Here is a 50,510-nt window from a genome sequence, read left to right on the forward strand (position 1 = left end):
TGATCACAGCCCATGTAAGAGTCACGCATCAAGTACAGGATTTCTTTCCAGCTTCAGAGGGAGCAGCAAAATCCAGTTTTGCTTTTAACTTCCGTTGAAGGGAAACCCTTTTAATCGCAAGCAACAGATGATGCCCAGTATCACCAACAACACCGCCATTCTTACTCCTTGGCTTTGGGATAGCTGGGAGCATCAACAGGTCCTACTTCAGTCCTCCCCTCAAGATCACGACCAAGAGTCACTAGGACTGTCATGTCACATCCTCCCCAGCTCGCACAAAGTCACTTTCGAGTACCTCATATGACATATCGATATCGAGAAAACGTTTGAAAAAAGGTGCAATATCCTTCAGATGTGATCCGGACATCTGCAATAGTTCACACCTCTCTTCGTCCTCCATCTCTACTAAATCAAAACACCGATCCATTTTCTTTGGGTGCTCCAGGCATCTCTTGGCAAGCTCTTTTGTGAAGTGAGGAAGCTGTAGAAGCATGGAATCAGTATTCCACAATCCCTGTGTCACCATCTGACTAACTTCCATAGCAAGGAGAGCCAGGCTCAGCCAACCATTGCTTGAGATCACATCAATCATTGCTTGGAGAAGCCTATTGCGGAAAGAAGCACTTCAGGCTGGTCCAATGCAAGGTTCACACCTGTAAATTTAGGTTGTCAAAAGAAAACCTCTGGTGATTAATTAACCTGCGAACCCCCTCTTCCTTCCCAGGATGTATTGGAATCTGAGCATACTCTGAGGCAGAGGATAAAACCTCCAGGAGACCCTTCATCCTCATCTTAGCTGTCAGAGAGGAAGAAAACCGTTCAATAGTTGTGTAACTGATGTGATAATATGGTGCTGTCATCCCAAGATTGAGGGGAGAAATGTCCATGTCATCCTCAATTGCAACGCATCTGCTCGCTTTCAAGTCACTTAATGTATTTTCCACGAGCTCTGAGAGGTGATCAGAAAGATACCTCTGACTAACTCCTTGTACACTGTAATAGTTGGGATTTTGCGTGAGCCTCCTGTACATAAAATTCCATGTAAGATAATCACAGCACCTTGCTTGTTCTCAATATTCCAGCAACTATTTCAGCATTCAAGTTATCATGCAAGAAGTGATGAAGATGGCTTTCAACAGGAATGCTTCATACAAGAACTTCTTGTAGTACTCCTTTCGAGGTGCATGACACAGGATGACACATTTTCCTGAGTTGTCAATCAGAGGCCTACTGGCATGACCCATCATTTGTAGAAGATCGGTGACAGGGTAATCTGACTATGCATTTTCCTGTCCATCATAGAATTGTGTACCCATCACGACTACCAAATGGCTGATAGTGTCACTCCCCAACACAATGAGCTGCTCAAAAGACAGACCTGAATCCACCCAGCTTCAAATAGCTGCGTTACAACTTCACGATCAATGTTGCTCAAGCCCTCATGCAAGTATACCACTCCTTGTCGTAAAGTGACTTTCAACATTTCATCTTTAATCCCATCAAGGAAAGGTTCAAGCTCTCCTGGAGGCCACAATAAGAAAGGCTTCTCTTCACTGTCTGCATTAGAGTATGTCATCAGATCCGCAGTTGAAAGCCGCACATGCTTCCTCATTGGTACAAAAACAAGAGCAGGTTTCCCATTCCTGGCATGTTGAACAATTGCAGTATAAGTCGGTTTGATCATTGCCTCAGACTCAGCAATATCTATCCCCTGAATGTGTATTTCCAAAGGCGCAGGACGAACACAAGGAGGGAAATTAAAAATACCATGAGATGTAGCTCCAATCCGTTCTCCCAGATCCTTTGCATTTGCAAGAGATGTTGACAAGGCATCAATACGGATCTTGTTTTCAACTTGACTGGCAATATATCTCATCCTGGAGACAATCACCTCCAAAACAGGACCTCCTTGACCCCCAATTAAGTGGAGCTCACCGATTATGAAGAGGCTAATTTGCTGAATATGTTTCTGTTGCTTCCAGCGGCGGGACAAAACATCCCATTTCTCTGGGGTACTGATGTTATGACCTTTCTCAAGAAGTTTCAAGTCAGTTGCTGTTTCTTCTTCCGTCAATTCAACCGCCCTCAAATTAAGACCATCTTTAGATTTCCGTCAATAACTCTGTTGGTGGCGGATACTTTTCAGGCAAGATGAGGTGCCTGAAAGAAACAGGCAAAACAGTTTATGAACCAAGCCATCTATCAGAGACAACAAAAATAAAGTACTGAGGTGGAAGTGGTTCATAAATCGGCATTATGAAGTTGAGAGTGTGGTCCTCATCAGTATACTGTTTCTTTAGCATAAAATACTCATGATGAAGAATATATTCCCTATCGTTATCCTCCACAATCACCCAGAATGGCTCGACATATTCATGAATTCGGTCCTCCCACATAAAATCTGGAGTTATTCTGAGAATGTTTTGGTTTTAGTTTCTAGAAACATTTTTATATATGTTTCTTAAAACAATCAATTAAAAACAAATTATCAAACAAATTTGTTTTTCTATTTTAAAAAAAAAACAAAAAATTGTTGTTAAAACAAAAAAACCAAACAAATCCTTATGTCCGCAGGTTGGACAGAACATCATTTGTGCATGGCCATCGTTTGTGAGTAGTCACTTGCTTTGCTTGGACAGGAGATTTAATAGCCCCTGCCAGTCCCCTCTCTCCGTTGCCCGCAGTTTGAATCATTTTCTTCAACCTCAGCGTCCCATTAGCTAAATTGGCCTATTATTGTTAATAAATGGATAAGACTAACTATATATTTTGTTGAAATGGTGCAAATATTTCCAACTATTTAAAATTTGATATAATTTTTCTTAATTATATTTACACTGTACATACTTATTTTCTATTTAAGAATGCAGGGAATAAATATGTCTATGTGTCTTAATTTTTTAATTTTAAATTTAGCTCCTCATAAATTCTATCTTAGATCCTCCGCACCACTCAGGCCAAAAAACAAAAATCCTCCCCACCACATAAGATTAGCTTAGGTGGGTGGAGAGGAAGTGGTAGAGATTAAGGATAAACTCTCCCAAATCCTCACGTAGACAAAAAAAAAAAGAAAAGAAAGGAAAGAAAATAGGATTCAACATCCCAAGATTTGTTTTTTTTTTGGTTATCAAACATCCCAAGACTATTGAATCATATTTTTAATAATATAAAATTCCTACTCTGCCCATGAATCTGACTTCAAAGCTTAAATCATACACCTCGAAACAGGGATAATATGCATAATTAATTAAGCGTTAAATATTGTTTATAAAAATATTTCTGAGTGAGCTCTAGATATAATAAAAGAATTGTGATATTGTTGGGGAAAATTTGTGATATAATGTAGTATACAATATTTCAAATCAATGTAATATTATTCTTTTTAACAATCAATATTAAGTTATTAACTCAACCGTTAGTGTGGGTCTAAAAGTTTTTTTTATTATTATTATTAATGATTAAAACTCACAGTATCACACTGGTTTTAAAATATTATATTTTATATTATTTTATAATTTTTTGGGTCACCTTTATCACTCCTAAAAAGTCTTTTAAGGTAAAAATACAATTTAATCAATGCTATTTAACTTTGTGCATGCAGCAAAAGAAAATACTACTACCGGTCACAGTAAGACTAATTTTATAGTATAATTTACATTACAAATGAATCTTTCATTTAGAATTGAAAGAGTAATTATCTATGTGGAGTCATGTAAATTAGTAGAAGTAATACTTCAATATGCTCTAATACTTCCATGAATTATATTGAGAAATATTATCAGCCCACGGTGTGTCTTTTATAGGCACAAGCATGAGCGATAATCCTATTTAAGGTATCATTAATACTAGGTGCTTGTTTGGTATCACGATTGAGATTCTTAAAAGTACTTATTTCCTTTATATTTTTAAATCACAATTAAAAACTTTTTTTTTTTGAAAGAATCTTGGCGTTATTCTAAACAGGATGCCTATTCTTGTGAAAATTTGAATACCAGCCCATGATGACGTTCCATCTTTTTTTTGTTGCAAATGATGTACCACTTTTTGGGCCGAACGATGTACCATCTGAAATCTAACATTTCTCAACGAGTTTTGAAACGGCCCTCAAGTATTCAACAAAAAAAGAAAAAAAAAAAAAGAGGTATTGCCAGTTGCCCCCTTACAGACTTACGGGTCGGGTATAGATAGATTTGACTTTTGACCCCCATCCCGGAGGATCGGACTATCCATCTATCGATCATTTCTCTTGGGAGGGAGGACTGAAGAGTGAGGTCTGAGTTTGCAATCTGCATCACCCCGTCGGCCACATCCCCTACCCAAAGTCTGTAAATTCTAAAACGAACAGAGATCATCGAGTAATAGCCTCAAATCGGACACTGGAGACGGTAACCATTTTGAGGAAGAGAGAAGGCGAAACAGAAAATGGGGTTGGGTTTGTTAGCTTCCCGAGCCATGAGACCCGCCTCTAGAATCCTGCATTCTCCGAATTCCAGAAACTTCCTCATCAGAACCATTGTTACGAAACCGGAGCTGCAGAAGCCGGAAGGTGCCGCGGCACAAACTCAACCGGAGCCTCCACCGGTTGATCTCCCTCCGCGGACCCCGGTTGCCGGAGCCAGGGTCCACTTCCCAAATCCTGAGGACGCCATTGAGGTTTTCGTAGATGGGTACCCTGTGAAAATCCCCAAGGGCATGACCGTTCTTCAGGCATGCGAGGTTGCCGGTGTCGACATACCTCGCTTTTGCTATCACAGCCGGCTGTCCATTGCTGGAAATTGCCGTATGTGTCTCGTTGAGGTTGAGAAATCGCCCAAGCCTGTTGCGTCTTGTGCCATGCCTGCTCTTCCTGGTAAGCTATTCTGATATTCGCCCCAATTTTATTTCTATTTTTTGTTTTATTCTAAAAATTATTTAGTCAGAGCTCAAATTTCAACTACTGAAGTTTTTGCCATGGTTATTTTTGATTGCTTCTGTTTTGTCCCTTATCTCGTGTAGTTGTGTGATGTAATTTTGAGTACGATTTTGTTCTCAATCAGAGTAAAATTGCTGTTTTTGGCCACACAAATTTCAAATTATTGTTTATATTCATTTCTCACGAGCATGAAATTTAGTTTTATATGATCAAACTTAGTTTATGCCTTTACAATTTAACGCTCTCTCTGAAATTGAACAATGATTCGTTTATTTTTTTTGGTAGGTTGTAGATATTAATGATACTAGGAAAGCAGCACTAATCCAGCTGCTCTGACCATTTGATTGAATTTTTTCTTTAACTGTTTTGCTGACATTTTTGTTAATTCTACTTCTTATTTGTGCTTTTTCATTTTTAAAAAAGCGAAATAATTTGTGCCTGTTCTCTTCATCATTTATGACTTTATTGTCACACAATGATCTATCTTGTAAATGTGTTATCTATTTCTCGTTATTATAGATGACAAGTTATGTCTTTCTAATAATGGAGAAATTTGGAGATAAAGTTATCAGTCGTTGTATGCTCTGTTTGTCCTTCTGAATCTACTGATAGCTTCTAATATTTTAATTTAGATTTATACCAATATTTTCAATGGGTGTGCACACGCATGCTCCCTTGTTTTGTGCACGCGTTTGGTTTTACTTGGGGATTCCAATAAGTCCTTTTCATTTGATTTTTTGTTTTTAATGTAATCTAATGAGATATTGGTCCAAAGGGATGAAAATTAAGACCAACACACCTGTGGCGAGGAAAGCTCGAGAAGGAGTGATGGAATTTTTATTGATGAATCATCCACTGGATTGCCCAATTTGTGATCAGGGTGGGGAATGTGACCTTCAGGATCAGTCAATGGCATTTGGCTCTGATCGTGGTCGCTTCACTGATGTAAAGAGATCTGTGGTGGATAAAAATCTTGGTCCTTTGGTGAAGACTGTAATGACCAGATGTATTCAGTGTACAAGGTTAGCTGTGTGCAGCACTTCTACCATTAATGTGATTGTTGTCATTTGCAAAACTTTATATCTTTTCCTGTATTTTGAGTATGAAATTAATTATAGCTTCGATTTTTTTAAAAAATGTTGTTTGGGTTTTTTCTTACGAGTTAAGTAATAGTGAAATTCGTCTTGTTGCCTTAGAATGGTCCGGTAAGAATTAATAATCTCAGTTTGAGTTGTTAATCCCACTTTCAAATGAATAAGTGTTCATTATGATTGTGACAAAGCAGATTTGCCAATTCAATTTGCATTTCATCAAAGTTTGCTGGAATTGAGATCATAATGATGTACCTGTTCTATATATGTGAAGTCCTGAGGTGCAGCTCTCCATGTTCTGTATAGGTTTATATCATTGTATTGATGGAGATAAAAATGACATTGAAATTTTATTTCATTTGTCTGTTTTTAATTCAGGCCCTTTTGCTTATAATTTAATAGCTTCCTCCTTATTTTTGAAGTAATTTTTTCCTTGGTTATCTAGTATTAGGCCCTGTTTGCTATCATGATTGAAATAACTTATAAGCATATTTCACGTATGCTTGAGACAAAACTAATCTTATATACTTACCTCATATTCTATAAATCATGATTGAAAAGCTGCGTATAAGTTATTCCTAATTGGTCCTTAACTTTTTTATGGGTTTCTTCCATTTTATGTTTGGCTGATTCTAATTTAATTTGACGTTTGGGTCTGACCTTCTACAGTTTAAAACGTTGGCATTTGTTTGAAATCTAATTGTTAGCATCTGAGAAACAATTTTTTTCTTGTATCTTGAATGTCAAATGTGTAATATAATTGAGTGTCTCTTCGGACCAACAGGTGTGTTAGGTTTGCAACAGAGGTTGCAGGGGTTCAGGATCTTGGCATGTTAGGTCGTGGCAGTGGAGAGGAGATTGGAACATATGTTGAAAAGCTTATGACGAGTGAACTTTCTGGTAATGTGATAGATATCTGTCCTGTGGGAGCTCTTACCTCAAAACCTTTTGCATTTAAAGCTCGGAATTGGGAGTTAAAGGGAACAGAGACAATTGATGTTACGGATGCTGTTGGGTCTAATATTCGAATTGATAGCAGAGGACCCGAAGTCATGCGAATTGTTCCTCGTCTAAATGAGGTTAGATTCTGGTAGAAAATCGTGTGGATGTTCATTGCAATGAATGATGTCTATAAGATCTTTTTTGCTCTCAAGGAAGTCATGCAAACGGTTGCATTATGATATTGCTGCTTTTGATGGTTTATGCGTGATGACTTCTCACTTTTGATGGCAACCTGTAAACTCAGTAGGAAGAGGTTAGATATGGATGAAGGAGAATTACAATTATAATTACTCTCTGACAGTGGGCTGTAGCAGCATCTCTGTTGATTATAGTCAAACTGTAGGGACTAGGGATAACAAATTGCACATTTGTTTTTCATCGCCAAATTAATCAAAGATGATGAAATTTAAATTTAAACCCTGTAAATCGAGTCTGGAAATGGACCAGCAATAGAACTTGATGGGATTATAATTAACACAAATTTAATTAAAGCAATATCGTGTATCTGCTATGGTTGTTACATTTTATAATTTTGAATAACTAGTGAGCAGCCTCAAGAATGTTAGTCCGTTGGGTTCAAGGTCTGGGGTTGAGCTTATAACATATAGTTAATATTTGTTGCTATCTGGAAAACCTTAGGGCTGTTTTTATTTGCTATTATTTGGTGCGAAGGTGGGGATGTTTGTTTCTGCCCACAGTTTGAGTAAAAGGTTGCGGTGCTTATCAATGCAGGACATAAATGAAGAATGGATTTCAGACAAGACTCGCTTTTGTTATGATGGTTTGAAGAGACAGAGGTTAAATGATCCCATGATTCGTGGACCTGATGGGCGCTTTAAGGCTGTCAGCTGGCGTGATGCCCTTGCTGTGGTTGCAGAAATTGCCCAGCAAATTAGACCAGAGGAAATTGTTGGAATAGCAGGTCGACTTTCTGATGCTGAATCAATGATGGCACTAAAAGATCTCATTAACAGGATGGGATCTGATAATGTATGGTGTGAAGGAATTGGTGTAGATACTAATGCTGATTTGCGATCCGGGTATCTTATGAATACTGGCATTGCTGGTCTTGAGAAAGCAGATGTTTTCCTGTTGGTTGGTACCCAGGTACATTTCTGTCCGTTAATTGTAATTTTTAATCTCCCTTGATACTCAAAACATTTTGAATTGTGTTGCTTCTGGTGTCAATTATGTTTTCTTATCTTGTATGGATTCACTGTTGAATTTGTAGCCACGGGTAGAAGCTGCTATGGTTAATGCCAGAATACGAAAGACTGTCAAAGCAACACAAGCCAAGGTTGGCTACATTGGGCCTCCCACTGATTTCAATTATGATCACAAACATCTTGGTACTGGACCTCAAACACTCATTGAGATTGCTGAGGGCCGTCACCCATTTTCCAAGACTCTCTCAAATGCCAAAAACCCCTGTATCGTTGTTGGTGGTGGGGTTTTTGAGAGGAAGGACAAGGATGCAGTTTTCGCTGCTGTTGAAGCTATTGCTAAAAATGGAAATGTTGTCAGGCCTGATTGGAATGGCCTTAATGTGTTGCTTCTCCATGCTGCTCAGGCTGCTGCACTTGACCTTGGACTTGTTCCCCGGTCTGAAAAATGCCTCGAGTCTGCTAAATTTGTCTACTTGATGGGTGCTGATGATGTGAACTTGGAGCAGATCCCTAAAGATGCTTTTGTTGTGTATCAAGGTCACCATGGAGACAAAGGTGTCTATCGTGCTAATGTTATCTTGCCGGCATCGGCATTCAGTGAGAAGGAAGGTACATATGAAAACACTGAAGGATGCGTTCAACAAACGTTGCCTGCAGTTCCAACAGTTGGTGATGCCAGGGATGATTGGAAGATAATTCGGGCCATGTCTGAGGTTGCTGGACTACGGTTGCCTTATGATTCGATTAGTGCCATCCGTGCCCGAATCAAGACCGTTGCACCAAATCTTGTGCACATGGATGAGAGAGAACCGGCTGCATTTTCATCTTTGCCTAAACCCGATGTTGCTGAGAAAGTCAGTGCGACACCATTCGGGATTGCTGTTGAGAATTTCTATATGACTGATTCAATAACCCGGGCATCAAAGATAATGGCGCAATGCAGTGCTATGCTATTGAAGAAGTGAAGTTTAGATATTGTTTTTGTCCAAATGAAAATGCGCATTTATGATTTTTCGTTTCCATGTCATGTAAGCCACTGGTTGGCCAAAACTTCTAGGATGTTGGAAGTACCTAATAAAATTATTTTAGGCTTTTGTCCTACCATGCAATGTAAGAGCGCCACTTTGTAAAACTCTTTTGTGTACATTTGGGTTTTTGTCCAGCTGATTGTGAAAACTTACTCCAACCTCACCGATAGGTTTTTTCCCCGTAAGTGCTATATGTGAGAGTGATGGAAGTTGAATGCGATTTTAGAGTCCCCCTCAAATTGTGAGTGGCGAAGGACTCAAGTATATATAGTGAACTTGGACCAAAATATTCGAGGGGTTACTTGTGTTTTTAATTTAACCAATCTTAACAGCGACTGACGCAAGTTTCCAAGCATTCATTGAACTATAAGGATTCTGCAAAGAGAGCGCATCAAACAAATGGGTGGGGGAATATTGTTTGGCAACACAACCCCAGTCGAGATGCTAAAATAAAAGCAACCTTTGTGTGCGAAGAGAAAAGGGAAGATTTTCGGACCATACAATTTTGACATGAATAGATGTATTCCTGCACCTTTGACCATAACAAGATGATCTTATTTCTGATGCAACCATACAATTTTGACATGATTTTTTGACCATACAATTTTGACACGAATAGATGTATTCCTGCACCTTTGACCATAAAAAGATGATCTTATTTTGATACAACCATACACACGAAATCTTGGCAGAAACTGGGAATAGAGTACAATCCATAACTGATTGAGAGTAACAAGAAATTACTTCTGCACCTTCGAATAAGAAGCGATGCCTGTTTGAAGATATGCACTTTCCCAATTCCTTCCATCAGCATGCTTGATTTCAACACTCTTCAGTGTGCCAGGATCAACACACTTGAATGTAATAGCAACTCCATCTGGGTTTGAGCGTGGGTAATAGAATGAGGTTATACCACAGACCTTGCAGAATGTATGCTTAGCAGTGTGAGTGCCAAAGGTGTAAGTTGTGATAAACTTCTCTGAATCTCCCAAAAGTTCAAATCTTTCGGCCGGCACAATGAAGTGTGTATTCCCTCTCATGTAGCAGTCTGAACAATTACATTCCCAAGCCACAACACTAGAGGAAGCTACTACTTTCCACCTCACACTCTTGCAATGGCACCCTCCAATATGCACCACGGTCTTTGAATCAGAATCCATCTCAGCTTTCTAAATTTTTTAGCTCAGAAATGCAATTTTGGCTCCGGCAGATGTATATGTTGGCAGAAACCTGTTAGCCACAATTTATCACGCTTCAAAAACAGAACATGATTGAGCTATGAATCATTTAGTACGTCATTATCTTCATCCCAGTGCATGGGTTAGTACATCATTAGTGTCATCAGCTATACCAGAAGGTATGAGATAATACTACTCTGGAAGGTATTTAATTCTAGTGAGAAGCTATGGAGATCTCGTAAAATTACAGTTTGTTAAATGGCATCTGGATAACTTTAGAGTTCAGCGACAAAAAAATTCTGCTCAACGAAAATCTTGAAGGCTACTGAACCCACTAGACAGGGACACTTAACAAAAGCGTTTATATTTCCAGCAAAACAGAGCTAAAACAGTTTAATTGTAGGGGTGATGATGGGTTGGAACTTGTAAGCTGTAAGCTCATCAACATCTATAGTTATTTTCATCGAAGATCTAAGCTACGATTGTACAAGTACGATAAAAATGAGTCAAGGATTTATGACCCTCCTGCACAAAAAACTTGCTGTACATATATTAATGGCCCTTCACAATTGAAGACGGAGAAGCAAGGCAGAGACGTTGCCCTCAGATGTTCGCCTGCTGGGTCGCTATAAAAGCTTTTATAGTCGTAACTTCACTTGACAAAGCCTTCTTCGCTTTGTCTTCCTAAAGAGTTTTTTATTATTAATATCGAATGAATATCTGAAGTTCCTGAATAAAACAAACATTCATGTAACATAGTCATGTTTCCCATCTGATATTCCAGTGATCCAGTCAAGAGATGACCACGAGCTCGCTCTTTTCTCAAATGATTTTTCTTTTCATCAATTGACTATGAATTGTGATAGAATTATGTAATTGATTGTGTTGACCAATAAATTCTCTTTCTTTCCTACAATTCTATCCTTCCTCCAGACCAAGGCCCACCATTGATGTTCCAGAATCCAGTTGGGGACGCGAGAGCTTAAAATCCATCTATCTATTGGGTGGTGTTTGGTTGGGTTTCTTTTTAGGGGAGGTAGGGGGAAGGAAGGGGAGGTGGGAAGAAAGTACGTTTGGTTGAAAAAATTAAAAAGAAGGGAAGGAAAAATTGTGTCTTTATCTATGTCCCAATCCTACTTTCTCTCCATTCAAATTTGGAGTTTTTTTTGAAAGAAGAAGAAACTATTTTCCTATCACGACAAAATTGGCCATAACAAGTTTTGCATATTCCACCGTTGTCCTTCGATCTTTAAAACTTTTTTCCCATTCATTCTCTTCAGCCACTCCTCCCTGTCACCCTGTGTGACATGGTCGTGCTTCGTGGCAGCTCGCGGCGCTAACAATTTCTATTTTCATACCTCAATTTCTCTTAATTCTCATCCGTAAATTCAAAAGCAAACGATGTGGGAAATTAGACAAAATTATATTACGAACTAATGGCTGGGGATATGAGAAATATTCAGATCCATACTGGGGTTCGTCAGTTTCAAGGATGGTGCTGATGTGGTTACGTTTAGGTGTTTTGTTTTATTTGTTTTGGACTTTTATACTGGTTTAATTTTACTTAATCAAGTTTCCTTTGGTGGCCAAAAATTAAAAAAAAAAAAAAGCATTAAAACATGCTATAATTCCTCAGTGCGATTCAATAGGGGATTGATATAGTTAAAATTTGTGCAGCGAACTACTAAGTTTATCATTAAATTATTGATAAGTAAAAAATATCACACTATTTAAGATTAGTGAATAATCCTTGATCCATTTATCATCGTGTTTTTAGTTAATAAAGATGTCATTTTTTTGGCCAACGATGTCAATTTTTACTCCCATATGGATATTATATTTATATTTATTCGACTTTAATAATTACTAAATTGTGATCTTATAGATTAAATGTCATTTATAATTATATTTTGTTAAACATACAAATTTTGAACCAAATAAAATAATGACAAAGAACCAACAAAATAATATTAAAACTTTTTTCTTTCTTTTTCTCCATTAAAATTCCTTCTATTCATTTTTTCTTTTCTTTTTGCTTAGTAAAATATCTCCCTTCCCTTTTCTTTCTATTAAAATCCCTCCCATCCCTTTCTATTTTCTTCTCCTCTTTGTTAAAATCCCTTCCTTCCTTTTCCTTCTATTGAACCAAACACAGTCTTAATTGTTTGTAGTTATTATTATTAGTTATATAATAGGAGGGACACTGGTAGGTTGGCTTCTTGACATCTGGCCAAGTACTGGGGTGTCCACGTTTCATGTATCGCTACTCGCGGCGCGTCCATCCATGCCCGAATCAAGACCATTGCACCAGATCTTGTGCACATGGATGAGAGAGAACCGGCTGCATTTTCATCTTTGCTAAACCCGATGTCGCTGAGAAAGTCAGTGCGACGCCATTCGGGATTGCTGTTGAGAAGTTCTATATGACTGATTCAATAACCCGGGCATCAAAGATAATGGCACAATACAGTGCTATGCTATTGAAGAAGTGAAGTTTAGATATTGTCTTTGTCCAAATGGAAATAAGCATATTTATGTTTTTTTGCGTCCATGTCATGTAAGACACTGGTTGGCCAAAGCTTCTTGGATGTTGGAAGCACCTAATAAAATTATTTTAGGCTTTTGTCCTACTATGCAATGTAAGAGCACCGCTTTGTAAAACTCGTGTATATTTGGGTTCTTGTCCAACTGATTGTGAAAGCTTGCTCCAACCTCACCGATAGGTTTTTGCCCCGTAAGTGCTATATGTGAGAGTGATGGAAGTTGCATGCCATTTTAGAGTCCCACTCAAATTGTGAGTGCCAGGCGAAGGACTCAAGTATATATAGTGAACTTGGACCAACAAATTCGAGAGGTTACTTATTTTTTTAATTTAACCAATCTTAACAGTGACAGAGGCAAGTTTCCAACCATTGGTTGAACTATAAGGATTCTGCAAAGAGAGCGCAACAAACAAACCGATGGGGGAATACTGTTTGACAACACAATCCCAGTCGAGATGCTAAAATAAAGGTAACCTTTGTGTACGAAGGGAAAAGGGGAACAATTTTGACATGAATAGATGTGTATCCCTGCATCTTTGACCATAAAAAGATGATCTTATTTTTGATACAACCATACACACGAAATCTTGACAGTAACTGGGAATAGACTACAATCCATAACTGATAAGAGAGTAACAAGAAGTTACCTCTGCACCTTTGAACAAGAAGAGATACCTGTTCGACTATATGAGCTTTCCCAATTCCTTCCATCAAAATGCTTGATTTCAACATTCTTCAGTGTGCCAGGGTCAACACACTTGAATGTAACAGCAACTCCATCTGGGTTTGAGCGTGGGTGAAAGAATGAGGTTATACCACAGACCTTGCAGAATGTATGCTTAGCAGTGTGAGTGCCAAAGGTGTAAGTTGTGATAAACTTCTCTGAATCTCCCAAAAGCTCAAATTTTTCGGCCGGCACAACGAAGTTTGTATTCCCTCTCATGGAGCAGTCTGAACAATTACATTCCCAAGCCACAACACTAGAGGAAGCTACTGCTTTCCACCTCACACTCTTGCAATGGCACCCTCCAGTATGCACCACTGTCTCTGAATCAGAATCCATCTCAGCTTTCTAAATTTTTTAGATCAGAAATGCAATTTTGGCTCCTGCAGATGTATATGCTGGCAGAAATCTGTTAGCTACGATTTATCAGGCTTCGAAAACAGAACATGATTGAACTATGAACCAAATCAGGCGTCAAAAACAGAACATGATTGAACTATGAATCATTTAGTACATCATTATCTTCATCCCAGTGCATGGGTTAGATACTTAGTGTCATCAGCTATACCAGAAGGTATGAGATAATACTACTCTGGAAGTTATTTAATTCTAGTGAGAAGCTATGGAGATCTCGTAAAATAACAGTTTGTTAAATGGCATCTAGATAACTTTAGAGTCCAGCAACAAAAAGATTCTGGTCGACGAAAATCTTGAAGGCTACTGAACCCACTAGACAGGGACACTTAACAAAAGCGTTTATATTTCCAGCAAAACAGAGCTAATACAGTTAATTTTAGGGGCGATGATGGGTTGGAACTCGTAAGCTGTAAGCTCATCAACATCTATAGTTATTTTCATCGAAGATCTAAGCTACGATTGTATAAGTACGATAAAATTAGTCCAGGATTTATGATCTTCCTACACAAAGAACTTACTGTACATATATTAATGGCCCTTCACAATTGAAGACGGAGAAGCAAGGCAGAGACGTTGCCCTCGGATGGTCGCCCGCTGGGTCGCTATAAAAGCTTTTATAGTCATAATTTCACTTGACAAAGCCTTCTTCGCTTTGTCTTCCTAAAGAGTTTTTTATTATTAATATCGAATGAATATCTGAAGTTCCTGAATAAAGCAAACATTCATGTAACATAGTCATGTTTCCAATCTGATATTCCAGCGATCCAGTCAAGAGATGACCACGAACTCGCTCTTTTTGCAAATGATTTTTCTATTCATCAACTGACCATGAATTGTGACAGAATTATGTGATTGATTGTGTTAATAAATTCGTTCTCTTTCCTACAATTTTATCCTTCCTCCAAACCAAGGCCCCCATTGATGTTCTAGAATCCAGTTGGGAACACCAGGTAGCTCATATAAAACTTCTCTTGGCTTTTATTTTGCTTTTGAATACAAGATCTTAATCTATTTTGTCTTTTATATTTATATTTTTTTAAGATAATTTTTTTAATAATGATAGTTCTAGCCAATACACTTGATTAATAAAAATATTTTTTAAAAAATCCATTTATTACAAATGACTAACTTAACTTTTTTTTTTAATCTATTTAAATTAGTCAACTGATTCTTATATTTAGAACTGAAGGTAGTATCTATCTATTCACTCAAAAAAAAAAAATCACCCACTAAAATCTATCTATCTATTAGTTATTAGTTCGATACTAATTATAACCAATCTTAACAGCGACAGAGGCAAGTTTGCAACCATACATTGAACTGTAAGGATTCTGCACAGAGAGCGCATCAAACAAACGGGTGGGGGAATATTGTTTGACAACACAATCCCAGTCGAGGTGCTAAAATAAAGGTGACCTCTGTGTACGAGGGGAAAAGGGGAACAATTTTGACATGAATAGATGTATCCCTCCATCTTTGACCATGAAAAGATGATCTTATTTTTGATACACACGAAATCTTGGCAGTAACTGGGAATAGAGTACAATCCCTAACTGATTGAGAGTAACAAGAAGTTACTTCTGCACCTTTGAACAAGAAGAGATACCTGTTCGACGATATGAGCTTTCCCAATTCCTTCCATCAAAATGCTTGATTTCAACATTCTTCAGTGTGCCAGGGTCAACACACTTGAATGTAACAGCAACTCCATCTGGGTTTGAGCGTGGGTAATAGAATGAGGTTATACCACAGACCCTGCAGAATGTATGCTTAGCTGTGTGAGTGCCAAAAGTGTAAGTTGTGATAAACTTCTCTGAATCTCCCAAAAGCTCAAATTTTTCGGCCGGCACAACGAAGTTTGTATTCCCTCTCATGGAGCAGTCTGAACAATTACATTCCCAAGCCACAACACTAGAGGAAGCTACTGCTTTCCACCTCACACTCTTGCAATGGCACCCTCCAGTATGCACCACTGTCTCTGAATCAGAATCCATCTCAGCTTTCTAAATTTTTTAGATCAGAAATGCAATTTTGGCTCCTGCAGATGTATATGCTGGCAGAAATCTGTTAGCTACGATTTATCAGGCTTCGAAAACAGAACATGATTGAACTATGAATCACTTGGTACATCATTATCTTCATCCCAGTACATGGGTTAGATATTTAGTGTCGCCAGCGATACCAGAAGGTATCAGATAATACTACTCTAGAAGTTGTGGGAAGCTATGAAGATCTCGTAAAATAACAGTTTGTTAAATGGCATCTAGATTCAGCGACAAGATTCTGCTCAACGAAAATCTTGAAGGCTACTGAACCCACTAGACAGGGACATTTAACAAAAGCGTTTATGTTTCAAGCAAAACAGAGCTAACACAGTTAATTGTAGAGGCGATGATGGGTTGGAACTCGTAAGCTGTAAACTCGTCAACATCTATAATTATTTTCATCGAAAATCTAAACTACGATTGTATGAAGTACGATAAAAATTAGTCAAGGATTTATACCCTTCCTACACAAAGAACTTGCTGTACATATATTAACGGTCCTTCACAGTTGAAGAGGGGGAAGCAAGGCAGAGACGATGCCCTCAGATGTTCGCCTCCTGGGTCGCTACCCTAGAAGCTTTTATCGTCATAATTTCGCTTGACAAAGCCTTCTTCGCTTTGTCTTCCTAAAGAGTTTTTTATTATTAATATCGAATGAATGAAGCAAACATTCATGTACCGTACAGTGTCATGTTTCCCATTTGACATTCCAGTGAAAGAGGTAACTACGAACTTGCTCTTTTCTCAAATGACTAGATTCTTTTTCTTTCCTACGATTTTATCCTTCTTCCAGGCTAAGGGCCAACATTGATGTTCCAGATGGGGACGTCGGTGATTAAAATTTAGATAGAAGATATGAAAGCAATTAGGTTAAAAACATCCAGTTCGGATTAAATTTGATGTAGTTTATGCTTCAAACTCAATTAAACCAGTCTTAAGAATTCCTATAAAAATTAAATCAGTCAACAAGACTATGAAACCAAACGAAATAAGTCCAACAAGCCACTCTTTTTGGAGGGTCCAGGGGTGTGGATTTTTTTCCCCAGTTGTTGTGATGTGATAAGGTCATTAATAAAACTACACAGCAACCTAAAAATAATTTGAGCTTTGACGTAGACATGAAATTAATACACTGGAGAGTGGATAATATGTAACAGGATCAGATTCCAGTGAGTACTATCTTGGATGGACATGGCAATTTTCATTTCATGATTATTAATAAATTGAACTAAAAACTTAATTATTGTCACACATGGAACAGGGGAGTGAAATGAACATTAAACTCCCTCAAACTGTTGGTACTTAATAGCTAGAAACTAGACATGACTAAATCACAAAGCCGCTCCTCAGAAATCAAAGAAACACACCAGGTTTTCCCTGGTCTCATGGTTTCCACAGAATGGTTGTCTCAGCAATCATTGATGTCACCACATATGGGTCCATGTTGGAAGCTGGCCTCCTGTCCTCAAAATACCCTTTTCCTTCTTTCTCTGTGTCCCTTCCAACTCTTATTGAAGCACCACGGTTTGCAACACCCTGCCCAGAAATTCCCAAGGTAACATCCTTCTTATTATTATAATATGATTCTTTAAAAAGCAGTACGCTGATGATAAGGTCATATTTTGTTGCTTACCCATTTGAAGGTGTTGATGTCAGCAGTTTCATGTTTCCCTGTCAAACGACGTTCGTTGCCTTCTCCATAGGCTGAGATGTGCTCCTTGTGCCTCTTCCCCAACTTCTCAATTGCTTTCTTGATCACTTCATAGCCTCCTTTTTCCCTCATGGACTTGGTGCTGCACAAGTGCCCTTGTTAACCATCAAAGCTAACAGTAAATCAAGAAAATCAATTCACCCTCTATATTAGTAACAAGATTCACCTGTAGTTTGTGTGAGCACCAGCTCCATTCCAATCACCCTGGTTTTGTAAGAAACCAAACATCAGATTAAAGTTCAATAACAATTTCTTGAACGTAGCATATGTCAAGGAGAGTATTGTTGAACCTGAATTGGCTTGGGGTCAAAGGAAACAACCACCCCGGCAATCTCAGTGATCCTCTGCAGAACACAAAATAGAGACGTTAGTTTCTGCATTCAATGCACAAGACAGTAAGTAAAAAATTAAAAAAAGAAAAAAAGAAAACAGAAATTGATGATGAGGGTAGTCATGTGTCACCTCCAAAATGTAACGAGCAACCCACAACTCGTCACCAGCAGAGATACCAACCGAAGGACCTACTTGGAATTCCCACTACATTATATGAAAAGATTAACTGATTAACAATGGCGAAAAGAGCAGACTTTTGAATGGTGTTAAAAGTTTGAAAATTACTTGGCCAGGCATCACTTCTCCATTGATTCCACTGATGTTGATGCCAGCATAAAGGCAAGCTTTGTAATGTGAGTTAACAATATCTCGCCCAAAAGCCTTATCAGCACCAGTTCCACAATAGTATGGTCCCTGATGGAAGTAAAATTGGTAATAATCTAAATACTCTAATCCCAAAAGATTATCAGCCAAAAGAAGAAGACGGAAAAGCTAGTTTGTGAGAGTCAGGTGGAAGACAGGAAATTTGAAGAGAGAAAAATTTCACCTGAGGTCCAGGATAGCCACCAAGAGGCCAGCCAAGAGGCCACTGGATATGTTTCTGGAGCAGGGTGTATTCCTGCTCAATTCCATACCTGTTTTAAGATTATTCAAAGCAAGGCATTAAACCAAAGGAATAAGAAACCTTTAGGGAAAATCTCTCTTCGGATAGAGAACTAAGTAACATATAATACCAAGGTTCTTCAGCAACAACTTCGGGATGACTGAATATTTTTGCAGCTGCACATCTTTTGTTTGTGGGAATTGGTTCTCCAGCAGGAGTGTAAGCATCACACATGACCTAATGCCAATTACGAAAGAAAAGGTCAAAATGAGAACTACACCATGAAAAAAGTTTTCAATGGTGAAAACTTGCCAAGGCAAAGTTCAAAAGGAAGATAGAAAGAAAACCCACCAAGATATTGCTACCCCTTCTGAATGGATCCCTAAAAATAGCTTGTGGGCTGTTGCCAAAATTTTAAACAAAGATATTATTAATGTACTGAGGTAAGAGAAGAAACATTTCCAGTGAGGGGCCAAAGCTTACTATAAGATCACTTCACTATCTTCTCCGGGAGCTTGGCCTGTGCTGGAACCATCGTAGTTCCACTTGGGCAACTTTGAAGGGTCCTTGACTGGCCCTGAGAGGGTCTGTATTTCATATTTACACAAGTATACAGTCAAATAAAACAACTGAAATTTCTTTTCTTTTCTTTTTTTTTTTTTGAGTTAACGAATAAATGGATAGGTAAATTACCCTTGCTTTGCTCCTCATGTCCATGCCAGATCCACCGATCCTATCATATTAGAAAGAGAACTGAATCAAACAATACAAAAAAGAGAGGGAAAAAAAGAGTTTGATGAGCACAGAAGTTAGATGAGAATCAGGGCAAGGATTTAACGTCATTTTGACATCAGAACACGCATTAATTGAGGCTACAGTTATTCCAAGGAACAAAAGAGCAAACAGTTAATAAAAATCCTGTTAAAAGGTCATTCCTTTTAAACGGAATAAAAAGTCTTCGTCGCGAAGTATTACCAAAACCAAGCATGATTCACAAAACACAGAGTCAAACCAGTGAGAACTTTGTTCGATGCACACCGAAAAACAGAACAAAACAGCTTAGTAAGCACCAGGGAAACTCTAAAATGAAAATGTTTTCTTCTTTGATTTTTTTCGCTTCTCAGATGATGAAAACAACAACACAATCCCTATGAAGTTCATAATCCATAAAAGCACAGTGGCGGGAAGGTGTATGCAACCGCAAGACCGACGAAGACGAGCGTCACAGAGAGTGAACGATCAAGCAAGAGAGAAATAATGAGACAGAGAAAATCGAACCCATTAAGAGAGTAATAACAGAGAGCATATCTAGGCACATTAATTCATGCGCAAACGAAGAAAGAGAGTTAAGCTGCGCTTGTTTGGACGTGGAGAAAACAGAGTAAGCGAGTGTGCGAGAAAAGAGACACTGACCATATGTACTCGGCGATGACCTTCTCAGTGGTGTCGGAGAGATTGAGGTTGATCAAATCCGAGAGCAGCGACATTTCCAGAACAAAAACACACAAGCTTGAAGCAGAGAGATTTTCTGTGCTCTGTGATACGTGAGTAGGGGCAATGGCTGCTGCCGCGCAGGTTTTATAGTGCGAGAAATTAAATTAAATTTTTTTTATTAAATAAGAAAATAAAGAATCATCTTCTTTTACGGCCGAATCTAAAGAGTTAAATTAAAAGTTTTTGGCAAAAACAAAAAAATCAAAGTTAAAGAATTAAAGAATACGTATTAAACAAAGTGAGGAAATCATCACTACCTACGCGGATGGATATACGAAATTTGACAAACGAAAATAGTTACAATTGACAAATAGTATATTTTTTATATAAATTTTCCATACATTGATCATTAATATTCATAGTTAATAATTTTATTTGGGTTTTACATGTTATATAAAAATATAAAAAATGAGCTAAGTTTATAAATGATCTATTATATGAGAGTTTTTATATTGATATTTTGGTGATAATTTAAATTTAAATATAGCTTGCTAATAACAGGCCTAGGCCTAAGTCGTTTCTATAATACCGGGCTCCCACCATTTTTGTGGTGTTTAAAAAAATCTGTTTATGGTTAAAAAAAATTAAAAACAATCTGTTGGTCAAAAAAAAAGTTTCATATTAACCCCAGAAAAATTATTTAAAAAAAAAACACAGAGAGAGCTCACTCTCCCTCGTCGGTAACCAGCTGCCGGTTTCAGTTCTATTTGGAAAATTTAGGGTGGAGAAAATTTATATATTTAAAGTTGTGTATTTAATGTATTTATTTTAAAGAAAGTTATAAAATATTCGAAATTAATTATATGAATTATTCAAAAATTAATTAAAAAGTAAAAAAGTTGTCCCAAAAAACTTAAAAAAATCATTTGGTCTAATTTCATTAAAAATATTTGTGAAATAAGGCAAGGTATCTAAATTTATGGTTCAGGGACGACTTAATTTTTCATATCCTCATGTTTTCATAAAGATATATATATATATATATATATAATAAGATAGATATTTGCTAGTCTTCTGGTTTTTAATATAAAATACTCACACAAAAAACATATTGTTTTGAAAAATGAAAAATTTAGTGGCCGTTGTATCTCAGAGAACTACGTTTTCAGTAATTAAACACGAATAAGAGCTGCAGTGAAACCGGTATACCGTCTATCACTTCAATAAAGTATTTAATAATTTCTTTAGTTTTTAATATAAAACCTATTTTATAGCATCTATCTTATTTTATGTGTGTGTGATGCAAAGTCTATAAAAAATCGTTGGAAAAAAAAAAGCCTATAAAAAAATCATACTTTTCATAAATTGCGAATAATGTAACTTATTTTCCTAGACTTTAACTCCGTTCTAAATAGAAATGTTTATATGATTTTAATATGGATATATGACACATCGTCGTGTCTGGCTAATTATTAAATGGGAGGCGAACTGCTTAATGTTATTATTATGCATTAATAATACTGTCATTATCAAGTCAGACCATGATAATTTGTTGATTAGCTACTTTCGAATTTCAATTAGCCTAGGTTTTGCGCTTCCTTAACCTAAAAGAGACTCATGAAACCGGGGAATATATTTATTTCAAACTCATCATATTTGCATTGTTTATCTTTTCCTGTACTAATCAAAGTCATCATATTCTAAATATAATTTTCATTCTATTTAACTTAAATTTTTCTTACTAGAAAAAATGACACGAGTTAAGTTACAGATTCATTAAGGATAGCGCATATTTGCAGACTCAAAAAATAATTAGAGCTACTCAATAATAAAGTTATTACGTCAATAATAAGATTTCAGAATTGTTTGGTTTAACGATTTTAAAAACATTTTTATATAAATTGAGATAAAATTTTGTTTATATTTATTTCGTACATAGTATAATCACTTGTAGAAAACTTATCCAAAATACAAACTCATGACTTGTGATTATAAGCTAAATTATTATTAACTAAACCACCTTTGGTTAATAAAAGTGAAATTATTGCGATCATGGAAGTTGAGGAAAGTATTACAGGTTTGGTGGAATATTTTGGAGGTGTGGCCAATGGGGTTGGGTTGGTGGAGTATATGTTGAGGGGCAGACCACCAACCATTCAGTCACCAAACAGGACAGTGAACAAAAAGTGAGAATAAAAAACACGAACTAACTCTGATTTTTAATATATAATATAGGAGTTAATTAAAAATTAGATTTAGTTTTAAATATATGATTTTAGGTTATTTTGTCTTCTAAGTTTATAATTTTTTCTTAAAATTTTCTCATCAATAGCACATATCCAAAAAGTGTATACTTAGAGGTAATTTCAATGTACATGATTAAATAAGATAGTTTAAAAAAGTTAACATTTACAAACAATCAATTTAACTAATTTTTTAATATATATCCACCGGTGTAGTGTCTTCTATATGCTTACCACTGCCTTTTATTCCTATGAAAATTAAATTGTATTATATTATTACTACGTGCGTCCACTTGTTCATCGCAATAAAAAAAGGGGGTTCATTGATTAAAGGCATGTGTATGAATTGTCCATTTATATTGTTCACATGCCTGCACTTTAAATCCAGTCGGATCAAACGTGGCTTCATTTTTGTTCACAAGTGCCTGAAAGCAAGTCCGAATAGAAAATATACCCAATTATTATATTACATAAGTATATAAATGGGAAATGGGAATCACTATAAAAGTACATAATTAATTATGTGGCTCTTCTGGACTCTGCTTCTGGCCGCAAGCCCTTCACAAATTAAACATCTTTCGTGTTTTAGTTTGCCTGTGCAAGAATAAATAACTGGAATTGACTATCACCTACCTGCCTTCTCATTTCCTAATATCTTCCTTCGCATATAAAAGCATCTCGAAAGTGAAGCTTTTATATTGGTTATACTCTGGGGATAACGTGGAAAATGTAAATAGTCTAGCAGCAATTTTGCAGATAAGATTTGAAACTGTTTACTTTATACAAGGAAATTAAATTAGCAATCCGTATAGCTAGAAGACACTTCCAAAATGAAGAGTTTTTATTTTTATTTTTTGTTTATCTAACTTTTTCTACCCTAGTCAACAACCGCAGTTATATTAGTGTAAAAACTATTTTTAACCAGTATAAAAAGACTTTTTAGGCCAGCATTTGTATCCTTGTCATTATACTCTTCTGGTCCTATTTATAAAGCAGAGGGAAAAAAAGTTGTCATATTTATAAGTCACTTCATTAAATTTTTAATGTGAATATACTATTTTGTCTTTTATTTATTATGGTGTAAGTAGTTATCTCATTTGAAATGTGTATATATTAAATACAGGTAAAATTGAAAAATTATTATATTTTAATAAAAAGTTAATGCATTTCAAGGTTTTTTTTGGTCTATGTGAAATATGCTGGAAGTGCCTTATAAATAGGACCAGAAGAGTACTTAATTGTTAATTGCATGATGTTTAGTATTTACCCCCTAAAAATAGTGTTATCTCTTGCTCAAAAAAAATAAACCATCACAGCGTCGTTAAGTCTCTCCCCTTCACCATTTGAGATATTTTTAAGTGAAGAAAAACCTAATGTTAGTTTGAGACTCATGAAGAGTCATATCCAATTAAACCAAAGGGAAAAAAAAATCACGAAAGGTCGTAATTTCGCAAAAGTTTATTAATTCAGTTGATTTTCTAGCAGATAACAATGATTAATGACGAAAAAGACTTCCTAGAGATTCTTTTGTGCCTCTGTGACATCACCTTGCACGTCTCTATTTATCTATCCCCAAGTCCACACAGTAGTTCAACAATGAAAAAAAATTTAAAGTTCCTTCGAAGATGCATGAATAGTGTATAGAGATTATATAATATACATGGCACGTTGGTTTTGTTGAAAATAATGATTATTATAGACTGTGCAATTTAATTATTCTTCAAATTAAACTCTATGCAATAAGTAAACGCATGTTTTGATTATTAATTTCCAAAATAAAATGTATATGATCACCTTCGGATCCTCTATTTTACAGCTAACATAAAAGAAATAACTGCTACGTCTAATACGACGTCACATGATATATGTTTATTCACAGGCAACATAATATCTTTATCACAACTTGTAATTATATTGGAAATTAATTAATTATATATACTGACGATCGATCACAATTAACAATTCCCCATAAACTCTCCAATGATTCAATGGGCAATGTTGGTATCTATTTTATCTTCCAAGATGATAAATAAATCGAATTAAAGAGATAACAAAACTTTTGATCTCTTAAATTCATCTTAGTTATTGATTTAACTTTAAAAATCTAAATTACTATCAATTGAGTCCCTAAAGTTCCATAATAACCATATATTCTTAAATCAAAATAAGCTAATTGAAAATTCCCAGTAAATTAAACTCCACTAAATTCATTACCAGTACTTTGAAAGAGATAATTAAGAGCCATATATGGTTGTTGAAGAGTTGATCGTTAATTGTTATGATTAAAAAACGACGGAGTCATACATTTGCCGCGGCGGGTCTAACGTCGCATGATACTCTTGTTTTATCAGAATTCAGATGGATGCCACAGAAACATACGACCTTACACACATACCAACTTCACCATATGCTATCTGCAAGTGCAATTCCATGCATATTAATCATAGCATCTCAGGTACTTAATATAAGAGCTGGTTTGACATTTAATTTGGTTTTAAATATATGATTATATATGATCTATTTTATTTCTTATATCTATCTTTTTTTTAAATAGTCCCTATAGTAATTACACATGTTATATTAAGGGTTCTATTAAATGGCAGTTCTAACTAATATATATGATTAATAATGATATTTTAAGAAAAATAACACATATTTATTATAAATAACTAATTTAACAAACTTTCTTAATCTACTTAAATTAGGTAACTAGCTTTTATATTGAGAATATGAATTAAATTATGTTGAAACTGCATTTAATTAGACACCCTACAATGAATCAGTGGTATAAACTGTAAAGATTCAGTTTTATCTATCATAAAAGAATGCCATAATTAAGTTGACCCTGTATTTATTATTCCTGGAATCTCAGGCGTGATCAGCTAGCTGGCTCAATGTATGGATTCAAATGCCTCAAGGAAGTCTATTATTTATTCAGGGGAAATAACAATATGTATTATGCTTACATCATTAGTGACAATTAACATTTCATGGATGATTAGGACAGATTGACCAATCCAATGCTTACATACAGTCAATGAGAGAAACAATACAAGAAATTGTAGGTTTTAAATTTCAGCCCAAGACAGGAAAAAACACATATAGAAGCATGAAGCATGGCTAGCCCTGTCATTATTATTATTATTATTATTATTATTTCCTAACTCACAAACTTATTATACTCTTCATACAGACTTTGAATTTATATATAAACCCAACTCACAATTACCTTGTACGGGACTACTAGGCCAGATCTACACATTTTTTTTTCATAGTTTGAAATTAGTGAAACCACCAATCTTGCGACTTTAACCTGCGAATGTTACACATATATCTTGCGAAACTTTCCTGAAAACATCCAAACGGCTTTTTGTCATTCTCAGCCTTAACCCTAGATGGCTGGCTAGATCACACCATGTTATTGTGGCTTCATGCTTACTACTGTTTCAAAGTATGGGACTTGAATGGTCCAAAACCACTATCTGTTCTCTGCAAAACCCCACTTTTCTTTTCTCCTTTTCCTATCCAACAGTCACGATAATAACGAACATATTCCATGAGCCAATCTGTACACAGAAGTCCTGGACCATTCGTCCAAAGGCTCTTATTTTTATTCTTTTTTTTTTTTCCCCCTTTGGGGCAAGGGCCTTCGATTAGACTTACATGCATATGAACCCTAGATCTCAATCTTTAAAGTTCTTATAATAATTACCACTCACTTAAACATGCATCGTATATGCCTGCTCGACTTGTCTTCTTCTTTAGTTCTTATAATAAAGAACATATTCCATAAATCTCTAACTAATAAGTATGCATGCATGCTCTTCACAAGCTTTTTATATAGGTAAGTTCATGTCCTTGTAGATATAAGTGGGCATTTTGATGTTCAATCCCAGTGCCTACTTTTGACAAAAGAAAGGCGGAAAAAGAGCAACCCATTTGATAAGTTCTTGATAAGCTTTTTGTACTATGATGGTCCCATTGTTACTTAAAATCAGATAGTGTGCTTCTTCGATCCATCTCCGATCAAATTCAGCTTATATAAATGTACTCCTCCAGTCCTCCAATCCTAAATATAAGACCCATAAAATGGATGTTATATTTAGGACCAGAGGAGTATATGGTAATCACAGCTAATTTACAAAATTGAAAGAAAAAGGGGTAATTTTACTGGAGCAAGGTGCATTATATTTTCTAAATATGGCAAAAATCCTCTTTAAATCTTACTGGGACTTGAGGTTTTTAACAGCTTTAATCGCTATTTTCCTAATCAAGAAGTTTACATAATAATTCTCTTAAAAATTCAGCAAAATTTGAATGATTAATTTTTCTGGGCCATAGTTGCCCAATGTTATTGAAAAACGTATGACAAAAGAGAAACACCATTTTATTGGTCTAAAATGGGCCCAATCGTTAATGGGCTTTCAAGAAGTTTAAGATTCATTTATTGGGCCTGCAATGGGCCCAAACTGATTTGATATATGCATTTCCCGCTCATATTCAAAAAACCAAACGACGCTCTGAATCTTCAGATCCTACCGCTCCAACCACTTCGTAGAGCTCAGAGAGATGGGAGACACCGACGAAGAGAAGAAGCATCTGACACAGAAACTTGCTAAAATATTGGATGAGGCTCGGACCTCGTACGCCACTCACAATCGAAAGCTCAAGGAGCTCTCCGTTCTCCGTTCGAAATCGCATTCCCTTCCCCACTTCTTTTCTGCATTCTCCGCAGCCCTAATCCCTCTTTTCGATTTCCAGAAGCGTCTTGCTTCCGCTGAACGAGTAGTTCGATTTGTCTCTGTTTTCGCCAGTGTCCGTGACAACGGGAATGATTCCACTTACGATGAATTCTTGGACCATTTTCTCAAGTTTCTATTGGTTGCAGCCGTAGCAGCCAACAAGACTGCGAGGTTTCGAGCATGTCAGATAGTTTCTGAGGTATGGATAGTAATGCTTATCTTCTGTGAGAAATTCAGAGTTCAACTTAGCTTTCCTGAATTTTATCGTGGAGATTTACACTGACACTGCATTTACGAATACTAATAATAATAGTGGTGTTCATTTTTAAAAGTGGTGTTCATTCATTTTTAAAACTAATAATAATAGTGGTGTTCATTCATTATCCAGATACCTGGGGAAAATAGTCGTTATGAAAAACTTATCATGGGTAATTAATGGACTTATCCAACAGGTGCCTCCTGCTTGCTCTGGTATCTTTCTTTTGGTTTTGTTATATTAAATACACACCTTTGCAGGTCATATTGCGGTTGCCAGACGATGCAGAAGTGAGTGATGACCTATGGGATGAGGTGATAGAATGCATGAAGTTGCGGGTAAGGGACAAGATCCCTTTCGTCCGTACATTTGCAGTAAGGGCGCTTTCTCGCTTTGTGAATGACTCTGATAATCGAGATATCCTTGATTTGTTTCTCGAGGTGCTTCCATTGGAGCAGAATGCGGTGAGTATCCTGCGGTTTTTTTCTCTCTCTGTAAACTGGTGCTGGTGATAATTAATGGTGTATTCCACTATTCCCCCATAAATGTACGAAACCTTTTTTTTTTTTTTGTTGCCAACGAAATGCACGAAACATTGTTCTACTATAATTTATGTTGTAAACCGCGCAGGATGTTCGTAAAATGATTGTGTTATCTTTACCTCCTTCTAGTGCAACCTCTCAAGTGATCATTGACTGTACCCTGGATGTGAGTGAGTCTGTACGCAAGGCAGCATACTGTGTTCTTGCTAATAAATTTCCTCTTCAAAGCCTAAGGTAAGCGTGGCGCAGTAAAGTAAAAATAATCCCCTCTCCTTCCTCCCTGTACCTCTCTTCTGTTTACCCCTCGCAAAACTTTTTATCTGCTTTTAACAATTCGAGATTATAAATAGTGAACATTATCAGCATGATTTCATTTCGGTTCTTTCATTTTGTATATCCTGTACTTTATGTCACTAGAGTGGATGTTTTATTGTCGCAATTGCAATCTGTCCTCTTCTTTTTTTTAACATTTTGTTGATTTTTTTCTCTGCAGCATCAAACTGAGGACATTAATTCTTCGGAGAGGACTGGCTGACCGTTCTAGTGTTGTCTCAAAGGAATGTTTCAAACTAATGAAAGATGAATGGCTTTCGAAGTGCTGCAATGGTGATCCTTTTGAACTTCTCAAATATCTTGATGTTGAGACCTATGAATCTGTTAGCGAGTCGGTTATTGAGGCGCTTCTAAAAGCTGGTTTCCTAAAATTGGAAAGTGGTTCCAGCATTCAGCAGTATATATCCTCAAACAATGTCAATACACAAGGTTAGCCATGCTTCTTGATATTCTTATACATGTTTCGCCAATTATTCTTGCTACCTGGTTCGATTATTTAAAACATGTTTGTTGTTTGGGAAGACGTGCTGATTATGGTGGTGAACACATATACGTAAGATAATACGATTTGAAATGAAATTATCTCTGATGTTTGAGATTAATGCTTTGTCACGAAATCAACAAAAAATGGTAGACAGGCCTCTGTTGATTTAGTTTCCCTAATACTAGTGTAGAGCCTGCCTGTGATATATTTAACTGCTAAGCTTAACAGAACAATACTGAAATCCTGTTTAGCTGTTGTACGGTGTCTTCATTGCTTCTCTATCTTCTGCAGGGAGCGGAGTCCATTGCCCGCCAAATATTAAGCTGATGGAAGCAGAGGTGGCACTTTACTGGAGAATTGTATGCAAGCATTTGCAGTCAGAAGCACATGTGAGTGGTATATCTGTATCCCTTATTTCTTTACCTTTAGTTCTTTATAAGCTCAAAGAAAGAAGTGGAGGCATAGTCTGACATCATTTTATTTTGATAAATAACCATAAAGTTCTTACCGCTCAACTTAACACGATTGGCTTGTTAAAGGATTTTTTGCACGTCATAATTTTGTTTGAGAATTCACTGAGAGAGGTGTTAATCTCTGTGCTAAAGTCTAGTCCCTTCTGCAAATTGTTGTTTCACCTGAGTATGTAGCGACCCTTCTTTCTTTTCTTGTGCATTTTACACATTTCAGTCTGACATCTATAGGACTCTTAGCATTTCATATATTACTAGCATGTTTATCCAAGTGTAGTAGGTATATCTAGAGCAATAAAGTCAGATTGTTTTGGTCGATAAAAATTTTGGCGGGTTCATTTGCTCTCTCTTGTTTTTGACTTGTACTAGTTACTGAACTATATAGTCATTTTACTTGCAATACTAGAGCTGCAATTTTCTTTTCCTAGCTAGTAACGATTTAAACATGAACCATAATAGGCCAAAGGCTCTGAAGCTGCTTCTACAACGGGCACAGAAGCAGAGGTATATGCAGCAGAAGCATCAGATAAAAATGACCTTCTGGAAAAAATTCTTCCTGCAACAGTTAATGATTACATAGAGTTAGTCAGAGCTCACAGTGATGCTGGTAGGTATAGTTTACGTGGTTGAAGCACTAGTATGATGCATTCAACTCTTCGTTGCATGCTGAAATGATCTGAAATATGATATTCACAGGATCAAACCATCGCTTCGCTTGCAGACAGCTACTTTTGCTTGGTACAATGTTCGATTTTTCTGATGCTACAAATAGAAAGGTTGCTAGTGCATTTCTGCAGGAACTGATGCGCAAGCCTCTTGAACATGAGGATGATGATGAAGGGAATGTGATTGTTATAGGAGACGGGTTAAATTTTGGGGGAGACAATGATTGGGCCGAAGCCATAGCCAGTTTAGCAAAGAAAGTTCATGCTGCTCCTGGTGAATTTGAAGAAGTCGTTCTTGCAATCATAGAAGAGCTAGCTCAACCTTGCAGGGAGAGAACAGCAGATTGTGTGCAGTGGATACACAGTCTTTCGCTTACTGGCCTTTTGCTGAAAAATGTGACGTCATTCCGCTATGTTCAGGGCAAGGCTATTGAGCTATTGCAGTCTTTATTACTTCCAGGGGTAACCGAGTTTTCCTCATTTAGCTTCCTTCCTTTTATTTTTCCTTTTCCATTAATAAAACTTATGATCTTTGAAAAATTGGGACATTGGAGGGTTCCTTACTCATTTCAGCATTTCTTTTACTTGTGTTCTTACGGATGAAGGAAATCCATGAACCATAACAACAATATTAAATGTTGATCAGAAGCTTGGTGGATGGCACTGATAACTATCTTCTAATTTGAAAAATGCAGGCAAAACATGCTCACTTAGATGTGCAGAGGGTTGCCATCAGATGTCTTGGTCTTTTTGGTTTGCTGGAGCGGATGCCAAGTGAAGAACTTGTAAAGCAACTGAGGGTTTCGTACATTAAAGGACCACACCCAATTAGCATAGAGGCGTGCAAAGCATTATTCGATCTTGGGATGTGGCATGGTCCTCAAGAAGTTGACAGGGTGCTGATGCACGACAATGCAAGCCAAATCCAGTTTGACAAGAATATTTTCAGTCCTGTGAACTTTTCTGATTTAGAAGGCGATCTAAATGTTGGACTGCTTGATCTCTTATATGGTGGGTTTGAAAAAGATGACTGGGGCAATCTTTCGAATTGTAATGAAGATGAGTGCGTTCAAGCTGTTGTCGGAGAGGGGTTTGCGAAAATACTTCTCCTAAGTCAGCATTATCCAAGCATACCGGCTTCTTTGCATCCTGTGCTTTTATCGAAGCTCATTACCTTGTTTTTTAGCGATGAAACAGAATCACAGAGGTAGTTTGTGCGCCATTAACAATTTTTTCCTCCCACATTCTAATTTTGTTGTCTTGTAGTGGGAGCTAATTAACATTGACTCTTTCACTGTTGGACCAGGATGAAGCAGTGTCTTTCTGTCTTTTTTGAGCATTATCCATGTCTCTCGGCCAATCACAAGGCAAGCATTGCTGTTATCACGTCAAAATGTGTCTTTTGTTTGCAGTCGTTATTGTTTTTTTGCTTGGCCAATCCAAGGCCCTAATTGTTTCACCTGCATTCTGCATAAGTACAGAAGTGCACATCCAAAGCTTTCATTCCGGTCATGCGGAAAATGTGGCCAGGAATTGATGGCAACTCTGGAGGTTCTACTTTTATGGTGTCTCAGATGCGGAAACGTGCAGTTCAAGCTTCCCGATTTATGCTGCAGATGATACAGCTCCCTCTGTACACCGAAGAAACTCAACCAGAGTGTGAAAATAATACTACAGAAGTTCCTTTCGAGTGTGATGAAGAGGGGCTTGCAATACGCATAGCCATTGAGGTACCCTCAAGCGAATTCTAAGTTGGTTTGAGTTATGCCAAAGCTTTCTCTTCTTGGTTTTTCCCCCCCCTTGACTAACCGTGGTACTTCCCTGATTTCACTTTCACCTTTCTAGGACTTAGCTGGCAATTATTAGGCTATCATGTAACGTAGTCATTAATCCTTATGGTGAATATACATGAAAAAGATCCCTGCTTTGGCGCCCCCCCCCCCCCCAACTGAAAGAAAAAAAACAAGGAAAAGGATCGCTGCATCACATAATTGCCGAGAACTGCTTAGTTGTGTCATTCCCAATTGAATGTTTGTAATCATCTGCGTTTTCGTTCAAAAGTCAAGAACTACGTTGCACGATCCTACATCAATTAACGATGCTCTCCCTTTTTCATTTCTTCTTTTCTTCTTACCCTCTACTTCCTTTGTTGAGGTGGCAAGCTTTCCCTCGAAGAAGACAGCTGCTGAGAAGTCATATGTGTCGGCATTAGCTAGAACGCTCGTCATGCTTCGCTTCCGGATATCGGAACAAGGGCCAATAAAGTTCATGAGGATGCTTTTAAGTCTTGTGGTTGAAAATGCATTGTCAGAGAAAGATCTCGTAAAAGAATTGAAGCGTATGGCGGAACGTCTCATGACACTAGATAAACAACCAGATGAAGAATTGTCGCAAGTCGAAGCTAATCTCATTTTGGGTAATACTCAAGTTTTCTCTTGCACCAACGCTTTAGTTTACCTTTATTGACTAATCCGATTTAAAACAGTGAATGCTGTTGGAAGTAGTGACTATGTCTTATTAGCATGCTGGTCCTGATCTTAATCTTGCACATCTAACAATTATATTCCTCATGAACCTTTTGATTTTCTTACAAAATGAAGCTAAGCTTCATACTGACCACTTAATTTAGTACGTAACATATTTGCTTCCGTGTTGGTAACGTGCTGATTCTCCCACTTAATTTATTGAAGGGAAATTGGAAGTTGAGTTCGATCTAGATCTTGCGGGGCCCATTGCAATGCCACAAACACCAGCCACGCGCCCAACAACCAGAACAACACGTTCCAGAAGAAAAGTGAGGATTGAGCAAGACTCTTCGGAGGATGAAGAAGAAGTCTCACCCGCATCTGCAGTTCCTATCACCGCCCATCACACGGCATACAGTCGGTCGCAGAGAGCAAGCAAAACTGCGGCGTTGACCAAGATGTGTGCCTCAGTAATAGAAGACCATGAAATTGAAGACCAAATGGCTGAACAGTCTAATGTGACATCTGAAGAAGATTCTGATGAATCCATTCACTAGACAAGGTATTTCCTGAGGGCAATTGCCCCGTCTTTTCCTTAACATATATAGATGTTTGTTGTGAGTTGTAACATAGCATGAGGTTTAGATTGCAGGTATTTTGTATTGTAGAGTGCATTAGTAATATTCTCAAGTTTGTACAAGTTTGCTTCAACAAGTTGTCTGCTTTACAACTTGTGGTTTAGTAAAATAGTGTTGCACTGGGTGGAAGTGAGATTGTAAATGCTATCATGAGGTGGTTCGCAATTTCTGCTATATTGCCCATCCCATTTCCATTTTTCACGATTAATGGCATGACTGATGAACGAAGAGCAAATTGTCAAAGACACTATTTCTAGAAGAGTGGTAGGGGAAAAAAGCAGTTGTTTCTAGAGGGGAAAAATGTAGATTTGGTGAGCACAACACCCACTCGCACTATACTGAGAAAAAAATTAGTCATCAAAATCAATGTTACATGTAGTGGTTATTATTGAATGAATGAATATTTAAGTGTAAAATCTAAGTGGAAGACTGGAAGGTTCAATTAAACTGAGTTTTTTAAGTACATCAATGATTTGAGTGCGATTCCTTACCTACATTTTATAAATTTTTTATCAATTGAATTAGTCCTGGGGGCGCAGAATTTGTTATTTGCAAGAAAAGTTTCTATTGGTTTAACTAAATCAATCAGCTTGATTAAAAAAAAATACTCATTAACCTAACAACTTAATTTGCAACAGAAGGAATGAAAAATTATTTTAAGTATGGGCGCTTTTTTTTCCGACGAGATTTTAAGTATTGGCCTGAATCCAATAACTATAACATAATTAACAAAAGCATTCTAATCAGTTTTTTTTTCCCTCATTAAGGCAGTGAAAAATGAAAGCAAACCAAATCCCTTGCTGTGAGGCCAAAACGTCGAGGATAATAATTATAGCATTAGTTGTTACAAGATGGACGGTTAATTTATACTACCTCCGGTCCTTTATATAAAATCCTGTTTGACTTTTATTTTGATCTTAAATATAAGACTCCAATCCACTTTGTCTCTCATATTTATCTACTTTTTCCAAAATAGTAATTCTAATAATGATAATTCTAGATAATAAAATTGATTAGTAAGGATATTTTAGGAAAAATAATACTTATTCATTACAAATAACTAACTTAACTAAATTTCTTAATCTTCTCAAATTAGTCAACTGGCTCTTATAATTATGACCGGAAGTAGTATCTAAAATGGACGGTTAATAAAGGCAATAATGTGTTCTTATGTGGTCCAATCGTTGTCACCTTTTGTTGTGATTTTTGAGATTTGACGAAAAAGTCAAAAACTAAGAGCAAGTAAAAACAAAAGAAATGAGATGAATAAATAAAGACGCGATTTCAATAAAAGGAAACCGCCCAGAGCCACACCTACAATCATCAAAGCCTACGTCTTTGTTTGCGTCCACACTGAAAACTTAGGTTAACCTAATCTACCGCTAATTTTTGTCTCTCTCTGTCGTGCGTGCCTCCAAGCCAAGCAAGTTCTAAAAATGGAGCCTCCATGGAACATATTTTTTGAGCTGCCTTTATTCTTCTTATTCCTTAATTTAATTTGACTCAGCTTATTTGCATAAATTAATTAAGTAATAAACCTGCTGCGTGTGTAAAAATTATAAAAAGATATGTTATTTATGAGACGTGAACTTGTTTTCAACTTTGTGCGGATATAAGAAAACTCATTTAATTTTAACTATGATTTGTCTATGCATGACCAATGATCGAACAGAAAAATAATTTTTGTATAAAACTTAAAATGTGCACCTTTTTTTTAAAAAAAATTATGATTTCCTGTAAAAATTTATCAATTTTATGTGTATTTCAATCTTAAGGATGACTTATGCTTTATATTTGTATGAAATTATATATATATATATATTTTATGTAACGTTTGGTTTTAAGTGAGATTGAAGTGACATATCAAGTAACAATGTCGAGGGTAAAACATTCGGAAAAAAAATCAATGGATGGTTTAGAAATTAATCAACAATTTAAAATAACTTTTGCATTTTTTTCAATAACAATTAATTTACTTTGAAATATCTTTCTTTCACTATCATTATGATCATAATGACGTATTAAACCATAGAAACTTTATGATAATTTAAAATATTATAGTATTAAACAGCAGCAACAATGTGATAAGTTAAAATATAAAACTGCGGAAAAAGTAGTAAATTTCGGCGAGGTTCCCATATTAAAGTCAATGATGAGCAATTGAACAGAACTTCTAGGAAACTCAGCAGCAATAATTTTTTCCTAAAATTATGTCACAAATAAAGCATATAAAAATAAAGAGCACGTAAAATTCAAAGACAAACCAACGGTGGGCCGACATGGTTAGATTACAAATATTATTTTAGTCACTTCCAGGTTTTCCACCATTCATGTTTCAACACGAGTCACACATTGAGCAAAACAACAGAACTTAAAAAGAAATACTACCTACTTAATATAAGATATTTTGTAACTTTTATTTTGATTCTAAATATAAGATCCCAGTTCACTTTATCTATCATATTTATATATTTTTTTCTAAAGTAATCTTTCTAACAATGGTAGTTCTTATCAATACATTTTATTAGTAAGGATATTTTAGGAAAGACAATACCTATTTGTTACAAACAATTAACTTAACTTATTTATTTAATCTCCTCAAATTAGTTAATTAGTTCTTATAATTAGGACCGGAGGTAATACATGATTTCTGGTGGAAAAAAAAGGTATATGATCTGATAAATTTTTATATATAGAAAGTATTAGTACTTTATAAATTTTTGATATAGTATTTTGATTTGAATTTTTCTCACTAATAAAATTTTTAAAGGACTCTTGTCCAAAATTTCAAAATATAATTTAAGCATTTTAATTTTATAACATAAAAAAATAAATTCCAAATATGACAACCTCATAAAGCAACATGCACGCTTCACCAATAATATGATAGAGTTGAAAATGAAGTCTTTTTTTTTTTTTTTTGCCACCCAAAATTATTTTTTTATAAATATTTCTAGAAAGGTGGGCTCTTTGGTGGGTGACCATACACACATTTTTTAAGTTAACCTATTAAAATGTACTACAAAATGGACGGGACATGAATCTAATGTGTTGTGCTTATTAAATTCAGAATTGAATTTGGTTAGCTTGCGTTGCAAAGTTGAAGACTTGTAGATTCATGCTTGATATTAATTTAATTATTAAAAGTTACATCACGATTAATTGCTATAACATTTAATTCATTCCTCAACACCCCTTTTAAAGATTGATGACATTGCACGATTTTGAAGGTTTTAATTTTTAACTAAATGATACTTTTTCAGTCCTAAATATAAGATTGTTTTAACTAAAAAAGATATTATATTTAAGATTAGAGGGAGTACTAATAAATAAAAAAGAATTGTTGAAGTGATGCAATAAAATGCTACATCCTAAATTATTTGGCCAGTAAAAAATAAAATACCACCGAATTAATAGTTATAATTTTATTCTAATATTAAGGCCAATGCCTACGCAGTTTATTAGGTATTTTTATTTAGAAGCCTCAAAATGATGGGGAAAAAAGCCTCAAAATCATCGTAATATAATGTCATTCATCCAATTTAATCGCTTTTTTTTTTTTAAATTATAGATAAGATGTTTATTGCTATTTTTTGACCTGATTCCTTCGCATTTTTTGGCAGATAAGGTTTCACATCAAATGGATACTCCGGAATATTTTGCTATAAAAACATAAGGTTTTTTTAAATTACTCCGTTTTTTAATTATATGAAAGCTCCATAGAAGAACAAAGAATTAAAAGGACAAGGAACATGAATTGAACTTAGGCCTCCATGAATCTTATAAAAGTCACTTCTCATCGGATTAAAAGAAGCAAATACAGTGTGCCATAACCACTTGTTGTCCAAAAGTTTGACTTTCAATATCTTCGAACTTTTATTTCTTGTATAGTATAATAAATTAATAAGGAAAAACTCTGATAATTCCAAGAGGTATAATGCACTGAAGAGTGAAAGAGTGAAAGTAACCTTTAAGATAAGCCTTGCTATTTTTAGCCCCTCTTTCGGATAAGCTTGGTAAATTAGTCTTTGAAAGAAGCTTTAAGCAGTTTTTCCCTCTTTTTGTCCAACAACTTCTAAGTTTTTTGAGAAAATTATAAATAAAGACCTCCTAATATGTAAAATTATAATTTTGGATTCTAAATTTAGAAAATACTCCCTCCGTTCCTTATTATAGGAGACATTTGATGCTTATAGCATGTTCCCATATATAAGAGACACTTAAAAGTTGTCTCTAGTTTTTTGTATTGATTTCCTATTTTACCCCTATTTATTTTGTCTCCAACCCATATTCTCTCTCCCTTTTACTTCTCTTTCTTTTAATAATTTAATTATTCTCTCTCATACTCTCTCTCCTTATTAATAGGGGCGTTGTTGGAAAAAACATTATACTTTTTACACATTAATTGTCCTCAACTAATTTTAACTGTTTTTTTGATCAACGTAATTTAGTTATTTGTCTCTTATAATAAGGAACGGAGGGAGTAGTAAATAAGGATCAGGTCCTGCCTTTGTGAATATGAAGTGTAAGTGAAATGTTTAAAATATCGCTTAGCCAAATTGTGATTTAGTCCATTGAAATTGTCATTCATTAAAGTGAACTTGTCATTTTTCATAGTCAACTCGTCATTTGGCATACCTTCAGCCAACTTGTGATTTGGTCTATTGAAATTGTCTTTCGATAAAGTGAACTTGTTATTTTCCATAGTCAACTTGTCATTTGGTTGAGGGGCATTTCAGACATTTTAGCACAATTTCATATTTACAAAAGTGGGACCGAGTTCTTATTTACTATTTTTTAAATTGAGAGTTTCAAATCGCAAGTTTACATATTAAGAAGTCTTTATTTGCAATTTTTCCTAGCTTTTTTTAATCTTTAAATTTTTTTTTTTTTAATTCCGCAGAAAGGGAAAAAAATGATCGACTTTGCGGCACCACCCCAAAGAGGCTAGAGATCGATAGAGACAGCCACATACGGACTCACGTGACACGTCATTCACACGTGTCTACCTCGAAGCTGACGTCGCCCCACTCCAGCCCTTTAAATATGCTTCTTTTCTTTCTCCCTTTCTTCAATCCCAATTCCCTCGCTTGTTCACCATCATCGTGATTTTCTTCGCCAATCATCCCCACGCAACACACTAAAAACACTTGGCTTTCTCTGCTTCTGTAATTTCAGTCCCCTTGTGTTTCTCGTTTCTTTGCAAGTTCTCTTCACAGATCCCTCAAGAATGGTGACTTTGGTTTCCCAAGAAAATGCTGTTGCATTAGTCTCTCGCACCGGCCGGCAATTGCAGCGTTACAGAAAAGGCCGTCGTCAAGTCGTCGGGTTCGTCTCTTTCTCTCATTCACACGATCTCTCGACACAATCTAAGGTTCCCATTACAGTTTCAAGCTTTACTCCGGGGGCGGGGGGGGGGGAGGATGGTCTCTTTCTGTGAAAAAACAAGATCTTTTTTAGTTTCTTTAGTTCCTGTTGTTATCTGGGAAACCTGGGTTCTCTTACCATTTTGTTAGAACACATAAGAAACTGAAGGAAGAAGGGTAATGGTTATGAAGTTTCTAACCGATGTACTTACGACATAATGATGCAGGTGTATACCGTACAGATATAAATTCGGGGAAGAAGCTTGTTTGAAGGAGTCAGAAGAGTTAGAATTAGAAGTTCTGGTTATCAGTTCACAGAAAGGCAATGGAATGCTATTTCCAAAGGTAAGGGAAATATGAGTCAATAAAGCACACCCAAAGAGGCACAGCACAATAATAGATTCTATATGAATTATTATTTATTAAAAATACCCTTTGGTTGACCCAAAACAGGGAGGCTGGGAACTCGACGAATCCAAAAGGAGGCAGCTTTGCGAGAGACCATAGAAGAAGCTGGTGTGCGAGGCATTGTTGGGGTAACACCATTTGCTCTAAATGCTTACCTTCACGTATTAATATAATATCCATTAAGGTCCCTATTTCAGCAAATTGAAATGCTGTGTTTTGTATTGTCATGTTCTGTTTGGAGCAGGGTAAATTGGGGAAATGGAGTTTCAAGAGCAAAACTCATGACTCATTCTATGAAGGCTACATGTTTCCTCTTCTGGTTCAAGAACAACTAGAGTTCTGGCCAGAGCAAAACGTCCGTGAAAGAATATGGGTATGAACTGGGAACTTGATTTCAATTGGGATTATCCTAATTAAACTGTTTTCTGAACTGTGAATGAGACAACTTTGATTGAATTTGTTACGGTTTGTGTAGATGAGCGTGGCAGAGGCAAGACAAGTTTGTAGGCATTGGTGGATGAAAGATGCATTAGACAGACTCGTCGATCGTCTCAAAGCTGTGTCACAATTCACATCTGAGTTGTAAATAAGTGAGTTTCGTGGAGGGGATGGATAGAGCTGTTTTTTTTTTTTTTTTGGCTTTGCCTGGAAGGAAATCAGCTGCGGAATTAGTAGGGAAGGGAATTGTCAATTCCATTTGTATAAACAATTTTACGTTCAATGTACCTGTTCCCCAAGTTACTGTTAGTTTTCAAGTTTGGTACCTTCAGCTCGAGAATGTGCTGTGGGTGGGGAAAAAAGAACCCGCAACTTGTTGACGGCGCTGTAATTGACCCAGTAAGTGCATGGAAGTGGTTGGACTTCAGAAACCTGGTCAGCTCATCGGCCTTGTTATGCCTCGCTAAGCTTCTCTTGTAACTTGATTTGCCTCTTTTGGTTCTGCGTGCAACTACAAGTCCACTCAAGGATGTTTTCTAACTTTTGGATAAGCTTCTTCACTGTAATTGACCCAGTAAGTGCATCGAAGTGGTTGGACTTTAGAAACCTGTTCAACCCATTGGCGTCGTTATACCTCGCTAAACTTCTCTTGATTTGCCACTTTTGGTTCTGCGTGCAACTAGAAGTCCACTCAAAAATGTTTTCTACCTTGTCTGTTTTCTTATTGGTATCCCCTCTTAGGAGAAAGGAGAAAATGCTCTCAGCTCCTCAAATAAACAAATATATTCAAAACAGATGTCATGACATAATAAATGGATCATTAACTATTAAGATAACTATTTATTTATGGGAGAATTGCAATAAGATTTTAAAGAAGGGACACGTTCATTAAAAAGTATTATAGCAATTAAATAGCTTGTAATGACAAGTTTCAGAGCAAGAATTGACAACATATTTCAACCACTCACTTGTTATTGGGATTTTTTTAATAATTATTTTTTTTTTATCTCACAGTAATTCTCTTTTTATTTACTGGTCTCTTTGAAGGAGGCTCGCCCAGAAACTAAAGGCCCAACACTATTGTCAAGTATTATGGGCATTGTGTTTGCGTAAGGCCTTAAGTTAAGCCACAAGCCACAATTTGACCCTTTCAGCCTCACAGGTCACATTTCACAATTTGCTTTTGCTTGCTATCTAACTATTGCGTCTAGTCTACCCTATATATCTTTCGGACTTCCCACAATTATGGACTATAATGTGTAAACGATGTTCTCTGTTTTTCCTCAATATGGAATTTTAATTTTAAAATGTACAGGTCATATGGAAGGCTTCTTGTTCACTATTGCATGGTTTTCTAAAACTGAGCAGTTTTTGGTCTTTAAAATTTAAATATCGCTGTGCAATGCACATTGCAGGTATGATGATTTTTCACATTTGTGAATAAACCTCCTCTGACGTTTTAGGGTCAAACTTTTTGAAATTATAACACAAATTTAGTGCGTGGCATTGACATTGCCCGAACATAAAAGGCCAGCATATAGCCCAACATGCATGTTACAAAGACAAGGCATCATAAATTCATTAAGACAAACCTGAAAGTAACACTTTCCCCTTCTGTCTCTCACTGCTTTTTTGACAGAGAGTCACTCTTCTTCAGTTCTTCCTCTCCACTTCCCGCATGTGGCTAAGTATCCATATGCAGTAGACCAACAGAGAACAAATTACGAGAGAAAATGAAACATCAAAATTGACCACAAATCTGGTCTTGATCTCTTGTGAGAGCAAAATCTCTGCGCATTAAATCTCAACTGTCTTCTGCTTCAACATGTCTGCCCCTTTCCTATACCCATCACATCTCCTTGAGCCTACTCTTAAGTCTTCAACATGATACTTAATTTCACGCTTTGAGTTCAGAAACAGTACCAAGTAAAGTTCTTTCTTGTGTGTTTTTATCTATGATTTGGATATTCAGAACCTCACTGGATCACACACACATATATATGATGATCCTTTGAGTTACCTATGTAATTTTCAAACTGCAACATTGATAGAAATGGAAGAAAACAGTAAAATTCCGCAGTAAAATCGTTTATGACTTAAAAAACTTCAACTGTAAGCATTCCCGTGACCATATACTTCAGTTCCAACACTAATAATTCTGGTTCCCCCACTTTTCTTGCTGTTCAAGTTCACATCCTTATATAACTTGGAAATCAAACCAGCTTGAAGAGTGAATCAGTTGAATTATGTTGTCTGTGATATTGAACCAATATGTCTGTACATTTACACAATAAGGCCATATAAATGATGATGCAAGGTTGGTTCAGGAGCGGAAAATTTTAGGGGTTCTCAAAGGTGAGGGTGACGAGGAAGGTAGGCGTAGTGCGTTATCACAGTTGTCTTGTTCTGTCTTCATTCAAAAAGTGTTTTCTCTCCTGAATCAGCAAAGTGATGGAGTCTTATCTTAGGCTCACCATTTTGCTTGCTTTTTCAATCCATATATAGATTCCATGTTGTAATTATTGAGCCGATGTATTGTTTATATATATATATATATATATAGAAACAGTTTTTTTCCCCCCCCCCCAAGCTAGGGCTCCGATGAGTTCTGCAGATTCATGACCGGACCACCTAGATTTCTGCTTCCAGTCTTTACAATGGATTACAATGGATAAGTTTCTTCACTGTATCTGTCTTCTTGTTTTCTGAACTCACATGATTGTGTTTTTGCATTTTGAGCTCTTTTGATTCTATCGTTTGGGAAAATTTGTGAAGTCTAACAGGAAAATTATAGGAGAAAGTTTATCATAGGATTCTAGTTCCCTGTCCCATTCGTCACAAAAGGTTTTTTTTTTGGGTGAAAAAAAGTCGATTACTTTGGGTCAATGTGGCATGGCTCTAGTCTTAAGCCAGGACTTACAGGTGTTTGGGTAAGAACAAAATTATGGTTTTAAAAGTGCTTTTACAGTATATGAAGTAAATATATGGAAGAGTTTATCTAGATTTGCAAAAAAAATGCTTCTGAAAAGTGATTCTGAAATTACCCAAACATCCCTTAGTGATGCTTTATTTAACTAGATAAAAGTTGTTTGCCTCTCTTTTAATGCCTAACAAAAGTTGTTTATATATATATATCGTCTCAGAAAAATTGGAAGGCTCTTTTGCAACTCTCGAGAACTTTAGCTTGGGTAGGCCGTAAAGCCTCCTTCCCATAATGATATTTTTCAATAATGAATATCAACTCACGAAGGTTAAAGAGATATAGATAACTCTAGACTCGCATTGTGGAGCATGTTAAAGTGATTGTTGCAGAGAAAAGAGAAACAGCAGAAGTTTGCTTGCTAGCTATTGACTTCCTTCTTACTTTCCTCACAACTTTATCTTAACCGCCAAGGTTCTAAGTTTTCACTGAATTATAAAGTTTCATTTGATAATTGATATATACCACATGAAAAAAAAAAAAAAAATCAACAACAGTTCAGTGTTTGCTCTGGCATGATCACGTTCAAAAATAATACACAACACAATAGACTTACTTTTACTGTTTATAAAGAAAATATAGTAATCAGTTATTGAAAGCAAAATTGACCTCAGACTACTTCATACATCTAACCCAAATCAGATTATATAGACATAGTAAATCTCTTATATGTGTATATTGTTCTATTTCCGTGGGAAAAAACTCAGGCTTTTTGTTTGAAAAGATAATATATCAATTTTCAAGAAAAAGAGGAAAAAGAAAGAGACCCCACAATGTGTGGGGAAGTTTTTTAATCATTTACATGAAATGGGCTCGCCATGGGATTTGCTTATATAAAGCAACTCCTTAAACAAGCTCAGGGGTCCTCCTTCTCCACCTTGCAATATTTCTCCATGAAATCTGCCTCCAACCTCACCAAGACATTAGTCTCTCTCTCATATTCTCCTCCTTTTACTTAGTTCCCATCCGCCTTTCTTTACCCAACATAAACACACACTGAAAAAAACACACATGTACGTATTAATGGCCCAAACAAGCACTTTCTTCTCACCCTTTTCCATCTTCTTCCTCGTTATTACCGTTATTGTCTGCTTCTTACCTAACTCTTCAGTCTCAGCCTCCACGGACTCCTTCCTCTACGGTGGGTGTACCCAGCAGCAGTTCACTCCCAACTCCGCCTACGAGTCGAACCTTGACTCGCTACTCACCTCCCTCGTCAACTCGGCCACTTACTCCGCCTATAACAACTTCACCATCATCGGCTCTAGCGCCCCGGACGTCGTCTACGGCCTCTACCAATGCCGCGGCGACCTCTCCATGCCCGACTGCGCCTCCTGCGTCGCCCGTGCAGTCACTCGTGCCGGCGTTCTCTGCGAGCAGCGTTGCGGCGGGGCCGTTCAGCTCGAGGGCTGCTACGTCAAGTACGACAACGTCACGTTCTTAGGCGTGGAGGACAAGACGGTGGTGCTGAAGAAATGCGGGCCCTCCGTCGGGTACAACTCGGACGCCATGTCGAGCAGGGACGCGGTCCTCACGGGTCTGGCGGGTTCGAGCGGTCCGTTCCGGCTGGGGGGATCGGGTAAGGTCCGTGGCATGGCCCAGTGTACGGGGGATCTGAGCTCCGGGGAGTGTCAGGATTGCCTTGGAGAGGCGATCGGACGGCTGAGAAGCGATTGTGGGACAGCGGATTACGGGGACATGTTCTTCGCCAAGTGCTACGCGAGATACTCCACCGGTGGGTCCCACGGGTACTCCAAGGCCCATGGTAAGGCCCATTTAATCACCCCACATCTCCAAGTCCCCTTCCTTTTCCTCCCATTCCTCTTCGTTTGATCCAGCAGAACTTGTGGTGGTGGGGTGTGAAGTGAAATATTATGCTGTGTATTGCTGTAAAAATAATAATAAGAAAAAAATTTGTAAATAATGTTGAGTGTGACCACAAGAGAGTTTACCAAAAGCAATGAACTGTTTGGGTCATTTTTCCCCCCCTGGTCTCACAGCACGACGTTTTCGAATATGGTTCACTTTTCGTTCCGTTTCATCCTATTCTACATACGAACCAAACGGGGTCTTATTTCTTAGTAATTGAGTGGTTTTTGTAACCTGTGGACGTGTTCATCCTCAAGGGGTGCATCACACACACGTGTAAAAAGACTATGTATTAGATGGTTTGAGATATGTTGATGTGTCAAACACTGAATCGTGATGCAGAGAAATCGAATGAAGAAGGAGAGAAGACATTTGCAATAATCATAGGATTATTAGCAGGAGTGGCCATTCTTATTATCTTCCTCGCTTTCTTGAGGAAGCTCTGTGAAGATCGTGGTAATTATACTCATTATTTCACAATTTCTCTTCCCATTTTCTTCTTATTTTCTAATTTTTTTTTAAAAGTGATATAGCATTCCACTGACTTTTTTTTTTCCGGTCTTGTTGGTTTAATTATTTCCCATGCAGGTAAGTAAGAATAAAGAAACAATCAAAGATTGTTGAAGTGCCCAACTATCAGCCTCTGTCCTCCATTAGAGCTTGCTTTTGGTGGCTCCTTTTCTTTTTTTAAATTACCTTTGTCAATTTTTTATTTAAAAAATATGTGTTCAAAAGAGGGATTGAAGAGATCATGGAGGCACTTGTTGAAATGAATGCGAAGAAGGAAGAAAAGTGAAAGGGAGAGATCAAAAGATTCTATGATTTGCTCTCCCTTCGCTTTTAACAAAGCGGTGTGTTATCTTTGTGCATTATATGATATTACAGTAATATTCTTTAATTGTAAAGCTGCATGAAGCTTATATTATAAAGTCATAATAATATTCTCCCTCTATCGTGTATCATTGGTATATGCACCTCTCCTCAACTTTTCTGGGACACTGAATTTTCATATGATTCTGCTTTTGCTTTCTAAACACAACTTTATCTAAAGCTTCTTTCTTTCGTTCTTTTCAGAAAAAACTATTTTTCTAGTTTTTCATCCAACCTAAATGCGAGGTTGTGAATTAATGATATAATTTTATATGATATCAAATTAAAGAAGTATGATATGGAAATGATTTTGTTTTGAATAGTGAAATACTTGCATTTTGAAAGGCTACGTAAAGGAAATTGGATGAATTACTATAAGATTATCAAAAAATGTATATATTTATTATAAAAACTCTCATAATAATTGAGTCGTATGTAAGTTAAAAGGCAGAAAATGTTAACAAGTTTTAACTGCTTATTTGTTATTGAGAATTTTTTATAATCATATTTCTTTTTTATGATCTCATAGTAATTCTTCTAACAAAACTTGCAACTTGTTTTTTAATAAATAACTTATCAGGAATTTGATTGTTGTTAATTTTCTTGAAAAGAAACCTAACTGTTTTTTAATAAATAACTTATCAGGAATTTGATTGTTGTTAATTTTCTTGAAAAGAAACCTAACTGTCATATTCTTTTATTGTATGTCTTATAACAAGACCATTTTTCAGAGGACAAGTTCCGGAATGTCTGATGCGCAAATGCACTAAATTTAGGAACAGAACAGCATGATGGGAAGTCTCAGCATACATTTTTGTCCAATCAAACTCATGAATTGTTAGTGCTTAGTGGATAACAAAGCCAGAGACAGGACATTCTAATTGAATCCACTAGAGCTGCTATTGACCCACAAGAGTACCTTGGAAAAAAAAAAGAACATGCACTGTTCTGGTTGAAAGCTTATGTCACTACTTTTGATTTGCTCCTTCCCTGTGTTGAGCCCTTTTAGTTTTAAGTCAAACGTCACTGAATGGAATCTGGGGTTTGGCCTCCAGATGGATGCCAATATATCCAAAGCTTCACAATTAAGCAATCACACATTTACACAGATTTTCGTGTTTCCCCATAATTTTGTCACTATGGTACTATCTCACCAGACACTAGTTATTCAAACCCCAGGCAGGCAAAGTACCGGACCCCCCCCCTCCCCAAAATAAAAGTGCCCGTGCTGTGTTTTGGATGATGTGGAAAAGGTTTTCGTTTTCTGCCAAAGATGATGTGAAAAAAGTTAGAATGAATAAAAAGTATTTGGATAAGATCAAAACCATAATTTCATGAATACTTTTACAGTATACAAAATAAATATGTAAAAGAATTTTTCACGATTTATAAAAAATACTTCTGAAAAATAATTATTGGGATATCCAGACACCTTTTTAAGTTTTTTTGTTGTTGCCATTTTTCTGATAACCCAGAAAAAGTCGGGTTGTGTTGGCGTGTTCTTTTCATTCTTCTTTTTACTTTCATACCCGAAAGTTTCTGATTTTCTTCTTCTTCTTTTTTCTTTTTTTCCCTTCCTTATTGTCTCCATGTACCATATGACGTGGAAACTTGAGTAAATTTGAATGAAATAAACAATGAGAAACCCAATTTAACCTTGAACTGAGAGTCTGAGACATAATTATGAAATTGAGCACTTGTTAATCAATGGATCCAAAGCATAAGATTTAAATTCCAGTGAAAATTAACCACAATAATTGTTTCTTACATGATCTCTTATATTTTTGGGAGACTTATGTCTAAGGACTAAATGCACAAATATTTTGTTCCTGAATACCACTGATGACAAATACTTATAATTCTATTTATAAATTTACATTATGTGGATGGTAAATAATTGTACTTCAACAAATAAATTTACATTATACGAGAGGTAAATTTAAAAGTGTTCTTGATAATTAATTTGGAAATTTGGTCCTTCAGTACGATTCTTTCTATTTCCTTATTCTGAACAACGTCATTAAGTGTCATGGTCTAAAATTAAGTGCCTCGAATAGAAAATAATATTACATAAATAAAATATTAAATTTGACCAACAATAATTAGGTAAAGTGGATAAAATTCAAAATCTAATTATGAAATATCTTTCTATTCAAGATTAAGAAAAACACTTGAATTTGGATGGATAATCAGATAATATCACACAGTTATAAAAAAAAACTAAGTTACCAAAAATAAACTGGCAATAAACTATTTATAAACAAAATCAATTAAAAAAGGTTAGCAGGCCAATACCCAAACTTATTCCCAGATATCGTGTGATTATCGAAGCCCGACACAATGAATAAAACCCAAAACTGTAAATCAAATTAAGCCCACTAAACTGGCCTGGTTCAAATTTCTCTCTCGATGGCTCATCCAGATTCCTGAATCATCCTGGACCAGCGTCTTCTTTGCACGATGCCCTGCATTAGATAAGATGCCGGGAACATTCTGGATAGTCGCGATAACTCCTATAAAACCCTGAACTCACTGAATTTCCCCAGTGCTTGAGCTTTCTTCCTCAATCCAACTTTACCATCTTCAGCTTTTGTAGGGTTCAGCGATGGCCGACGGCTTATTCGGCTCCCCTTTCAGGCGCTTCTTCTGGAGCCCTCCGATTTTCCGAGAATGGTCAGGATCAACGGCTCTCATGGATTGGCTTGAATCTCCGTCTGCCCATGTCTTGAAAATTAACGTGCCAGGTATCTATCATCAATCACACACTCTTCAATTTTATCAGATGTATTAGAATGTTGAGGGGGTTGGTTTGGATTCAACAGAATAATAACTTGTGAAATTTAATTTTTTTTAATTTGGGACCAGGGTTCACCAAAGATGACATAAAGGTGGAAATTGAGGATGGGAATATTTTGCATATCAAAAGTGAAGGTGGGAAAGAGGACCATCAAGCGAAAGACTCTGTTTGGCATGTGGCTGAGAGGGGGACAGGTAAGGGTGAGTTTTCTCGCGCAATTGAATTGCCAGAAAATGTCAAGGTTGATCAGATTAAGGCACAGGTGGAAAATGGAGTTCTCACTGTAATAGTTCCTAAAGATGCTCCAAAGTCGCCTAAAGTGCGAACCGTTAATGTCACCAGCAAGCTTTGAACAATGGAGTTAATAGTGAGGGGGCATATTGTAATCAGTTTTTAGATAATCAAAATCTTATCATGTAAGCAATTGCATGTTGTAATTAAAAACGAAGGGATGATCACCAATAAAGATTAGTCTTTAAAATAGCACTTTGTCTCAGCTTTTCAGCCCGTCTTTAAATACTTGTCTTTATTAATCATCACTTGGCTCATCAGTAAACACCAGAATCATTTCGAAGAGAAGAGACCAGGTGGATGATGTCATCCATTTATTGGTACATCTGAGAACAACGCATGAAATACAGTCGCCAACTGGTAACTTTACGGGAATTTTTACTGGACAACAAACCATATCCAACAGATACATCCAAATTCTTAATGACACCAAAAAACAAAAAAAACAGGAATCATTTTACAGTTCTGGAGTGTTTGATAAGCCAGTTAATGACAACATCGATGTTTGTGGAATCCTTACATGAAATCATGTAGCAGCAGACTTCTCTGTCTTTGATGGATTCGAGTCCTCTGAAATGTTCAAGATGAAAATCCATAGAACCTTTCAGATATAAATATTTGCAAGATATGGAAACTGAAGAGAGCAACGGTGAACGGAACAAGTTCTTCAAGTTCCCTTTAACTCACAGTTTATCTACTAACGCTTGGTTAGATAGTGCCTCTGACTTGTCAATTTTGTTGCCAAGAACAAGCAAAGGAATCCCAATCAAAGAAGGTCTCATGAGGAGGTCATGTAACTCACTTTTAGATATCGGAATGCTGTCCCTATCAGCAGCATCTACCACATACCTGTTTTTCAATTCTATCAGTTGAAAAAACAGAGACTTGTAAAATTTAATCCTTTAAAAAGGGTACTGTACACAAGTATGAACAAGTCATGCCCATTTTTTTCCCAACCTAAATTCACATGCAATTGGCCTGCCGATAGTGCTCGAGTTTTAAGACTAAGCCATCAAAGTTGAAGCAAAACTTATATGTCTTTGTATATTGACATCCTGTATGTGTTTCTGTAAGGCCATAAAGAGAGAATATTTAGAGATGGGAAGTACAGTATGGCAGAGACACCCCGACAGTAACGCTCCCACATTGTTCGGAATCTCCTCTGCCCTCCAAGGTCCCAAAGCTTTATTGTCACATTTCCCTTTTTCACTTTCCTCATGTTGAACCCTATCTGGGTTTCATAGCAACGAAAAAAAAAAAGTTTTTATTGTGCAATGTTCAAATATGTTAGAAAAATTTTAATCAAAAGGAAGAAATACGTACAGTTGGAATCATGTCCTCACTGTATCCCCCTGTCTGGTAAAAATGATCAAACCAATGATGTCAAAATATTGGTTATTTATCAGTAAGCAGTAAAACAAAATCAGGATTTGCGCTGACTCACAGCAATTGCATTGACAAGTGATGTCTTCCCTGCATTCTGAAGGCCTACCAGAGACAGTTCCATCTCCTGCTTAAAATATAAACTGACACAAATATGTAGAAAATTAACCCTAGGTGGGTGGGTGGGTGGGTGGGTGGGTAGATGGAAAGTTGAGAGGATGTTGTTCAAAGTCCACTGTAATACGGGAACTTGAATGGATGTTCAAAATGCAGAAGCTGATATAGAACTCAGGCCTCTTACAATTATATCATTTTAGTGTTTAATTCTATAGGTTTAGATTTAATCAACTTTACGACAATTGGACAACTTACAAGAAAGGATATAATTTGATCCTCTTGGACAAAACAAAAGCTTTCTTTGTCACAGCGCATATTGGTGATATGGGTTCTCACTAACAAGCTAAGCTAGCAAACCACCTTGAAATAGTAACATAGAAAAAAGCAACCAAGGAAGTGGGAATAACATTCCATTGTGGTAACAGGAGTTTTTTCCGGCAAAGCCACAAAAGGAAGAAAAGCAACATAAAAGACTAATCAGTAAACGGAAAGGGGACAGCAAGAAACAGCTTACCTTCGGAGCCAGTTGAGAAAAGAATCCCAGAGACCCATTTCACTAAAAGGAACTATGTTCGAGCCCTTGAGGATAGATTCTGAATCTAGAAAAACAAATAGAGGATCTCAAATTCTTTTCCTTCTTCCCTTTCCAAGAATGAAAGTAGAGGATGAAGGTACAAAACAAGTAACTTCACCGACTATGAAGGAGGTGTAGTCCCTGTCTGTCGCTATCCTCTGCTCTTTTGCTGCCACAACCGCTAAATTTTCTGCCTATTGTGCATGCTTCGTTGTGCTCCTTTCTAAGCTACCATATAGGAAAGAAGGAACAAAACATTATTCAGGAATATGGTTAAAAAATTGAATGTGTATGACAGTGTGTATTGAGAAATTTATGGGCAGGTGAAAAATACACTATTTATAATTTTTATTTTTCAGAACAACAAATTTAACGGCTCATAAATAGAATT

The 50,510-nt window shown here is 36.5% G+C and overlaps 7 protein-coding genes and 4 pseudogenes across 8 annotated transcripts; 5 read left to right on the plus strand and 6 right to left on the minus strand.

Moving 5' to 3' along the window:
• Positions 1-7: 7 nt before the first annotated feature.
• LOC114743789 (DExH-box ATP-dependent RNA helicase DExH13-like) lies at positions 8-2,396 on the minus strand (annotated as a pseudogene).
• A 2,026-nt stretch (positions 2,397-4,422) lies between these two features.
• LOC114743792 (NADH dehydrogenase [ubiquinone] iron-sulfur protein 1, mitochondrial) lies at positions 4,423-9,357 on the plus strand. The gene is made up of 5 exons (XM_028932006.1): positions 4,423-4,849; positions 5,688-5,934; positions 6,788-7,082; positions 7,738-8,112; positions 8,237-9,357. The coding sequence occupies exons 1-5, from the start codon at positions 4,423-4,425 to the stop codon at positions 9,134-9,136; spliced, it is 2,244 nt and encodes a 747-aa protein (XP_028787839.1). The 3' UTR covers positions 9,137-9,357.
• A 307-nt stretch (positions 9,358-9,664) lies between these two features.
• LOC114743797 (centromere protein V-like) lies at positions 9,665-11,048 on the minus strand. 2 transcript variants are annotated; one of them, XR_003740027.1, is made up of 2 exons: positions 9,833-11,048; positions 9,665-9,731 (listed from the first exon to the last, which is right to left on the minus strand). XR_003740027.1 is itself a non-coding variant. In XM_028932008.1 (2 exons), the coding sequence occupies exon 2, from the start codon at positions 10,357-10,359 to the stop codon at positions 9,940-9,942; it is 420 nt and encodes a 139-aa protein (XP_028787841.1). In that variant the 5' UTR covers positions 10,360-10,400; positions 10,900-11,048; the 3' UTR covers positions 9,796-9,939. The 2 variants fall into 2 exon arrangements, 1 of the variants encoding a protein (XP_028787841.1); XM_028932008.1 differs by lacking the exon at positions 9,665-9,731 and having other exon boundaries at positions 9,796-10,400; positions 10,900-11,048.
• Positions 11,049-13,355: 2,307 nt separating this feature from the next.
• LOC114743796 (centromere protein V pseudogene) lies at positions 13,356-17,103 on the minus strand (annotated as a pseudogene).
• LOC114743794 (centromere protein V pseudogene) lies at positions 13,456-14,690 on the minus strand (annotated as a pseudogene).
• A 147-nt stretch (positions 17,104-17,250) lies between the features above and the next one.
• LOC114743793 (glutamine synthetase cytosolic isozyme 2) lies at positions 17,251-20,297 on the minus strand. Its single transcript, XM_028932007.1, has 12 exons — positions 20,168-20,297; positions 19,448-19,487; positions 19,238-19,341; positions 19,106-19,154; positions 18,885-18,991; positions 18,698-18,785; positions 18,436-18,564; positions 18,280-18,354; positions 18,108-18,161; positions 17,984-18,021; positions 17,740-17,899; positions 17,251-17,642 (listed from the first exon to the last, which is right to left on the minus strand). The coding sequence occupies exons 1-12, from the start codon at positions 20,239-20,241 to the stop codon at positions 17,490-17,492; spliced, it is 1,071 nt and encodes a 356-aa protein (XP_028787840.1). The 5' UTR covers positions 20,242-20,297; the 3' UTR covers positions 17,251-17,489.
• Positions 20,298-26,707: 6,410 nt separating this feature from the next.
• Positions 26,708-32,989, plus strand: LOC114743798 (condensin complex subunit 3-like). Its single transcript, XM_028932011.1, has 12 exons — positions 26,708-27,372; positions 27,690-27,893; positions 28,060-28,205; positions 28,465-28,733; positions 29,080-29,177; positions 29,718-29,865; positions 29,955-30,385; positions 30,619-31,130; positions 31,230-31,290; positions 31,405-31,653; positions 32,078-32,339; positions 32,614-32,989. Exons 1-12 carry the CDS (start codon positions 27,001-27,003, stop codon positions 32,943-32,945), a joined length of 3,084 nt encoding a protein of 1,027 aa, XP_028787844.1. The 5' UTR covers positions 26,708-27,000; the 3' UTR covers positions 32,946-32,989.
• On the plus strand, positions 29,757-39,917 carry LOC114743799 (nudix hydrolase 18, mitochondrial-like; annotated as a pseudogene).
• A 3,175-nt stretch (positions 39,918-43,092) lies between these two features.
• LOC114743790 (plasmodesmata-located protein 7-like) lies at positions 43,093-44,793 on the plus strand. Its single transcript, XM_028932004.1, has 3 exons — positions 43,093-43,983; positions 44,430-44,543; positions 44,676-44,793. The coding sequence occupies exons 1-3, from the start codon at positions 43,230-43,232 to the stop codon at positions 44,681-44,683; spliced, it is 876 nt and encodes a 291-aa protein (XP_028787837.1). The 5' UTR covers positions 43,093-43,229; the 3' UTR covers positions 44,684-44,793.
• Positions 44,794-47,437: 2,644 nt separating this feature from the next.
• LOC114743791 (15.7 kDa heat shock protein, peroxisomal-like) lies at positions 47,438-48,248 on the plus strand. Its single transcript, XM_028932005.1, has 2 exons — positions 47,438-47,701; positions 47,823-48,248. The coding sequence occupies exons 1-2, from the start codon at positions 47,563-47,565 to the stop codon at positions 48,104-48,106; spliced, it is 423 nt and encodes a 140-aa protein (XP_028787838.1). The 5' UTR covers positions 47,438-47,562; the 3' UTR covers positions 48,107-48,248.
• A 209-nt stretch (positions 48,249-48,457) lies between these two features.
• Positions 48,458-50,097, minus strand: LOC114743788 (ADP-ribosylation factor-like protein 8c). The gene is made up of 6 exons (XM_028932003.1): positions 50,060-50,097; positions 49,490-49,571; positions 49,369-49,401; positions 49,155-49,276; positions 48,733-48,894; positions 48,458-48,615 (listed from the first exon to the last, which is right to left on the minus strand). The coding sequence occupies exons 1-6, from the start codon at positions 50,095-50,097 to the stop codon at positions 48,498-48,500; spliced, it is 555 nt and encodes a 184-aa protein (XP_028787836.1). The 3' UTR covers positions 48,458-48,497.
• Between the last annotated feature and the right edge of the window lie 413 nt (positions 50,098-50,510).

The sequence above is a fragment of the Neltuma alba genome, unplaced genomic scaffold (genome assembly GCF_004799145.2).
Source record: "Neltuma alba isolate B1F8T4 unplaced genomic scaffold, ASM479914v2 tig00004132_pilon, whole genome shotgun sequence".
In the NCBI taxonomy this organism is placed as follows: Eukaryota; Viridiplantae; Streptophyta; class Magnoliopsida; order Fabales; family Fabaceae; genus Neltuma; species Neltuma alba.

Bases quoted from the DNA above. Each gene is read 5' to 3' on its own strand.
- LOC114743798 (XM_028932011.1), top strand. From the start codon at position 27,001: ATGGGAGACACCGACGAAGAGAAGAAGCATCTGACACAGAAACTTGCT. The intron at 29,866-29,954 runs GTAGGTATAGTT...TGATATTCACAG, and splicing joins CAGAGCTCACAGTGATGCTG to GATCAAACCATCGCTTCGCT. The intron at 31,654-32,077 runs GTACCCTCAAGC...TCCTTTGTTGAG, and splicing joins CAATACGCATAGCCATTGAG to GTGGCAAGCTTTCCCTCGAA.
- LOC114743791 (XM_028932005.1), top strand. From the start codon at position 47,563: ATGGCCGACGGCTTATTCGGCTCCCCTTTCAGGCGCTTCTTCTGGAGC. The intron at 47,702-47,822 runs GTATCTATCATC...ATTTGGGACCAG, and splicing joins CTTGAAAATTAACGTGCCAG to GGTTCACCAAAGATGACATA.
- LOC114743788 (XM_028932003.1), bottom strand. From the start codon at position 50,097: ATGGGTCTCTGGGATTCTTTTCTCAACTGGCTCCGAAG. The intron at 48,895-49,154 runs GTACTTCCCATC...ATTGAAAAACAG, and splicing joins CGGGGTGTCTCTGCCATACT to GTATGTGGTAGATGCTGCTG. The intron at 48,616-48,732 runs GTGAGTTAAAGG...TGAACATTTCAG, and splicing joins CAAGCGTTAGTAGATAAACT to AGGACTCGAATCCATCAAAG.
- LOC114743793 (XM_028932007.1), bottom strand. From the start codon at position 20,241: ATGTCGCTGCTCTCGGATTTGATCAACCTCAATCTCTCCGACACCACT. The intron at 18,786-18,884 runs GTATTATATGTT...ATCTTAAAACAG, and splicing joins GTTGTTGCTGAAGAACCTTG to GTATGGAATTGAGCAGGAAT. The intron at 18,355-18,435 runs GTAATTTTCAAA...CATATAATGTAG, and splicing joins GAGAAGTGATGCCTGGCCAA to TGGGAATTCCAAGTAGGTCC.
- LOC114743797 (XM_028932008.1), bottom strand. From the start codon at position 10,359: ATGGATTCTGATTCAAAGACCGTGGTGCATATTGGAGGGTGCCATTGC.
- LOC114743790 (XM_028932004.1), top strand. From the start codon at position 43,230: ATGTACGTATTAATGGCCCAAACAAGCACTTTCTTCTCACCCTTTTCC. The intron at 43,984-44,429 runs GTAAGGCCCATT...ATCGTGATGCAG, and splicing joins CGGGTACTCCAAGGCCCATG to AGAAATCGAATGAAGAAGGA.
- LOC114743792 (XM_028932006.1), top strand. From the start codon at position 4,423: ATGGGGTTGGGTTTGTTAGCTTCCCGAGCCATGAGACCCGCCTCTAGA. The intron at 5,935-6,787 runs GTTAGCTGTGTG...TCGGACCAACAG, and splicing joins AGATGTATTCAGTGTACAAG to GTGTGTTAGGTTTGCAACAG. The intron at 7,083-7,737 runs GTTAGATTCTGG...TTATCAATGCAG, and splicing joins TTGTTCCTCGTCTAAATGAG to GACATAAATGAAGAATGGAT.